Source organism: Mytilus edulis, chromosome 11 (assembly GCF_963676685.1).
Source record: "Mytilus edulis chromosome 11, xbMytEdul2.2, whole genome shotgun sequence".
Classification (NCBI taxonomy): domain Eukaryota; kingdom Metazoa; phylum Mollusca; class Bivalvia; order Mytilida; family Mytilidae; genus Mytilus; species Mytilus edulis.
Genome location: NC_092354.1, coordinates 48628282 through 48692876, shown reverse-complemented (window position 1 = coordinate 48692876; position 64595 = coordinate 48628282). Strand labels below are relative to the sequence as shown.

General features: G+C 32.4%; 3 protein-coding genes across 4 annotated transcripts in view; 2 read left to right on the top strand and 1 right to left on the bottom strand.

The window, feature by feature from the left end:
- The first annotated feature begins 5200 nt into the window (after positions 1–5200).
- LOC139494338 (angiopoietin-1-like) lies at positions 5201–21118 on the top strand. The gene is made up of 5 exons (XM_071282505.1): positions 5201–5951; positions 15226–15350; positions 17076–17172; positions 18883–19053; positions 20850–21118. The coding sequence occupies exons 1-5, from the start codon at positions 5201–5203 to the stop codon at positions 21116–21118; spliced, it is 1413 nt and encodes a 470-aa protein (XP_071138606.1).
- A 4801-nt stretch (positions 21119–25919) lies between these two features.
- On the bottom strand, positions 25920–51654 carry LOC139494337 (uncharacterized). Its single transcript, XM_071282504.1, has 6 exons — positions 51170–51654; positions 50508–50601; positions 41255–41434; positions 38583–38762; positions 36672–36724; positions 25920–26075 (listed from the first exon to the last, which is right to left on the bottom strand). Exons 1-6 carry the CDS (start codon positions 51521–51523, stop codon positions 25920–25922), a joined length of 1017 nt encoding a protein of 338 aa, XP_071138605.1. The 5' UTR covers positions 51524–51654.
- A 7412-nt stretch (positions 51655–59066) lies between these two features.
- Positions 59067–64595, top strand: part of LOC139494714 (neurotrypsin-like) — a 14204-nt gene continuing 8675 nt past the window's right edge. Inside the window, exons 1-3 of one of the 2 annotated variants that reach the window (XM_071282903.1) lie at positions 59067–59200; positions 59758–59845; positions 60529–60676. In XM_071282903.1, coding sequence (XP_071139004.1) covers positions 59779–59845; positions 60529–60676 — 215 coding nt within the window. In that variant the 5' untranslated portion in view covers positions 59067–59200; positions 59758–59778. Of the gene's footprint in view, positions 59201–59754; positions 59846–60528; positions 60677–64595 lie in introns of those variants that run through there. The other variant, XM_071282902.1, reaches the window with a different exon arrangement.

Sequence of the window (64595 nt, the reverse complement as noted above, 5' to 3'; positions counted from 1 at the left end):
AGGATTAATTACTTCCAACTATCAAATTCAAGGGAAAATTTTTCTTCGACCTTTTTTCATATGCAACCGGATGTGCCGTACTATGATTTGGTGGTATTACACCTTTTTAACCTAGAACAGTTGACTGTTCTATCCAAGAACTGATTCTAGCAGTTCTATGCTAGCAGTTCTATGCTAGAACAGAAAATGAAAGTTTTATCTCTTGAAAACGGATGTTTCTCAATATTTATTTATTTGTTTTTATTTATCTTACTTGTTATTTTTTATCCCACTTTATTATTTATATAATTTTATATTGTTAATCTATTCTACCTATTTGATTTATCTATTATCTATTTCATTATTTAATTTATTCTTTTTAATCATTTGATATGATTTTTTTTAAGTTGTTCATTAAAATTGAAATAGTTATCTGGTTTCGTACATTTGATTCTTTTTATATGTTTTGACTTACGTTCATCATGAGATTGTATGATTTTATGTAAACTCAGATATGAACACACTCCCCAAGAATTAAATTAGTCACTGTCAAATCCAAATATTTTACCTGAGTATAATAAATATGACGGCAATGATATCAAACTGTTTATATTCTTAAATAGAGTTATCTTGCTTCTTAAGCATGATACCAAGTTTAAATGAAAAGTTCTTTTATGCATAAGTATCGATTTTTCCGTAATTGAGACATCGTGGTACTTCATTTCAACTAACGGCATATTTTACTATATTACAGGTCTGCTATACCCACAAATACACAACATCGTCTTTAGAAGAACTTTATGATTTTGGATGTTCTCATCATAAGGTAGTAACAATTGTGACATTGTTAGGGTTGTGAATCAAACAAAGATTTGGGACATCTTCACAGAAATTAGGAAAAAAAATAAATCTATATATATGAAATGTGCAAATAAATCGTCAGTGGAAAAAAATATTTCAAAGTTATCTATGTGTTTATAGGTGTAAATTTTACATTTAATCTTCTATTTTGTTAACCTGTTATGATTTAATCTTACTTAAATGGTATTGATCATCGTCGAAGACCAATATGGATATTGTAGCATAGAGGGATCGTTTTTTTAGTAACAATCATATCAAATCTACTTATAAGTGATTTCATGAATACATTGTAATTGCTCGTTTTTGAATTTCGGTTATTATTAAGGAGAAATGTAATTGCATCACTAAATACTTTTTTTCAACATCTTATATTTACATCTGATATATAACATAATGTTTACCTTATTATCTTAATTAAGCTTTGTCTAACTGGAAATTCTGGTGAAATATTTGGAAAACGTCGAATAGGACGTTACATGATTTGCTCGTTTTTGAATTTCGGTTATTATTAAGGAGAAATGTATTTGTATCACTAAATACTTTTTTTCAACATCTTATATTTACATCTGATATATAACATAATGTTTACCTTATTATCTTTTTTAAGCTTTGTCTAACTGGAAATTCTGATGAAATATTTGAAAAACGTCGAATAGGACGTCACATGATTTGCTTGTTTTTGAATTTCGGTTATTATTAAGGAGAAATGTATTTGGATCACTAAATACTTTTTTTCAACATCTTATATTTACATCTGATATATAACATAATGTTTACCTTACTATCTTTTTTAAGCTTTGTCTAACTGGAAATTCTGGTGAAATATTTGGAAAACGTCGAATTGGACGTCACATGATTTGTCAGACGTGCTGCAACAATACAAATATTTGTAACATGCAGAGCTCATGTGTACCTAAACAATCACCGTGTGGTAGTACAGGTATGTTTTCATCCAAACTAAATATTAATCAATTTTGTGGATTTTTTTTATCAGACAGGGATATTGGATTTTTCTCACAGCAACAAGTAATGGAGGCTCACACAGATTTTCATTATTTCAGTCTCATGAAATCTGCTGTTTGTATAAAATCTAGTAATTCTTCAGTGTACTGCAACTGGTTCAATTATCAAATATTCTAGAAGAACAGCTGTTTCGATAAACTTCTATCTCATTCTAGAAATTGTGGGGTACGGATGGTATACAGTGACTATAATGTCTCAAAAAGCCAAAAAGACTAAAAATCATGGTCAAATATTTTCTATTACCAGAACAACACATACTTGGTGTTACTTAAGGAAGTTCGCTACTCAGTTTCAAAATAAATAGCTTTTCGTAAAACTAGTATATATTGATAGGAGATCAAATAAGAAATCAAAAAAGCAGAAAAAATATAGATGTCAATGTGCTTGTTTTCGAGTTATTAGCCATTGAAATTTTGGCGGGAAAAAGTTCTCTCTTGATTTTCATAGCTTTTAATATTGACAAGTTAAAGTTCTCAAGAACAATTAAAAAAAATTCAGATTTTATAAGACTTTTACAAATGGCTTATTATTATATATGCAAAAGATTTATAAAAAGAAAAATGGGGGTCAATGGGCACAATTTTGTAAGGCATTCACATGGATAAAACCAGAGGATTCCGAAAATCTGATAAAAATTCCAAAACATGACAAGCGAACATCCTTAATATTGATCAAACTTTCATTATTTCGAAAAAGGTCGGAGTTTTGTTTTACCAAATAACGTGTAGCCATAGCAGCAAAGTTAACCCTACATCAACAAGGCTACAACCAAATGTAAACATATTTACTCAATATGATAGTATAACTGTATAAAAATAGAATAATTATGATTAATTTAGGCTAGTCATTTTAGAGTCTTGTCAATTGACCCAATTGTTGGCAGGAAAGTATTAAAAAGCAACCGAAAAATTATCTTAGCAACCAAAATGACCAAATTAAAAATGTATTTTTTTTTTCATATAGAATATTGTCCAGTGAAAAATTTCAAAACTAAGAGGTCAAATATTAATATAGTCAATATAAAAAAGTAAATTAAACAATATCCACACGTCATTAGCAACACCTGTGGCCTCCAAGTAAAAAAACAGATTCCTTTTATGTCAATAATTAAAAAAAATAAAAATCATAAAATGATATTATCACTCTATCAACATGTGATAATTTTGTTTTTCTTAATAAAACTAGAGGTAGATTTTTGTTAAAAGATTTGATCAAAATATTTATAATACTTATATTTGATGTGATGGATAATAAAAAAAATAGTTAAAGGGGCATAAGCTATAAGGTATACAAACAAAAATATTTTTTTTCGTTCAGGGGTATACCGCCATCTTGAATTGTAAATAATCGGTCTATTTCTTTGCCCAAGTCTGCAAATTTGGAGACATATTTGCAATTTATATTAAAAAGAAAGACAAATATAAACATATTTGGTTGTGTCACTTATATGTTTATTTACATTTATGCATATGGTAAAGTTAATGATATAAACAGCGTTATTGAAATAAGTAAATTTCTGACGCAGCTTTGCGCTTCAGATCCTCTGATGTCATAGGTGTTTTCAGATTGTGTTTTATTTTGCTATACTTGTGTTTTCATTGGCAAATCAGAATAAAATCAGTATACCATTCTTTTCTAAAATTGTGATAGTGTGTACATGTGTTTGTGATTTTTTTTAAAATTTTTTTTTTTTGTATATAGTGTTTCACAATTTGTATTGAATTTATTTTGTGTGTAATTCTTTGTAATTTTCGTTTTTTTAAGCTTTTATTGAAATCTTAGTTAGTGAATAACAACTCAACTCAAAATATGAGTTACTCAAGTAATTTTGACGGAACAGTGCCACTCGGATGGTCTCTGCTGAAAGCCGATATTGAGTCTACAGCTTTTGAGAAAGGGTGGAAAAATGAACAAAAATTACAAACATTGGTATCGAGAATTACTGGAAAAGCACTGAAATTCTATAAGAACCGGTCATATACGATACAGACAGACTACGAAGCACTGTGCAAACTATTTAACGACCGATTTGACTCAGTTGGCCATCCATTACTTATTTTGGAAAATCTAGAGAATATCTTCCCTTATCCAAATGAGTTATTGGACGAATTTACAGACAGGATTGAAGAGTTGGTAGAAGGGGCCTTCCAAAATGAATCAGAGAATGTAAAAGAACATCTTATTATAAAATACCTCACAAATGCTTGTTGTGAGGAAAAAGGAAAAGAACTAGTGAAAGCTGTCGCCGAAGGTTCAGTGTACGAGGCAAAACCTTATCTTTGTACATTAAGTAAAGTAACAGCTAAGAGATATGTAAAGCTGAGAAGTTTACGGGAACCTATTATGACGAATAGAAGAGATGATATTAATTTCAAGATTGAAAAGACCGGGGACCATGATCTTAATGGAAGAAGACAAGAAACAGATGAAATTGTTGATTCAAAAGAGACAACCAGAACAGTTAACAATGATGAACTAGAATGTTATACCCCATCTAAACATTTGAGTGAAATGGAATGGAATGAAGCTATGGAACAGAAAGGAGCTGATACCAATTTGATAGAAAAGACAGAAGACCTCAGTCCGGTTATGATAGAACAAAGAACAGAGTAAACGGCTCATAAAGAAGAAACAATCAGGAAAGTATCAAACTCTATTATAGAATACATTAAAACACCATGCCATTCCAAAGATGTGAAGGAAAATGCTTTTTACACAATGGAAAGTCACAGTTCAAAGTATGAAACCGATTGGTTAGGTGAAGATGATGATACTTGTAATCCCGACGGAGGAAAGTCCCAGTCTTAAGTACGAAACAGATTGGTTAGGTAAATATGATGATACAATACAGACAAAGGAAAGTCCCAGTCCCAACTACAAACCAGCAATATGTGAAGTCGATGAAAAAGGGCAGAAAATACCAACCAGTTTTTACAGTTTCAATGAAGAAAAAAATGACTGTGATAAGAAAATAAATCCAAGTGAAGTCAATGCAGGTAAAACAAAAGAATCATCAAGATTAATAACTCGACACAAACTCCATCTACTCCTTCAATCAATGGTAAAAGAAAATAATAACCTAGATAAGAAGAGGTCAACAAGCAGACAGGAACATATTTTAGAAGAAAACATAAATGCCAATGACGATTCAAAGTGTATACTAACATACAACCAGGTCAGGCAAACTCAAACCAATCACGAAAAAGGAGAAAATAAAGACTTAAAACAGTTACTCAACATAAATTCATATCAAAACCAGTTAAGTCAATCAGAACTAGAATTGATTAGTAACATCATTGACCGCCTTACTCAAAATTATGTATAATGCAAAGATAACATGTTGACTCTTGAACTGAAGGATAAACAATATCGTTACTGGATGATATCACATGGCAAAACGGAGACCCATAAACATGATGAAGGAGAAAATAGAGAACGAGATAGTAATAAAGAGGGAAACAGTCTTCAAGATACCCTGAGTAACTGCGTCAAAAGACAGATTCTGAAGACAGAACAATTGACACAAACTGATAATCTATCATCGGAAAAAGAATCCAGTCTTACAAAAAGAAAAGAGGTAAAAGATCAGACTACACAAACATCAGATGATAAACAAACTCTAATACACTTTGATCAAGAACAGAAATGGAGCATGCATTTTACACAGATAGCCATCAACCATCACAATACCTTCAAAGCAGAAGATGAACATATTGCTCCTGGTTTCCTTGAAGGAACAATATTAAAAGGAAAAACACATACAGACAAAAATCAGGAAGCAAAGAGATGTATAAGAGCATACGAAAACAACAATCTAGTCAGAGATAGTTTGAAAGATACAGAAGAGAAAGCTTACGTAAAGACTGAAAGGTCCAAATACAAGAAAATTAGCTTGGAAAAACAGATAAAAATGGTAACGCAGAACTTGATCACCAAGAAAAAAGAAAGTGATACAAGTAAAAGGAATATCATGAGAACAATAAAAAGAAAAGAAGAACAAGTAACAATGAGAAGGTTACCAAATACAAGGAGTTGGGGTAAAGACGGGAAACTTAGATGGAAGAGACCTAAGGCTAAACAATTCCATAGTAAAGCATCGGGGAGATCGGATTGGAACTTGAACCTTGACAAAAATGATGTTCAAACTGAACGATTGGTGACGTACACACCATTTGATATTTCTGCAATCCAAGATGGAGATACTGAAATTAGTTTCTTGAGTTGTGTTTTTATGTTTTTTTAAAATTTGATTGAAAATAAATGAATATAGTTACTGTACTATTTATATCAGTATTACTTTTATATTGAATGCTATAGTTACTGCCATGCATACGTATACTAGCGTATAATGTATTTGAATTAATATTTGAGATATATAATTACAATGTATATATATAACTTTATGACATTAATTTCTTTAGATATTCGTCACTGGACTTGAATGATCAAAAGATAATCCATCCATTTATTCAACTCAAAGTGATGTTTCTCCATGAAAGTTACAATAATTTAAGCTTTACCATGGTTTATGTCGGCAATCATTTTATTCATATTAATCATTTATGTGGCTCTTTCTAATACCCTATCTTCCAAGATTTCTACTGGTTTTATCTTTACAACGACGAAGTAAACTATTTCACCCCAACGAAATTGTAGTTGCATTCATGTAACCGTACCCAACTTATGTTTTTGGAATAGAACCATTGTTGTTATGGAAGAGGGAGGAAGTGGAAAGGATATTTATTTCAAAGTCATATTTTGCATTTGCGTTTTGGGAGACATGCGTCCTGTATTCTTTGGATAATTCTACTTCCAAATGTGTGATGTCCTCCGGATGGACAGGCTTGTTCACCAAGCACAAGATGCCGTGATGAAAATTAAGCTGTGTTTTTGATGTGGTTGTAAAGACGTTTTAAAATAGGCATTAATAAAACATTATATTTCATAATCTTCATAATCAATTTTGTATATAGAGATTGTTTTATATATATATATATATGTGTACAGAAGAAAAAGGGTGGCTGAAATTAAATTATTAAAGCGTTATGTATACGGCATCACATTTGAGAATTTATCTACATGTATCAACTACAAATTTACTGACTAGAGGTTTCAATTAAGGATATTTATTCTCACATGTAAACTTCAAACAGTAATTCTACAGAACGGGTCCAATTCTACGAAAGAGGGAGGAATGTTATGAATATGGTATACTCGTAACTACATATACTATTACCAATGTACACTCAGAAGACTACCACGTCATGTTAAGGAATTCCGAGGTTCCCCATGAAATATTTTACAGTCATTACCCTAGTTGTTATCCAGATCTGACGTCCCCACATTGATGAGCGACCTTCTAGATGACAAATGACTCAACCCTAGGATTGTTATACTTAGGTAATATAACACATACACATAACCCTTTAAAATCATTACAGTTACATTGTTAATTTAGATAAAACTTAATTATTCCTTGCATTATCGAAAATGTTTTAACAAATACCAAATAACTGTGCTTTTAGATTCAAATTTTCAAATAAGCCATTGAAGGGGAGATAACTCTTTTAGTACAAAAATTATACTGGACGTAGAGGGAATTTTTCATTTTTACTTTTTAGAAATCAAGTGCAGTGACACCATTTTTTTCTTTTTATTTTCTTAAAATAAATTATAAAACCTATCTTCTCATATTTTATTTCAAAATTCTGTCTCATAGATTTCTTTGTATGCACAAACATTTGTTTTTTTCGTGAACAATCTAGTAAGCAAGTTTTGGCAATTTTGAACGACTCGTACCTTGAAAAATAGCGTGATGACCCATACTTTTTATCATTTACAAAAAAAAAAATAAAAAAAATTAGTAAAATCTTCATTTTGGCAAGGTTTAAGAAAATTCTTACATTTTGTTTTATACCCCTGAACTACCTTAAGCAGCAAGTTTGGTTAAAATTGTCAAAATAAGCTGAGTGAAGTTATTAGTTGTATATAATTCGACCTCATTGCATCCGTATAATTGATTTAGCCCCTTTGCTAGAGTGAAAAGGATAAGAATGTCAACATTGGAAGTGAAACAAGGGTAAGCCATTCGGTTGACTGATTCGACCCACAAAAACTCATTTGTATGTATGTATACAGGTGAAAACGAACATTAACATGTTTTTTTTACCCATTATATGAAATCAAACAGACCTAGAAAAATACAATTGCATAATTTCGCAATCTATTTATATCTATATCGGATGTCACCTCGATGGTTAATAAGATGGCGTGTTGACTAAAATACACACAAAATGTTAATACATATTACTGTGTTCATGCATCGTAATTTGTTCATATTAAATTTTTTTTTTAATTTGGATACACGTTTAAGTATGTTGTAAGTCGGATATGAAAATTTGAGTCAAATCAGTGGACACGAATTTGACAGCTCATGTCCCACCAAGTAATGTTTTGTTGGTTTTAAATGATTTTACAAAAAAGTATGTGTAACATAAAGTTTGAGGTGAAACTGGAAAAATTTGAACTTGTAACAAATTGTTTTCAAGTTAAATTGGTTTTACCTCATTGATGCTCATATTTTGATTATTTAACCTAATTTATCGCATTCATCATAATATGCTGTTAGTATATGCTTAATTAAGTTCAATTGTAATAAATACAAATACATAAATAACATGGTTGCATATTCTTTATGAACCTAAAATGAATTACGGGTATTTTATTAGGTTCTGATTTTGTCATGTTTGGGTCAATTATAGCTGAATATGTATTATTGGTTTTGCTGGTTGTTAAATGTCGTGCAGTGACCTATACTAGGATTTACTAACAGGATATAGATTCGCTTAATTAGGACTGTTGGATACTTATCTCATTGACAACCATACTAAATCTACTTACTTCCTTGTGTAATGTACTTGTATGTTCTAATCATATTGGAAAAAATTAATTGCAATATATCTACTAGGAATGATTTTAGACTATCAAATTTACATGTGCAGCATACGTAATGAACCACACAACATTCTGGTCAAAAACCCTATTTAACATAATAACATTTAATTCCAAAAGTGTAGTTCAAAATTAACATGCAACAAATTTAAAAACAAGAAAGTATTTCATTCCTTTGTTATCACGCTTTTAAATTACTGACCAAGAAAAAGCTGCATCCAAATACATTTATATTTATCTTATTTCAGAATATTAGTTCTTATTATTGTGTTACTCAACCAATCTCAATTGTTATACCCTCACACACAGATAATTCATCAATTGACAGCATTCAAATTGTCCTTGTCATTATATATTTATCATGACTTCAAAATTTGTCTGGGTTTTAGATTGATATATATCAATTCGTTAAGGTCGAATGCAATTTATCCATGAATTGAGGATGAGCTGTAATCGTTCTCTACTGAAATGTTGGTCAATTGGAAGGCACGATCTTTCATCATGTCAATTCGCTACAAACAGTTCAAGTAAGCTATGTTGGCATCACAATATGATTTTCCTAATTTAACTTTGCCGATGTCGAGTCTTTCAATCATAAATTCTGAAATCATATGAAATTATAGAAATATCAAAATAGATTAGTAATTTATTCACAATTCATGTTGATAATTTTGATTTCAATTATTTAATAAGTAATCCTTTTGACAGATTGCAATGTTATTGATAGAAGTTGAAAAAACGAACACTAAGGAAATGATCATTAATGTGGTACATGCTGGTGGACCCTGGGACCTGTATACAATTTTTAAATAAGTCCCAGGTGGATGATTGTTTTGCTGTTTGCTTACCATTGATTTTTCAAGCACTCGTCATTTTTTTGCTTTTCAAAATGTTAAAAGTAGTTGGAGATAGTATGGAAATAATTGTGCAATCGTGATACAAGCATGAAATTTGGTATGAAAGTTGACTAAATGATAATTAAAAAAGATCAGCTGCTGGCCAAGAAAAATTTCCATTTTTTCAAGATGGCCACCGCTCGTTTTGCAAATTGCGTCATATCCAATTGGCTACATTTCGTAAATCCTTGCAAGCTGTGTTATAGGTATATTTCAATGTAAGTTTTGATAAAACGTAAAATTCAGTTCTCCAAGTACAACAAAACAACACATACATGAAGAAAAAAGAGTGACTTCTGGTTCCAAAATGGCGGCAAAAACGTTGAAAATGTCAACTTAACATAATTATCAATGTCTTTGTTAAGTTTATATGTCTAGTTTGGTTAGAAAGACAGGTTGTTTACCTTATAATTATCTGACAACTGCCAATACAAAAACCCGTACAACATTGTACAAGGTAGGTCAGAACGGTAGCATTGACAGTTACCAACAAAGCTGGATTTTTTGCCTCCGCATTTCAAAAGTTTCTGACATGCAGCCAAAGAAGTCCATTTTGGTTTCAAACTGTCAATGATTTTTTCTCTCATCCAACCCCAGTGTTCATGACTGAGCCCAGACATGTCCCCCTTGGTATGCTTCTCTTTTGGTGTGCTCCGGAAAAGAGGTCGTAGGTGGAATTGCATCACAATGCCGCTGCTCTCTGGCAAACAATTCGCATCGTGCCTCGTTAACAGCAGATGTTGATGATGTTCTGTCATACACGAGGCAAACAAATGCTTCTATGATGTCTATGTATGTGTCTTCATACTTAAGCGAAAAAAAAACGTCTGTTACATCTGGAAATACGTCCAATGGCAGCCAAGCTGACCTCTTCTCTTTCCCACGAAAATCCGACAAACTTTCACATCCACTGAATGCATGGAAGAAAGGAAGAGCAGCTACACGAGGACCGAACGCATTTGATATGTCACGTACAGACAGCCATCAAAAGTCTTCGTGATAACAAGTTGAAAACTTGGAAGTATTCTGATTGAAATTGCAAAGAATATTTTCACCGTGAGTAACATGAGTAAAATGCTTTTTTATTAGTTTATAAATAAGCAATTCTGTTTCAACTTGAAAAAAATCGTTTTGTTGTCATTTTTACAGAGAAACCACTCCTAAACCCTTGGTGTTTTACCAGAAACAACATATTTCCCGTCAGCACAATAACATTGCCTTTGTCTTGTCACAGCCTTTAAATTATGCATTTAGTAAACGTCAAATACAATGTCTACTTTTGAATACTTATCGATGCAAGATTTCATGTGAGGCAGTATGACATCATTTGCATAATCATCAAATAGTTTTGCCCAACTTGGTGGCCTGGAATTAACAAATGCTACCCCGCCAACGATAAATGCGTAAGAATTTGGATCTGCAAATCGCAGAATGTTTAAAGTATACCAATTAGCAGTGATTTCATACCACTGTTTAAAGTCACATCTTGAGACAAAGACAAAGGAGCAGTTTGGTGTTTATGGATAAAGAAATATTCCAAGTCAAACTGTCTACTGTGACAAGAAATGAAAAGTCTAGAAAACATATCGCCATCACTTTTACGGTTCTCTAGCTTTGTTTTTGACAAAGACGTTTCCAGTTTCATTTGACAACCATGATAGGAAGTTGTTCTTTTTGATCTGGTATAAAAAGCAGGTTCTCCTTGTTTTTGCATTTGCTTCAGAAGATCTTCGAATTGTTTGGACCAATATCTTACAGTTTATATACATATCTTACTTGTTTCCGAATCAACAATTTCCTTAATAGAGTAATGTTTTTACAAATCTGACGATTTCTAGAAATGGATTTCCAAACTCGTTCATCTGTTGTAGAATGACTCAAACCACTATATCTTTCAAGTTCATCTTCTAGTCTACTGACTTTTGGTCAAGCTACCATCCATTTGCCTGTACCAAGGCAGCAATTTAACAGTTCTTGTCCATTCGTTTTTGATGTGTTTTGTCATTTGAATTTGCCATATGATTATGGACTTTCCGATTTGATTTTCCTCTGAGTTCAGTATTTTTGTGATTTTACTTTTGTCTAAAAGGGATCTTCATTTAAACTTATGGCACCAAAATCACCATTCACAATTGCATTATTCTGTTTTTGTGCCTGACCAATTATATAAGAAAAAAAATTGCTGGTCTTACGTACTGTAAAAATATCATTTTCAAATGGGATGATGTTCGGGAAGGTAAGCCATATATCGGAGATGGATCGGTAACGATCGAGCATAGTTAACACCATCAAGACCTAAGAAATTACGGTATCATGCTTTATATGCACTGTTTGTAAAGAACGAAATCTGACTCATGAAAGCACAAGAAGTTCTTAATTTATAATTGAACGCCAGGAATTAAACTGTGGTCGAGATGACTATATTTCGTTACACCAGTCTATCAAATCATTGAACGTCGCAGAGTCATGACATAATTATATTTTCTGCGTTTAGCTTTCATACGCCGACATTAAATATTCAAGCAAAACACCTGCAGTTATCTGATGCGCGTGTCTAGTCCTAGGTACATATGAACATGCATACAATGTTCTAGGTGTTGCAATATCTGCTTCCTTCGATTTGGATTGCTAATATCTTCCACTAATGTATTTCTTTTTATTTTTTTTGTCACTAGAATACGTAAAAGTAAAAAAGAACTTGACACAGATATGTTTTGTCTGTATGTAAATTTGATAGAAAATGCAAAGGATAAAATCAAAAAAGCCCTTTTTTAAATTTTAAATATGCAAAATATTCAAAGTTAACCATTATTGAAGGTATAGGGCCTAATAATGTCTGAAGAAAAAAAAATTGCCATTAACGATAAATACTACTGCATACCAAATATCAACGACTTATCATAAGTAGTTTGCCTTCAACTGATATGTTAACAAATTTTAAAATGTAAACTATACTAAAGTTACAAAAATAGAACATGACTAAGGGGGACAGGGTAAAAAAATTTCAATGGATATGTGATGAATAAAATTGAATGCTTATACAAATTGGTGTTTACCTTAAACTGACTTAAGTACAATTTTTGACAAGTCTTTATGGCACCACTATGTATCTGAGTTGGAAAGGACATGCATGATTTTTTAGCAACTCTTAAAGTGGTTGATAATAGCTGCTCTCTTCATGACTTTTCTTTAGCATTCTCATAATGTTATCCAAGTTACAGGCAACATGTAGGTCATATTGATGATACAGTTATATTTTGATCGACTAGAGGTAATAAATTTTGTAGATTAGATGAATTATTCAAATATGTTATTTTTGATTTTTTTTTAATTTGCCTGATTCTTATATGGACTGGCACCTACTAATTGATTATAATAAATATATATGAGTATGAAACATTATCTCCATTAATTGTTCGAAAAAAAAAAGAAAAACATCTGTAGTAAACAGAGATTGTAGGAAATAAACAAAACTACCAATGTTTAAATCGAAGTGAGAACGGTAGAAAAAATATAGTATTGCTTGCGTTTTCTAACATAAGTTCTCAATTGAACAACCTTTTCTGGACTTTATAATATTTGAAAATATTGCTATAATGGAAACTTATTATGGAATAAAGAGTCCCTAAAAGTTCATGTTGTTTCGCTTTGCATCCTTGATTTTCTTCATTTTACCGTTATGTAGCAGATTTCCTTCTATACACGTCTACCTTAGCAAAACATTTATATTAATGTATAAAGTTAATCATATTAAGGAGCGATGAGTTTTCATGGTGGGAAAAATATTATTTGTCTAACACTTTTCTCTTAAACAAATATCATACTTCATAACGATTAAAGGCCTTATTTCAGTATTTTGCATTTATGTGTGAAAACAGTATAACAAATCGACATAGAAAATTGAAAACGAGAAATTCATTAAAATGTGACTAGATCAAACGTTATCAATCAACGGAACTATTGAGAAACAACTGTCATATTCCTGTCTTGTTACAGGCATTTTCTAAAGAAAATGATGGGCTGAATATGGTTTAATCTCTAACGAAACCTCCGACTTATATATGACATCGTTTCTAACTCAGTTATATTGACTTAATTTGTTGAGCACCAAAAACATAATAGGTAGATGTGATAATAATTTAGATCAAGCAGCAAAGATTGTTTAAATATACACCACCCTTGCTCATTATTTTTGCCCAGACACAGAGAACGTTTTACAAATTCTGAGTAGCAGCTGCAAGCTTTTGAATATCGTACGAGCCATAAAAATGTATATTAAATACGTATGTGAAGTTTGTATAAAGAAAATAAAAAAAACACCAAACTCCAAGGAAAATTCAAAGTGGAAAGTCCCTTAACAAATGACAGAATAAAAAAATCAAGAACTCAAACGAATGAAATCATCGTCATATTTCTGACTTGGTACAGTTATTTTTCAAGAAGAAAATGTTAGATTAAACCTGATTATATAGTTTTTTGGGGGGCTCATACACGAAATGAGAATCAATATCCCATTACAATAAAAAAAAGTAGCTTATGGGACCACTGTTTATGAAGGAAAGCATTGTGGTTTATTCCTTTAAGATGAAGTTATACTTTTCATGTGGTATGGTGTAAAGGGTGGGAAAATCGAAGGGTTTGATAAAATCTATTTTAAAGAGATTTTAAATATACATCAAGTTCTTTTCAGTTATTTAGATTCCACATACGGATAATGCAACTGAGTTAACAATGAATTGAACAAAATAAACTTGTTTCCTCTTTTATATGATGCAGACTTTAAACAAAATATTCTTTTCTTAACATCATCTGAAAAGTCCGACAGATATTTTTGCTTGCAGTCAATTCAGTACTGTTCAGTGGCTTTCCAGGCACAATAGTATGGTGTAGATTAAACAAGTATCAACATATAAAATAACAGTTGTAACATAGACTGGATAGATCTTAATTGACTGAAGCGAATTGTCTGAACAGTGCTCAATATACATATAGTAGGGGATTTGTCTGGCACAACTGAAAATGAATTACTTATTGAGAATGTAGTCATTTATTAGTTTTTCAGATCAAAATAACCGTTTAATATTACAATAAGTTCATACGTGCTCCCAGTTTTCGTTACAGTACGCATTGTTCAATTTTAATGTTTGTGGTCAATCATCGGTTTTATTTTATTTTTCTGTTAAAAATTATTTTGGCTTGGAACACCTTTATGTTTTCTTCGCAAAATTTACAAAAAACACTGTTAAATCGAAATTATTCGTTGGGTACCGATTTTCGTGGATTTCGTTGGCAAAAATGAACCAATTATTCAGACACCTAAACACATGAACAAAATTCTAAACAATAGTACGAAGGATTTTCAAAACCACGAATTTTAGAACCCATGAAAATAACATATTCTCTGCATTTACGAAATTTTATACCTACGGAAACTTTTGTTACAATTGTATTAACTTTATTTTGTCATCTCCCGTCTTTCGTTGCTATGAAATATATTGTCAATATTTACTTTTAGAAAGTAAACTGCCACGTGAGTGTGATGATTTGACGAACATAATAACAGGAGTGCATACAGTATACCCTAATGGTATTCACCCAGTACAAGTGTATTGCATTGTTGCCAATAATGGGACGTGGACTGTGAGTTTTTGTATAATCTCTAAATCTATTGTGATGTTCAGGAACGAAATTATACCATATTAACTTATTTTATTATCAGTTTGTAATTAGATTCCACAGGTATTTCATAATTATTCGAACAGATGAATGCTTGTTATAATATTGTCATTTGACGACAACTACTGTATGCTATCTTTTCAAGTATTGTCTTTGTCCGAATAAAACACAAAAAAAAAATGAATGGATGTTCTTAACGTTACAGCAATGAGTATAACAAACAAACACAATTAATCAAGGCGAAGTGTACGCAACCATTATAGTTAACGCCTGTAGCTTAAAACAGGATAAAAACGATAAAAATAATTTACCAAGTTATTGATTTGATTTTAGTAACCATCTGCGACATTGTCCTGAGCTTCTTAAGTTGGTGTTTCTCTGATTAACTATAAATGATATGTCTACGTACTCTAGAAAGGGAAAATTTGTTTGTGCTGTAACGAAAAGTAAATGAATGTTTTCGCCTGCCCATGACCCCTTTTTGACATTGTAGACAAGATAGATGATTTGACATCTGTCATACAAATTGATTAAATTACAATGTAGTCGATTCTTTTTTATTTTAATTTCTTCACATAATTTTTTGTGAAGAAATGACGTGGGCTATGTAATTTTTCATACATTCGGTGTGTAAACTGTCCATGTATCACAACAATATTGCAACAGGGAACCAACATAGACAGGACCGGAAAGACGCTGCACTGTTGGTATTTGATAGCATAATGAAAAGAATGCGCTTAAGTAAGCGTTTCAAAATTTTCGCAAGTGTCTCGTATTAAAAGAATAACACCCATTTTAAGGAGAACAGTCTTCTGAACAAAACAGAAAGCTTAAGAGGTTAATAGCACGTAAACGGACAAACACATACAGTATAAAATAAATACTCTTTAAATGGGTTAGTATTTACCATCATACATGTCATATTTAAAAACGAATAATGATGATAAAATATCACTTTATATCTGCAGTTGATTTTGTATTGATTTTATAAGGTCACTCTTTCCTTTGCTATGTGCCAATAATACTATAGAGAATACACAAACTTTGTATTAGTGTTTTCATTAAAACATAACATGCGTATAATTTATCAATCATCAAGGAACATTACAAAACATAAAAATATATATGTTTTACAACAACATAAATATTTTGTTTTTGTCTGTTTATCATAAAAAGTCAAAACACAAAAATACTGAACTCCGAGGAAAATTCAAAAAGGAAAGTCCAAAATCAAAAGGCAAAATCAAAAGTCCAAACATAGCAATTGAATGGATAACAACTGTCATATTCCTGACTTGGTACAGACATTTTCTAATGTAGAAAATGGTGGATTGAACCTGGTTTTATAGCTAGCTAAACCTCTTAATTGTATGACAGTCGCATCTAATTCCATTACATTGTCAACGATGCGTGAAAAAAACAAACATACTCAAAGAGTAAAAATGTCAAAAATAGGGGTACAGCAGTCAACATTATGTTATCATCTTAATCACTATAAAAACAACAATTTTAACGAAGAAGCACAAAAAGGCATACATCAAATGTAACATCCTCATTTTGCTTATCTTATACGATTTTATTTATCTATGTAAAGTCTACCGGTAATGGATGGAAGGTTTTCAGTACTTTTCAGTAGTTTTCAAAACGAATAAAATTGACAAGAATAGTAATAATGTAACACAATTGCAGGTAATACAGAGAAGATTTAATGGTGCTGTGGATTTTGACCGCACTTGGGATGAGTATAGGAGTGGATTCGGTTCAGCTAGTGGAGAATATTGGCTGGGTAGGATACATAAAAAACATTGAGATACAATTGAGAATGAAAATGGGGATATTATTAAATATACAACAATCCGGCCAAAGAGTACAAAACAACCCAAGACCATTACAGGTTCTTCAAAACAGCGAGAAATTCCCTCACCAGGAGGCTGGCTTCAGCTAGCCCCTAAACAAAAAAGTGTACTAGTTCAGTGACAACTGACGTCACTATGAACTCTAAAACATATAAATAAACTAAAAACAATTTTTAAAATATCAAGACTAAAAAAGGACAGAGGATCCTGACTTCGAGTTCATGATTTTATGTAAATATATCAGTTACTGAATCTTGAAATATTGTATTTCCCATTATAACTGTTAGAAATCCGGCAGATGTGTCCTGATGGAAAAGGAGGGGCGAAAGATACCAGAGGAACAGTCAAACTCATAAATCGAAAATAATCTGACAATGCCATGGCTGAAAATGAATAAGACAAACAGACAAATAATAGTACACAAGAAACAACTTAAAAAACTAAAGACTGAGAAACACGAACTCCAAAAAAAACCAACTGGGGTGATCTCGGTTACTCCAAAAGGGTAGGCAGATACTGCTCCACATGTGGCACCCGCCGTGTTGCTTATGTTATTTCAAACCCGGTAAATAGTCTTATTCGGTAGGTCACATTCATGAAAAGGGAAGGAGATTGTAGTTACGACGTAAGTAACATATCCGATATCATCTGTGAAACGGTTATTCCATAACGGTCAACCAACTCGTGATGGCGTCCGTAAATTTTAAGAAGGGATGATTTTAACTTCACCATTTGGAACTCTTGGTTTAATAACTTCCTTGTGAGCAGCAACCCTCTATAAAGGAAATAATGATATGAAAAGCAATCACGGGAATATCGTATCAATTGGAAACGCGGGATATTGCAATACTACCAAAAAATATTTATATCCTCGCCATGATTCAGTCTTAATTTTTGGGCTTGATGGTCGTTCATCAATAACAATTAACCAATCACTTATGTATTTTTTTGTTTTTCACGAATATGTTGATCCATACCATGTGTATTTGTCTAAAATAACTAGGACATTTTAACCACGTCTTAGATTATGGATTAACATTTACTTCGTCTGGTCTTTTGAGTACCGAACATGACCTATTCTTAAATATGACTGTTTTGCTGAATGTGAATTCGCTATCAGACGTGTCAGGTTATTTGTTATCCAACATTCATGTATTCGGTAATGATGTTGTATTTGTAATTCTGGTCGGATATTGTTAAATATCTTATCGTTTTTAGTTGTAATTTTATTTATTTTTTTTAATTTTCTATTCGTATGTAAAAGCATGTTATTGTACTGTAGTCCTGTCATGTAATATTGTGCTTTTAGAGTTATCTTTAACATTGCCATAACAGAGATTTGGCTAGCCACAAAACCAGGATCAACCCAGCATTTTCTCCTTAAAATGTCCCGTTTCAAGTCAGGAATATAGCAGTTGTTATCTTATAGTTCGTTTCTGTGTGTGTAACATTGTCGTTTGGATTTTTGTTTCATTTTAGTGTTTCTGTTGTTTCGTCCATTTCCTCTTATAGTTGATGTGTTTTCCTCAGTTTTAGTTTGTAACCTGGATTTGTGTTCACCTAACCGTTGTATGACTTTTGAACAAACAGTGGTATACTACTATTGCTTTTATTTGTTACCTTTTCGTTTCTTTTTTCAGGTAACGACAATTTGCACCAAATATCCGCCTCTACAGCTCACCGCTTATCTATTTATATACAGGCCTTCAATGAAAGCTTTGCATATGCTAATTACTCTGTTTTCAATTTTGGAGATGAACACAGAAAGTATCAGTTAGGAATTACTGGATATTCAGGAACACCTGGTTTAAGTACGTGTAACTGATCATTATTATACTTCCTGTAAGAATGTCCTTCTGACGTAAAATTATTTTATGTTTGCATAGTTTTTAAAGAAATATATAGCGTTTACTGCACTATGCAAAAATGATATGCATTGCTGTTGCAACAGACTAATGATTTTCACGTCAATTTTTTTCGATTTCACGTGGAAAGGCGGAGTTTAGTTTTTTTGACAGACAAGTGGGTTGGATTTATTAGCCTGACAATTAATTAACTATTACAATTGAACAATAAGGGAAATTAGTAGATATCATTTAAATTTTTCTGACATTTAAAGAGACTTTGAAAAACAGTAGTTTCTGTTAGAACGTTTTTGTTCTTTGTTTACTTCTGTTAATTGCCGTTGAAGCTAAAATTGTTTGATTGCTGTAGAAGTCACTTAATACAGATAAATAGGTATGAACACATCACACTTTTAAAAAAATATTGAGAACTATGGAAAAGGTAAATGAAAATGAAATAGGTGGGGTATAAAGTAAACGTTCTTTAGACACAATCAAAAACAATACCGGGTAAACAATGCTATGACACGATGCCTTTTTGATACTACTTCCCCTCTTGAATTCAACATGAGTTCATGCATTCAACAATGAGCAAAATATTGGTACCTCATAGCAAGTTGAAGACAACCTCTAGCATCAGCTTAAGCAGAATTCTACTTGTTTAAGTTATCAATAATGATTTATATTCAGATATGAGTTAAAATCAGTCATTTCACCTCAAAACACATACTTTTGATTCTATTTAGTCCAAAGATTGTAAATATGCATGAAAAATAAGTATTCATAAATATTTAAGCACTGTACAATAAAAAAAAGGAATATTTTTCCTAAAAAAACTGGAAGTTTACAATTGGAAATTCAGATCGTTACATTTGTCAAAGATTTTAGTTTGATGTCGTCCATCTTTGCTGTGGAAAAGATCACTATACAAAGCATAATTCTAGTTTCGATAGTGTCCATGATATCTTGTTCGTAGAAATATGAGATGCAAGCAGTAACTAACATGTAGTCATTCAGGGACAATATACTTTAAAGTGAAATTAAAGAGCATAGCAAAATTTTTGTTTCTTGTTTATCTTTTTGAAAACTTTCTGTATGCATTCTGCTTCATTTAAATACAAAAAAAACACGTCGGTCCGACGATACGCAAAATGAATATCCATTGGCATATACTAGTAGAAGATTGTCATACCTTTGTGGTAAAACATCCTACATTTGGAGTTACATAGATTTGTTCTAACAGACTATGAAATATCCTTCCGTTAGTATGCTATTGGCTTTCTATTGAGGTATGACATAGTTTGAATTTTCAGGTCAAGTAATGGTCAGGTATAGATTTTTCTTGTTCTTTTTTTAACCCATGTATCTAACATGTCCTTACACAATATCAAAGTAGGGTTACAAATGCATAACTGATACCTACAATGTACATTTAAAAAAACAATTGAATAAACTGTATACAACTATGCTGTGTAAACGTAATATGATGCTGAAACAGTTTCAGAGATCTGTGCATGGCATATCTATTGCAAGATGATATGTTTGCTTCAATGTGCTCTTGTTTCCACTGAAAATCCAAATAATCATCAGATAATGCTGTTAACCTACTCAGCTATTTTATTGTTGAATAAGCATGAGATATGTTCCAAGAGTTTTTTGGCAAAAACAATTTGTCATTTATTTTCAAATTTAAGTATCTGCAGGATTTTTTGTCATGACCAATTTTACGAAGCAGCTTATTATAATACGGGCTTGATTTTCAGGTGACTTATTTTCATACAGTCACGACTCGTTTATGTTCAGTACAAAAGATCAAGATAATGGTGATCGTGATGACCAATGTAACTTCAAACGACAAGGTGGATGGTGGTCTAGTACTTGTGGTTTTGTTAATTTAAATGGACCTTACTTGGCAGGACCCGTAACGAATGGAAGAGCGATGCACTGGTATGGTTGGCCATCAGCATCAGATCCGTACTACTCTTTGAAGGCGTCTACAATGATGATAAAAAGATCTCGGGAAAGAGCATAATTCATTAATCTGCTCTGAATTGAAAATAAGAATAAATATACTATCTCAAAAAATGTAAATATTGGCGTATTTTAACATTTAGTTTATGAAGTTTTCGTTTCTGCCATCGATGACATTACAAATAAGATATGGTATAAGGGATCAGGAGACTACCTTCACCAAGAGACAAAATCGCGTTGATGAAAGCAACTGTAGGTTCCCTTAATGCCTAAATATTTAGCAAACCTCATACAGATAAGTTAGCTATATTTGGCCCCTACATGACAAAATATGTGATAAGTTGAATGAAAAACCCGACGGCAAAATATAAGTTAAAAAAGTCAACGAAAAACAAAAATGACAGCAACCAGCGACAAACACTGAACAACATGCATAATATGTCGGGGATAAAGCATACCTAAGAGCTTAATCAGGAACTTTAGATACCGATGTTACAAAACAACACAATAACAAACTGTAAAAGTCCGTTGAAAATAACTCGACTGATAAAAGGGACACAAAGCAACCAAAGAATATAGAACAACTAACAAAAGTATAAAATACATAAAGTACCGTTCTTAGAGAACTTGCAGTTATTGAAAGTAAGTTCAAACCTAATTACAACTAAGACATTAAAAATGATTAATAGTTAGTGAACAATTATATAAAAAAAGAAGATGTAGTATGATTGTTAATGAGACAACTCTCTACAAGAGACCAAATGACACAGAAACTAACAACGATAGGTAAGCGTATGGCCTTCGACAATGAGTAAAGCCCATACCGCATAGTCAGCTATAGAAGGCTTTATAATGACACATGTAAAACAATTTTAAGACTGTTGAAATGGAAAAGTTTGTTCATTTCGGGCAGAATTTTAGTATGTATAAAAGTTCAGTTAATAGAAACCCCCAATTCAGTCTCTTTTTCAAAATTATTGGATTAATCCCTGAATATAAACAATTGGGACTCAAAACTGGCAGAGATCTTATAAAACACGAGGCTTGTATAGGGCACAGTGGAAAGGGTGGGGTCACTTCTGGCGTGCTGCTGGTTTGAAAAAAAAACCACCTCCCCATTCATATATTGCCGAAAACCAAAACTCTGATCCATGTTATGACTTAAATATTTACTAGAACACACCTGCAAAATCGCGGGCATTGAGAGCGATGTTGAGAGTAATGTATGTAAACTGTTGTAGGACGAATATTTTGTAAAACATTTGCTGGTTGGAGAATTTCGGGAAAGGTAACAAAATGCATACATACTTGGGGACAGGTCATTTTTTAAGCCCTTCCCTTTTTTTGAAAAATCTGTTAACTATTTGTTTTCTCTTTATTTCAATCATTTTCGCGTTGTTCTGTATACTGTGAACAGACGTACTATAGACTAGATAGGTAATCTCTATATAATAATATATAACCGCCGTTGATAGTTAACTTGGAATTGATAGAAAATAACATATACAAACGTTAACTTTATTTATAGTATATGTATGCTCATAGCATACAGAAAAAGCGAAAATAACTGTCCTATCACCGAATACCTTCCTAACAGAAGTCTTGTCTATGACTTAGAAGTCTGTCCGATGCCGGAAACAATGTCCGGACGCTTTTTTTCGTTTTCCTCCCAAAATAACCAAAACGTATTAATCATTAGCGAGGATGACAAATGCGACTATGCATTGTACCTATAGGACACAAAAGTATGATGATTATCTTAATTGTGGAAGGAAGAGAAGCGACACACAAAATGAGGTCTTCTCGTTTAATAGTATAGATATAGGAAGAAACCCACAGCCACCCCCATGTTATAGGGTATATTTGGGATATCGGAGGTTAATTTAACCTTTTTATTGATTATGTTGATTGGATAAATGCGATCTTTGAGGCAAAATCGCGTTGATGAAAGCAACTGTACGTTCCTTTAATGCCTAAATATTGAGCAAACTTCATACAGATAAGTTAGCTATATTTGGCCCCTACAAAATGTGTGATAAGTTGAATGAATAACCCGACGGCAAAATATAAGTTAAAAAAAGTCAACGAAAAACAAAAATTACAGCAACCAGCTACAACCACTGAACAACATGCATTATCTGTCGGGGATAAAGCATACATATGAGCTTAATCAGGAACTTTAAATAACGATGTTACAAAACAAAACAATAACAAACTGTAAAAGCCCGTTGAAAAGAACTCGGCTGATAAAAAGGACACAAAGCAACCAACAAATATAGAACAACTAACAAAAGTATAAAATACATAAAGTACCGTTCTTAGAGAACTTGCAGTCATTGAAAGTTAATTCAAACCTAATTACAACTAAGACAATAACAAATGATTAATAATTAGTGAATGATTATTAAAAAAAAAAAGATGTAGTATGATTGTCAATGAGACAACTCTCCACAAGAGACCAAATGACACAGAAACTAACAACGATAGGTAACCGTATGGCCTTCGACAATGCGTAAAGCCCATACCGCATAGTCAGCTATTAAAAGCCCCAAAATGACACATGTTAAACAATTTCAAAACTGTTGAAATAGAAAAGTTTGTTCATTACGGGCAGAATTTTAGTATGTATAAAAGTTCAGTTAATCAAAACCCCTTATTCAGTCCCTTTTTCAAAATTTCTGGATTAATCACTGAATATAAACAAAGGGGATTCAAAACTAGCAGAGATCTTATAATAAACGAGGCTTGTATAGGACACAGTGGAAAGGGTGGGGTCACTTCTGGCGTGCTGCTGGTTTAAATAAAAAAAACATCTCCATTCATATATTGCCGAAGACCAAAACTCTGATCATTGATATGACTTAAATATTTACTAGAACACACCCGCAAATTCGCGGGCATTGAGAGCGATGTCGAGAGTAATGTATGTAAACTGTTGTAGGACGAATATTTTGTAAAACATTTACTGATTGGAGAATTTCGGAAAAGGTAAAAAAATGCATACGTACTTTGGGACAGGTCAATTTTTTAAGCCCTCTACATTTAAAAAAATCTGTTAACTATTTGTTTTCTCTTTATTGCAATCATTTTCGCGTTGTTCTGTATACTATGCACAGACATACTATAGACTAGATAGGTAATCTCTATAAAATAATATATAACCGTCGTTGATAGTAAACTTTTAAAACATTGTTGTGACGTCATTCTATTGTTTTACCTGTTCTTTATTTCAGTGATTGGACTATCATATACCTGTAAGAAACCATTATGTTACCTTTAGCTGTCCAATATCTTTAAGAAAAGCCCTCTTCTTTCTTAAAAATATTGGACAGCTAAAGGTAACATATTAACTGATTCTTACAGGTAAATGATAGTTCAATCACTGAAATAAAATAAAAAACTATTAATTACCCCAATTCTTTTCATCATTAAACAAACTTACAACCAAAAAACAAATGACAATTACATTTTTTTTATTACAGCCAACTTCCAATACAATAATTTTGTCACTCATCAAAACTGTTTCTTGAGGAAAAAAATCACTGTCAAATTGATTGTTAACACTACCAATACTTATATCACAGCCATTTTCTCATGCTTTTAGGTTGTCTCTTTGCACTAATTCAATAAGTTGATTATGCTCGTTGTAAGTCTTGTTTCTGTTGTCTTTATGAATTTCTTTTTTCAAAAGATTTCTCCTCGTCCGTCTTTTAGGTAATCAAAATTGACCTCTGGTGTTGCTCTTATTCTTCCTAACATCATTTTCAACTATAAAGTAATGCTATTAAAATGAGATAGATCATGCTGCAATACAAGGGCCATAAATAACCTAAACCTGATCCTGTGTACAAAGGCGAATCTAGAACTTCTTTCATGAACTAGGGCACTATAATACTTTTTATAATTTTCAGGTTTCGGAGTTGATTTACAAGTTGTTGTTTTTTTTAAGTTATTGCTAAATATGAATATAATGCAACACTTCGCTTATGAACGACAATGAATATGGAAAGCAGAATAAAGGAAGACATTACGGCATTTTATCTGTCAAACAAACCAATCGTGTGTCCGATTCGCACTTTGTTCGCAGTGATCGTTTTATAAAAGTTTTTTTTCAAAAAAAAATCGAAAACACAATTACATTTCGGTAACATTTAGAAAAGAAACTCAATACACAAATAAACGAAAAAAGAGCGATACGACCTTGCAGAAAGAAAAAAAACAGAAAGGGGGGGGGATTGTGCTTGATCAAGTTAAGCTATCAAAACGTTTTTTCCTTTTCTGTAACAATCGGTTTTGCTACTCTCAATATAGATATCAATATGATCGTCTCCGAATGTAATGTGCTTTTGCTCTAATCTGACATAGTTCACTGTACCTTAAAAGTCCTGAATAAGCCAGAAAACACATAGCTAATATTCTGAATAGGTCTATTAAGCTTTCTTTTAGATGCCTTTACGATACATTTAACTAAATCCGAGTCGCATTGGTCTTCAAATCCAGCTTATCTGTGAGCCCAATTTACAACATACCATGCAGCTTCTATAGTACTATAGTGTTTTGCACTTTGCATTAGATATTGAAGATATTAACTAACATAAATTTCGTTGGCAGGAAGGACAGACTTGATTTCTGGTTTTTTTTCAGACCACACTACAAAACGCTTCAAACTGTATGCATATTTAACAGTTGTATTTCTGGCTTGAGAGTCAATAACTGAATTCTTCATTTTTCTGAACAAAATCTTAAGTTCAGTGTGCTTTACTTGTGTGTCGTTTTTCCAAAATCCCGTTGACATTTTTTTCTGTAAAATAAGTATAGATTAAATAAATATTTACCTTGGAATATGCATAACTGCTCAGCATTCACAAACAGAAAAAACAGGTCCAGTGACCATTACTATTTCCAGTGATATCTGCAGGCAAAGTGGCTCCAAAACTATCGTCAAGTGACAAAATATCTACATCAATAAGCTTCTGTAAGCTAACATCTCTGAATAGAGAACCTCCAGTAAGTAAAATCTGCAAAAAAAAAATGTTATCACAAATATCAATAAGTAGCTTTCACACGAACAGCTAAAATTCTACCTTTGAATTTTCCGTTCGCAAAAATAAAATTTAAATTGTTTCCAGAAACTAAAATTCTGTCTACCTCGTTAATATCGAGCACGTCTAATTCGTAAGATCTGTATTCTGCATTTTCATAAAAAAAAAATCAATGGCCAGTAAGGAGACGACAGCCAACTCGGAACTACCAGTGTTCCCTCTGCTTTGCATTTAACCAAGTGGTTTATGCACTTACAAACTAAAGACACTGGTGGTCCTAATAGATTGTTCCAGTACAACGAACTGAATATATCTACTTTGTTATTGTCCATATTATCAAACCTATCAAAGGTATGAGGACCCCAGGGGTCGCCTAAAAACTGAAAGTACTCTGAAGAAATACCCCAGCCATCAATATCTATAATCCGACTTAATAAATCAGCTTTTTCGTTCTCTTTTCTGGGTAGCCAGATTATGTGTAATGGAATATTTTCAAGTAAACAACACGTATCAATTTTTAAAGACAATTGTTGCAACTCTTGCACTTTGCTACCTTTATTTATGATGCTATTATCATTCTTGTTATCTGTGTTAAAAGTCACGATACAGTTTTGGAAGAGATTTGAAAAGGCACTAACACATAACTGAATTGCTTTTACTTCTCTCCACGTAGAACTCCTACCTCGCTCAGTTTCTCACATTTTGTGCAAAATTTTGGATAAATTTTGTATGAAACCAGCAGCGCCCGTATCGCTTGCGTCTGTGAAGACATGCAAATTTGAAATGTTCTTTACCAGACCAACCGGCTTTAATAAAGGCAAAATATCTGTCCAAAAAATGAGCTCATTGATTCAATCAGGGTACTTGCCGATGTTTACATAGTGATCCGAATAGTCTCTTATATTAATAACTGAAAAATTGTTTTGAACTGGGTAGCATTGCCTATGGCTGGTGTTAAAGCAATTAACTTACCGCAGATTTTGGCCAACTGTTGTACCTTTACCCTGTAACTATAATTTAGTATAAAAGCTACCAAATTCAAGATATCATTTATTTTTCTTCGAGGAATTTGTAATTTTCAAAGAGCTAAATTCCATAAAAAATCTAACAATTCAACGTACTGTAAAGGTAACCATACACACTTGTCTTTGTTTGGCACAAAACCAGAAGCAAACAAGTCTGCTTCGATTCTTTGAGCGTGCTTTTCACACAGTTCATACCTATCTTCCACCTCAAAACCATCATCTAAGTAAACAACTACCCTTATGCTAGATTTACGCCAGTGCTTGACCAATTGTCTCACAGTTTAAGTAAAAATATACTCGGTGGAGCTTAAACCAAATGGCAACACAGTAAAAACCATAAAATGCTCCTTTCCACGAAAACCTTAAATACTTTTGATGTTGTTCAAAAATGTTTAAGTGATGATATTTTGACTTCAAATCAAAGACATACCCGTAACAATTCAAAGTAACATATCATGATAAAGTTTTCCAATCTTGATCAAGTTAAGCATTCAAAACGTTTTTTCCTTTTCTGTAACAATCGGTTATGCTACTATCAATATATATATCAATATGATCGTCTCCGATATATAATGTGCTTTGCTCTAATCTGCTTCGATTCTTTGAGCGTGCTTTTCACACAGTTCATAACTATCTTCCATCCCAAAACCATCATCTAAGTAAACAACTACCCTTATGCTAGATTTACGCCAGTGCTTGACCAATTGTCTCACAGTTTTAGTAAAAATATACTCGGTGGAGCTTAAACCAAATGGCAACACAGTAAAAACCATAAAATTCTCCTTTCCACGAAAACCCTAAATACTTTTGATGTTGTTCAAAAATGTTTAAGTGATGATATTCTGACTTCAAATGCCCGTAACAATTCAAAGTAACATATTGTGATAAAGTTTTCCAATCTTGATCAAGTTAAGCTATCAAAACGTTTTTTCCTTTTCTGTAACAATCGGTTTTTGCTACAATGTTGACAATATTGAAGTCAATTGTTGTTTAATCTAATTTTGTTTCCTTTGTTTAGGATTCAATTTGGACCAAGATATCCGCATCTTCTAAATCTAAACATTCAATTAAAGTTGATACTTAATTATGTAAAATTCAACTGATTTCTGTCATAAATTTAACAACAACTACATTGTTTTCTGAAATCTTAATTGTGTACCACTGAACTGCAGGCTAGGCCATTTTCCATTTTTTGTGACAGTACTCTAAGATTTTAATTTTTTTTCTCAAGAAAGTTAGGACTGAAAAATCCATTCAGTTTTAAATTTCCAATGATAAAGTTCCCAGTTACAACTCTTATCACAGGGATACAGGTACTAATAAAAAAACAATATGATTGATGTAAACTGTGTGAAGCTTGTTTCCAGATCCTACATTTTGAAATATTTGTAAATTTCATGAATTAATAGGTTTAAACTATAAAATGCAATTTTACTTTTTAAAAGAATTTTTTTTTTACCATTACAATGATTTATTTGTTGGTAAACACAGTTTAGTTTTAATGGAAGACTACTAATCATATACTAAATGTCATATTTTAAGTTTTATTTTAGTGGAGAATTACTCATTTATTGAGGTGCTCCTGATTTGGAGGAAGATTCAGAAAACAGAATTTTACAGAAAAAAATGAAAGAAATCGTTTCTTTCCCCAATCTCATGTATCTCCACGAACTTTGTTTACTTTGAAAGTTGTTGACCTACAAATTAAAGTATTGCATGTTGATGTTTGAATCATCTACAGCAAACATAATTATGTTTTAATTTAACAAATAACAATTTATAATTAGTGCATGAACTCTGAGAATGATTTAAATAACCAGTGAAGGATATCCCTGCTTCTGCATAGTGTGGCATTCCAACAATGACGTCATTATAAAATATAATGTAGGTTGGATATATTTAGAATATCTCGTCATACTGATTTTTCCGGATTGTAAAAGAAACGTTAATAGTGCAAAGGAGAACTCAAAATACGATAATTTCGCTAGAAACAGAAGGGAAATGTGTAGAAAAGTGTTCAAAGTCAATCTATTCATTTGTGTGTTTCCTCCTCATCAATCTCAGTAAGATTTGTTGGGGGTTTTCCACACTATAAAAACAAAATGAATGATGTGAGGGAATTTCACTCTGGTCAACCCCATAGGGGTTTGACGGCTTGAAGCCGTCTTTCCCCCCCAAAAAAACAACACGATTTAATCAAACGAACGAATACACACTGATCTGATCCACTCATTCTCAAAATATAAAAAATATAAACACAAAGACAAATACAATAATAAACAAAATAAGGGATAAGGTCACCTCAGATGTCGCACAAATGCCATGTCAGTGAACGGGAAACCGGTAAGTTCAAACTCGGATTCCAAAATATGTCACATGTAGTTTCCGATTGTTGTAAGAAAACCAGGACGGGTTCAAACAAAAAGATTTTTAAAACACAGATAACTGAGCACCTTATAATCAGCATGACTTTATCTATTATATGACAATACGAGGATATTATCCAGGATAAAACTAAAGTGTAGGTTGTTAAATTCAGTCACAGACCCGCGATATCGTTGATGTGTATTTAAAAAAAAACGGGGACTGAATCGAAACCAAGAACGAAAGGTGTGTGTTGCATTAGTGTGTGTTGACACAAGAACCATTAGGGTTAGGGTTATAAGTTACAAGATGTAAACAAAAATAAAAACATTTCCTCTAAAGAAGACATACGAGGAAAGAGCTGACTAACAAAATACAAATTGAAAACAAGAGTTGTCGGGAAAATAAAGTATTTTATTTTGATTGTAATCAAATTTATAGATTTAAAGGACATTTTTCACATCACTGCACATAAAAAAAAGATGACAAAATTGTCTAAAAGTTTTTAGTGGGGAAAGCTATAGCATACAATTACATTTTTTACTAAATGTACATGACACGGAGTTACCTCACTTTGCGTCCGTTTTTTATCATTCGTCATGCGATTTACAATTTTTGTGTTGCCCTCTAACTTTGAGTGAAGGTAACCTACAGTTGTTAATTTGTGTCAATTGGTCTCTTGTGGAGAGTTGTCTCATTGGCAATCATACCACATCTTTTTTTTTTATATATTGTCTTTCTTTGACATCTATCAAACATCACAATCCATGGTAAACAGGGACGTCCGTTTGACTAGGCTATAGGAGCAGAAAGTGTTAAAATATGCAAACATTTCCTGTTGGAAGGATGAAGACAAATCCAATGTCTCGCAACATAGGTAGTTCAATATATAATACATGCAATAAACATAGGAGCAACTGTATTTTTACCAATGCGACCAACTTCGATTCAACGTAACTGCAATCACCTTCGATACAAATACATTTAAATGCCAAACTTTATATAAAGTACATCCCACCCGTAGAACCCTTTTAAACCCGTAGAAACCGCCAAAATGTTCCTCGTGCCTTATGCAACTAACATCAGACTTAATAAACAGTGCGTATTGTTGCAGGACCAGGACCAGAATCAGAACTAGTTATACTAGTTCCCGTCTATATATAAATACTACAAATAGCAAACGGGCAAAACCCAATTTGAACCCAAATGGTTTATATATTTCAAGAATGGTTGACATATTGTTGGATTCTAGACCTGAAATAACATGGATACTCTGTTGTTAGAAAATGTCATCCATTTCCATTAAAATAATTTTCTTTTCGTTGCAAGAACGGAAACTTATACTTAGTCTTACAAATGTTCAACATTAATGTTACATTATTATTTAAATGTTTAATCGAGACATTATAAATTTGGATAGCATTACTTCATACAATTGGAAGACTTGCTTTTGTCATATACAAGAAGAAAATAACAGCATTGTTTGAAAAAGAAACTTCATTGTATCAATATGTGTATCAAGCAAATGTCAAAATGGTTTTGTCCTAACTACTAGTAATTATACCAAGAGAGAACTTTTTTTTATAGAAGGCTTGATGACACCTGAAGATTGATATAAGAAAACTTACTACAGTGTATTAGTGGAGTTTCTAAAGGTTTTTATTGGAAAGTGGGTTTTTCTAAAACAATATATTTGACTATGTCAGTTCACGAGGGTCTTTAACGTTGTCAAAAAGGCTTTTAGAAAGAAGTACAATACTGTTCAATGGAGGTTTATTGATCGAGAAAACATATGTTATCCGAACAGCATTACTTGTTTTAAATCATAGAATATTCGAAAACTACTATAACATTGCCAATAAACTGAACTGTAGTTTCATAAAATTGTGTGACTTAAAATAGATAATATTCAAAACGTTTTAACTATTTCTGAATAAACAAGAGAGGAAACAAAACGCTTTCTATCTTTACTGAAACGATATATTTATATATATATATTATTACGTGTTTAGGTAGTAATATGTCTGCACTGGCAACTAAACATTCGAATTCTCAGAAATGTTTGATGCTTGATATTTCATATAATAAATTTAAAATTCAGTAAAGAAACAATCATCCTGGCCAATCATTTCTTTCTTCCGTGTCATTTGTATTGACAACTCAAGTAGTTATTCTATTGTTGATAATATTATTCTCTAAAGCCAATGCAATTACATAAAACCTTTGTTTTTGTTGCTAAATTTTGCTGGATGTAAGTATTTGCCAATACCACATTGAAACCAATTCGACAAATATAAAAATGAGGATATTTGGTATGATTGCCAATGAGACAACTATCTACAACATTTAAAACGAAGTGGTAGTAAGCAGTAATAGGCCAACATACGGCCTTTAACAATAACACAAACCCATACCGACATTACTTAAATCCCAGATTCTTTCGGAATCACTGATAATTAATACAAATTGGGAGAAATTACAAAGGAGGCTATCAAAATAATACAATACGAAAAAATACAGACAATGCAATTGCCTTTAGAAAGTCGAACAAACATAAATAGATTCACAAAAATACTACACATTACACGAATACTAAATTCGGTAAAAAGTCCAGTGTTTTTTTTTCAATCAAAATTTATCATTTAAAGTCGACTGTCATCAAAAAAATAAAGCGCCAATTCACAAATATGATATTCAGAATGATCGATGTAGTGTTAATTGTTATATATTCAATACATTACAAATATGAAATAACAAAATTCCAACATTCAATGTTTAAAATATTATACTACATTAAACTTTATTTTTCATTTTACTTTCTTGGATATATATGCGACTGCAGTCAAATTACCAGATTTTCATCAAGATACTTAATCCTCTGATAGATAATCCAATTCTTCCAAAATTGTCTGCGTAAACAGCGTAAGTTATTTTTTTACAAAATGTTTGCCGATTTTTGCATGATTTATTTTGTTACAAATTGCAATCTGCTTACACAGCTAAGTGTACAAAAGGATGCAATAGCATCTTACAAATATCAATGATAATGCAATAGTATGTGCTCAGTCTTAAGTTTTACATAAAAATAGTGTTTTCAGGACAGTTATTGTGTTTACGTCATTTTTCTGATTTTCCAGTCATGGTAATGTCGCTTTTCTTCGACTTATGATTTTTGATTGTCCCTTTGGTACCCTTTACCTCTTCTTACTATTTGTAAACGAATCAGAATTGTTATAACCTTTGTGTAATTTGTATATGAATGACTAGTATTGTAAATTAAAGTGTATCAATTTCTCATTGAAACTACTGAAAATATTCCAAACTGTTTCACAAATTTTCATACATATAATAAATGTCATTTGTGTACCGTTAAATTCATCTTTGACAACCTCTTTCGCAATTCTTCCATGTTAAGTGATTATGATAGGGTTTTGTATTGTAACGTCCAACAGTAGTCTTTATTTATCTTCTTTATATCGTTTGAATAATGGAATGAGAACACTGAAGTAAATGCAAACACGTTTAAATATAACTTGTTGCTGCCTTGTTTTTCTGAATGTAAATATGGATCAAAACTTTATTAAACATTTTTTTTAATGGTACCCAACTAAATGCCGGTGTTTAGAAAAAACAAATCTCAAAGAAGTATAACCCAACATATGCTTCCATTTAGTATATGATTTGATTAGAGAGCGATCATAGAGATATTCAAACTCCAAAACAAGACAATCACATGACAAAATACGTAGATCAAAATTAAGACCGAACAACACCAAACCAATCCCCCAAAAGGGGTGATCTCAGTTGCCTCGGAAGCATTAGCTAATCCTGCTTTACAAATAACAGCCGTCGTGATTCTTATGGGAGTTTTTAATTGGTATTGTTTTATACAGAGCAGTGTTTTTCGGATAATTTGGTGTACATTTAGGAATTAAATAGCACGATATTTTTATATTGTGTCTTTCTATGTTGTGATTTTACACTACTGTTTCAAATAAGGGTGAAGGTTGGCTACTTTTAAAACGTTTAAACCCGCTGCAATTGTTTGTACCTGTCCTAAGTCAGGAATCTGATTTTCAGTAGTTATCGTTCGTTGATGTTGTTCATAAGGGTTTTTCGTTTCTCTTAATAAGACCATTGGTTTTCCCATTTGCATGATTTAATACTTCTGTGCTTTTATGCATTATCATTGATATGGTCATATTTATAAATTAACTGTTTACAAAACTTTAGAATTTTTAAAATTCTAAGGCCTTTTTACCTCAGGAATAGATTAACTTAGCTGTATTTGGCAAAACCTCAGGAATTTTGGTTCTCAATGCTCTTTAACTTCGGACGTTATTTGGCCTTTTTAATGTTTTTGGATTAAAGCGTCATTAATGAACCTTTGTTCGCGAAACGCGCGTCCAGTGTAAATACAAAATTGGCCCTGGTATCTATGATGAGTTTATTTACACTTGTCATGTTTGAGGCCCTTTATAGCTTGTTATTGGGTGTGAGCAAAGGCTCCATGAAGACCGTACTTTGGCATATAATGGTTTACTTTTATAAATTGTGAGTTGGATGGAGAGTTGTTTCACTGGCACTCATACCACATCTTCTTATATCTATGTTATTTGTTTTTTACTTTTTAAAAGGCAATAATTAATCTCGCAAGTTGATCGATTCATAAGCAGATTTACTTTGTGTAAGCTCATGCTTTTGTTCTAAATAGTTAAATCATATTATAGTATTTAATACGGAACTTCGTTGTCTTTAAATATCTACATAGGTAACTTTCGTTATGATTTTGGATTCTAATCATTTTTCTATCGATAGGTGGGTATTGTTGGTTACAGTATGAGGACCTCTAGATATCATTTAACATTTGTTTCTTCGATTACTGTTTTATTTTCGTTTACCCAATATCTCTACATATCTGTTCCGGACCATACGTGTATATATTGTCGGACCATATGCATGATATGAGTATTTAGGTGTCAGACTACAAATTCAAATTAAGAAGTTATGTAGAAGTAACCATTCCTTCACAAAAAAATAGTGCTTTTGTTGTCATCGTTTACTTAAACTTATTAACAAATTAGTAGAAAAGAAACTATTGGCGAAAGAGAAATATATTTATACTATTTTGAGACAAAATTTACATGTCCGTGATTTTAAGTTTAAATGAGAAAAAACTGCGCTCCAAAGTTAGATTAAGATTTCCAGAAAACCAAAGGGTGATTTTAGTAGCCATTGACATCCAAATGATCGTGTTTTACTACAAGACTTTAAACTTTTGTTGAAAACTGGCATATGGAAAGGTGACAAATGTACTATCACGAAAAAAGCAAAATAACTCAAAGGAAAATTCGAAACAAAAAGTCCCTTATCAAATGACAAAATCAAAAGGTTAAGAATATCAAACGAATGGAAAACAACTGTCATATTCCTGACTTGGTACAGGCATTTCCTTAGGTAGAAAATGGTGGATTGAAACTTGTTTTTTACGAAGTTAAACTTAAGGTAAAATATTTAAAATGCTGTTGAAATTAAAAAAAAATGGTTGATTGTATAGAATTTTTGTACGTGTATTGTGTGTCTGACACTATATTCATGCGGTTATTTACATGCCAGATTATATTATAGCTTTTATCATAAAGATAATTTTCGAATACGTATGGAAAACGTTTACAAATCGGTCTTATGGTCTTCTACTTTTATTTGTTTAGCAAAAATGGTCAGAAAATGAAAGTAAAAAAAGTAACGTAAGAGGATATAATATGCGACAGCACCAAGTGAAAAAAAACATGTTCTGGAAAAAGATTTATTTCAGAAAACTGTACTTTGTTTTAAGACTAAAATGATTAGCGAAACATAAACTGTAAATTATTTAAGCAGGAACATACAGCTTGTTCCCGAAAACCCTGAACAATTGCACTGGTATTAAAGAGATAATCGTAACTCGAAATGCGACTATCCCAATATGGCGACGGCAGATATAGGTTAAATCTTTTCAGTCATTTTTCTCAAATGAAGCATGTTTTTGTCAATAGTTACTCAGCTGCAAGGTTTTTCTATACCGTTACATCATATTTGAACTCGTAACTCGGAAAAAAGATAATCGTAATTATGGTATTATAAAATGAGAAGATAATCGTAACTGGATAGTGTTTTATTGAGACTGAAACTAAAAACGTATATCTGACAGCATATGATGCAATTATAGTAATGAATTAATCACGAAAACGTTCCAACATCTTATGACACTTCTTTTTGTGCATATATTATTAATAGTTCTAATGAATACAGCTACATACTAGTATATCATAAAATTTGAAGGGTTAACAAGCTTCGAGAAATGGGGAAATGGGGAAATGGGGAAATCACGAACTATGTTAATATACAGAAATTGTAAATAAATGAAGCCTTTCAAAAATCAAATAACATCTGTCTAATGTTCACACAATAAAGTTCTGTCAAATATCAGTAAAGATTGATTTGAATTTTGTCTTTTGATTTGTACGACAGGCTTTTACACTTCTTGCAAATAAGGAAAAAATTAGAACAATTACAACATCTAAACATGACCAACAATTTTACCAAATGACTCACTTACAAACTGGTTTTACGTGTGTAATTAACAGGCTAAGAATATATGCATACTAAAGAACTCCGGAAAAGTTAACCATAACATATTTAACAATAGTTCAAATAAAATGCACTTAAGTGCATGTTTAATTCCGGTTAAACAGTATACCTACAAAAATTTACTTTACCGATAGATATAGGCATGCAAAAACAACATTTACATTATAATGATTTATCAAGCAATTTGATTTGACAAAGACAGAAAAAAGTAAAATCACAAAAATACGAAACTCGGAGGAAAAGTCCCTAATCAAATGGCAAAATCAAAAGCTCAAACACGTGAAAACGAATGTATAACAACTGTCATATCCTGACTTGGTACAGGCATTTTCTTATGTAGACAGAATATTATTTTAATTATTATCATAATAATTCAGAATAAAGCAGCTGATTTAATTTATGTCATAAGTATTTCACATAGAAACATGTGGTCATGTCCACTGTCGTGATCATCTAGCTTACTATCTTTTATTATGCCATATGATTTTTTAGGAAAATCGTCCTTGAGGGTACCAAAAATGCCAAATACGTTTGAAAAATCAAGGCCATTCACCCAACGTTTTTCCTTTAGACCTATCCATAATGTTTCCGATTTAACTTCAGCCGCTGAAAACAAAATATCAATTAATAAAAACTTCTTTCAAAGCGAAATCATCATATACATATTTTAGGTACCTTTATCATGTTTAAAGCTTTTCTAAATAATTGTGGACACTATTAATAGGATTAGACGGAACAAGAAAAATGGTGCAACTGTCATGTTTGTGAAAGAAAGAATTATGATAAAAAAAAATGATAAATCAGTTTCGAAGTAGAGTAGGAAATCAATAAATTAAGTACTATGAAATGATATAGTCAAACATCTGAGAATCATGAGCCTGTCATTCGCGTTTTCTCATCATTAGTATCATTATTCAGTTCATCATCTACGTCAAAGTATATATCGAGTATGTCTGAAATGTTTTGTCGGTAATTTCAGAAAATTAATTAGAAAATAAGTGTTCAACTTCCGCATGCGAAGAGACTGTAACATATGAACTAACATGGAAAATTCAACTCCACGAACCCTTTAATCACATCAGAGACACGAAAACAACATCGTAGAGATTAATAACGTTTAAAGAGCGAATTTTCTGCGTTCGAATGGTACCCTGTTTCTTTCTTTTACGCTACTTATTGGTTCCTTATCTTTTGCTCAAAGGTTCCTTATGAGGTTTTATTTGTTGTTCTTTTTTGAAGTGTTCGTTTCTTTTCTTATATTGTCTTTTGGGTGAAGGTTATTTCCCTATTCAAACCTGTTGCCATTGTTTGCACCTGTCCTAAATCAGGAATCTGATGTTCAGTCGATGTCGAGTGGTGATAAGGTTAAAACGTGTTTCTCGTTTCTCGTGTTTTATGTAGATTAGACCGTAGGTTTTCCCGTTTGAATGATTTTACACTAGTCATTTTTGCGGCCCTTTACATCTTGCTGTTCGGTGTGACCCAAGGCTCCGTGTTGAATATGGTACTTTGACCTATAAAGGTTTACTTCTAAAAATTGTGACTTGGCTGGAGAGTTGTCTCATTTGCACTCATTCCACATTTTGTTATACCTATTAGAAAGACAGCGTATATCACTAAACCACTTTAACATAAATGTATTTGCACATGAGACAATTTGCTAAAGACAGAATTTTGGAAGGTTGTTATTCGTTTTAAGGTATAAAATAAAAAGTTAGGGTAATAAGATTCTTGATGCGTTTAAACTCCGCCGGCTTACTCATAATAAAGTCAAAAGAACTTCATGTTAAGTGTTTGCACCTGTTCTAAGTCAGGAATCTGATGTTCAGTCGATGTCGAGTGGCGATAAGGTTAATACGTGTTTCTCTTCGTGTTTTATATAGATTAGACCGTAGGTTTTCCCGTTTGAATGATTTTACACTAGTCATTTTTGCGGCCCTTTACAGCTTGCTGTTCGGTGTGAGCCAAGGCTCCGTGTTGAATACCGTACTTTGACCTATAATGGTTTACTTCTAAAAATTGTGACTTGGCTGGAGAGTTGTCTCATGTGCACTCATTCCACATTTTGTTATACCTATTAGACAGCGTATATCACAAAACCAGTTTTACACTTATAAGTCTCTACAATGCATTTTATTTAGGAATTAATCAATTCATTGAGTTTTGAACACCTAACTTTGTTTGCATAATGCATGATAAAGGTAGGGAAAATGATCATATAATTATTGCTGGTACATAAACTATTGATTTTAATTATCAACATAATGTTTGTCAGTGGTTGTCAGAAAAAGTACTTTTCCATTGCAGACCATCTGATTAATATATGCAAGGGACAGCGTACTTGTGTGCAGTTTGGTATTGTTCATTTTTTTATGTGAAAATATAATGAAATAGTACCATGTCAATGACATAAGTGTATTTTTAAAATAATTAACTGGACATACACATATAAGTGTTTTGTTACCTTGAAGATATTTGATGATAAAATCCCACTTCTCCTTTGTGGTTATGCTAACTAAATCTCCACGTGGTTGTTGTCGACAAGTTTCCCATGCATCCTCCCAATCAGATTTAGGATATTTTACAAGTTTAATACACGTTGTCGTACTCTTGTCATACGTATATCCAACTGTTCTGCACACAGCTGTAGGATTATAAACATAATGTGTATATATTGTCTGATTTATTTACAATCTGTCAATACGCTATTCATTTTAAAGATTGGAGTGTGGTTTAAATCATTTTAATGATTCCGGTTGAACAGCAGGTTTGTGTTAATTTGAATATAAAACCAAAAACTTGACCATCACATGGTAGAATATATAACGGAATGAACCGCAATATGATCTCTCTCGATTTCGTTTTGAGAAAACATAAACTAATTGCTTTATGAAACCCGAGGCCTGCACGTTATTATGCATAATTTTACACGAATAATTTGTCACCGAACGTTATGCAAATACAAATAGATCAAATGAGAAGTTAATCGTTCAACGCGATTAAAAGCCATTAAAGTCTTTATATTTCATCATAAATCAGAACGTTTGACTGTGCTCAATCAGAAATCATTTGTTTTTGGTGTACAATTCGTCATTTCGAAAGGCAGGATTATTGTAAAAGAGGAACGGAAGATACCAGAGGGACAGTCAAACTCATAAAAAACAAAATGAAACGCCATGGCTAAAAATAAAAAAGACAAACAAACAAATAACTGTACAGAAGACACACACCATAGAAAACTAAAGGCTGAGCAACACGAACCCCACCAAAAACTGGGGGTGATCTCAGGTGCTCAGGAATTGTAAGCAGACCCTGCTCTATATAAGGCACCTGTCGTGTTATTATAAATCCGATAAATAGTCTAACTCGGTTGGTGACATTTGTGAAAAGAGAAGGTTATTGAAGTTTTAACATAAGAAACATATCCGATATAATCTGTGAAACGGTTATAACATAACGGTCAACCAACTCATGGCGTTCGTAAAATTTACGGGGGAATTATTTCAACTTCACCATTTGGAACTCTTGGTTTAATAGCTTTTTTGTGAGCAGCAATCCTCTATCAAGGAAATACAAGCCCGGGAATATCGTATGAATTGGGAGACATATATTCCGTATGCAGGCGTTGCTGGAATGTTGGTACCTAGAGATGGAAAGTTCACTATTGGGAAGCTGAAATCATCTCTTTTGTCGTAACGTTTTCTTTTCAACCGACCCTCATTGTTAATTTCTAGATGTAAGTCAAGTTATGAGACAGACGTAACTGTATCTAAAGTATCCTTTATCTCTAGTTCGATGGGACAGATTCGTTCAACATAGTCACTAAATTTTGTATTATTCAGTGAGAAAACATCACCTATTCAGCAGGACGTAAAGTTAAAGGATATTGCTAACTTCTTATCTTTCTTCCTAAGAAGTTTCTGTATGAAGTCAGTTCATAATTATAAAGAAACAAGTCGGCAAGAAGAGGGGCACACTTGGGCTCCATTTGAAATTTCGACCGTCTGTTGAAAAAGACGTCCTCCAAACGTAACAAATATGTTGTTAATCAAGAAATATAGTTTCTTGATAAGGTTCAGGGAATTGTGTGTTTGAATCAGAGTGATTCTTTACAAAGTAGGATTTATCCCTCCCCAAGACAAGATAATTGTATCTACGTTCGCCATTCTTTTTAATAAAACAAAGTAATACCAACTCCTCTTTCAATTTTTCTTTTAGTTTGGAATTGGGAATTAGCAATACTTGTGTTAAGTGTAGAAAATTCAAATATTTCAATACTATTGCAGGATGAGAGAGTCTTAGATTGTATTGTACTAATGTATTCAGTATGTAGCTGTTAAATAATTGTTCTTTTTACTTCGATCTTATTAGGTGTACCTGTTAAGCAAATACAGTCGAATTAAACTCGCTTAATCTCACCGTTGTAACAATGACCGTTGCAGCCGAGAGCGTTCGAACAATGATAATTCGAACAGTGATCGTAGGAATCGTGATCGTGAGAACTGTGATAGTTAGAACCAAGATAGTTAGATCCATGACCTTTAGAACCGTGATCGTAAGAACCGTGAATGTTAGACCTGTGGTCGTTAGATCTGAACCGTGATCGTAAGCAACATAACCATTAGAAATGTTACCGTTAGGAACTTACCGTTCAAACTGTGGCCATAAGAACCGTAATCGTAAGAAACATAACCGTAAAAACCGTGACCGTAATAACAACGACCATAAGAAGTGTAGCCGTCAGAACCGTGAACGTCAGAATCGTTTTCGTAAGAAACGTGACCGTAAGAACCATGACCGTTAGAACTTTGACCGTTAGAACTGTGACTGTAAGAACCGTGACCGTTAGTACCATGACGATAACAACAATGACCGTTAGAACAGTGACTGTAAGAATCATAAACGTAAGAACTGTGACTGTAAGAACTGTGATCGTTAGAACCATGACTGTTAGAACCGTCAAATAAAGTATGTTGCATGTTAATAGTATCTACTTTAAAATATGTTTTCTGTAAAACTCATTTTATTTTTACTGTCTATAAACGTAACTCTTACTTTTGGTCAATGTAAACATTATTTTATGCTTGTTGAATGTTAACACCATTTCACGATTGGCCTATGTTAATGATAATTTACCTTTCGTGGTGCAATTAAACAATACTTTCCAATGTCCAGGACTTTGGCAGACGGCGAACGGGTTTCCCTCCATCTTATAATCTTTGTTACATTTATATTTATTTCCAGTATCTAGATTCCGTCGCAGTCCGAAACGCTCATCAACTGTAGCATTCGGTGTATTTGGTAAACCTTTACAATCTGTAGTAATGAATAAAGATAAATGGAGGTGCGATGTATACTTCACTTTGACGGCAAACAAACGCTACAAATAATATCAAAATGATGGCGGGCTGTTTAACATTCAGCGGCAAATTTAACCCATACATACAAATAAAAAAGACATTTAAATATGAAGCTCGATCCCGTGAGCCTGATTTTGTACGTGCTAATGTGTAGGGAGACAAACCTCTTACCCGCACACATTATTGTGACTGCAAGTCGACTAGTTGTTGGTCTTATTCCATCATTTCGCGTGCAGAAACCAACAACCTCTCTCTTTGAAAGTATTTGTTTTGACCCGGACAGAAACAATAAAGTGGGCTATTAAAGGTCCCCCGAATACTATTACTTATATTCTTCATGGTTTCTTTAAATTAACTATATAACATGAATTAAGTTGGAATACATTCAGTTCAAAAATTGAATCATTATTGACATAAAAGATAGGTGACTGAGTTAATACATTCAAGTTCAAATTTCTGTACTCAGAATCAGTAAATAACACTATGATAATGAATATCGTTTTAACTATCTTTACTATTTATTTATTCAAACTTCTGTCTGATCCATGGCTTCGTGTTGAAGGCTGTACTTTGCAATATAATGGTGTTTTTTTTTATTCATTGTGACTTGGATGGACTATTGTCCCCTTGGAACTCATATCGCATCTCCTTTTATGTGTTATTTAAAGGACAAAACCGGTCTGATCCATAGCTTCGTGTTGAAGGCTGTACTTTGAACTATAATGTACTTTGAACTATAATGGTTTATTTTTTAAACATTGTGACTTGGATAGAGTATTATCTCCTTGGAACTCATATCGCATCTCCATTTGTGTGTTATTTTGAAGGACAAAAGCGGTCGAACTGTTGTAACGCAAAGAGTTCGGAGTAATCGTCTTAATATTTTGCAAATACAATAATATCTTGCAAATAGTTATAACATATTGCAATCACTTACAATTTACAATATATCATTTTCATGTAAGGTCAATTATTTCTAAATTGTATGCGTACTGTCTGCGCATGACATCTCGCAGATCGCATTAGATTTCGTATTATTTGAGGAGGCTATTTCACTTCTCAATCTTGACCTAACGTGTTTCTTTGTTTTTTTGTTTTTTTTTAATTTATTGATTTTAACATGTTTAATAACAATGATTCTAATAATTACTCTCAACGGACAGTAGCCTTCTCGATCAATGGAGTGTTTGCCCATGTAACTTATAATAACACAGATTAATGGACTGAGTGATAAATAACGAAATGACGCACCTCTATAGTGGTATTATTAGCCCACTCATCATTACCGTTTTTTACATGTTTTAACAATCAAACTTTGAATGAATTGCAGTTTTTAATTAAAATTGCAGTAATACGGATATCATGTAAATAATAGATTGGATAATATCGATTTGTGTTCTTAAAGATCAAAATCATTTAATTGCACAGAATTTAAAATGATAATATATCATAACAGTATGAATAATATCCCAAAGCAAAATGATTTTCCTGATTCGTAGGCGAAGTTTAATGGGATGACTTGTGTGTCCGGTTTCCGTATACGATAACGAAAACAACCCAAAACGAGTCCCTACGGTATTAACACGGATGTTCCAAACTACTTGTGTCTAAATGACAAATTTGAAAATATTGATTATAAAAAAACGATTAACATATTATACGTTTGGATTGTTAAACACTCCCACAGTTGTAATTTGGTAGGTTAAGCTTTCTTTGATTTATATGGTTGCAGTGGTAGGTCTCCAAATATCATTTGGAAAAGACTTTTCGAATGTAAAAGCTTGCCATAGGGTAAGGAGTTAGCCCACTATTGAATGTATATCATAGTTGATAACGTGTATACCACATTTTCCTATGTTTATATTAAAAACAAAATCTTGACTACAAGACTCAGATATCTATCAATCACCTATACCACATTTTCTAAACAAGTATTTTTTGTAATAAATCTCATCGTATCGCCTATAAGTTTTGGCGAGTTATCTTGCAATCTGACGTTTCTCCAAAAAAGGACCTAGTAAAGTTCAAAGTTGAGTATCATCACACTTTAGAATTGTATAGTTTGATGAGAAGTGACCTAGTGACATTGTTCTTAACGTGACGTAAAGGTATACCCTGCTGTGGTCCCAAATATGGTACAATTGTTCAATAATATAAAATAAAGGAAAATGCATATTACCAGTAAAAAGGACGCACTCAACAAATGAACGCATAAATTTGTTGTCACTCTTATTTATTGATATATTTGACGATTTTACCTTTAGACATGAACTTTTATGCAATTTTGACATTGACAGGTATTAAATGAAACGACAAAAAAAATACCATCTGTTTGAAAAAACAAAAAACCCGAGTAAATAACATAACAATCAGAAAAATCAGGACCCAAACAATTCGTTTGTGATTTATAAACAAAAACATTGATAATTTAAATTATATACCATATGTTTATGTATGCTTCTTGAAGGTGTCTTCTGTCACGTCTGCGTTTATGCATTGAGGGCTTGTTTCCCCAATCATAATACCTCCGGTTAAATATTAAAATTAGTTTTTTTTATATAATGTAACCGTGAATAGTTATCAAAGGTACCAGGATTATAATTTAGTACGCTAGACGCGCGTTTCGTCTACATAAGACTCATCTCATCAGTGACGCTCATATCAAAATATTTATAAAGTCAAACGAGTACAAAGTTGAAGAGCAATGAGGATCCAATTTCCAAAAAGTTGTACCAAATACGGCTAAGGTAATCTATGCCTGGGATAAGAAATCCTTTGTTTTTCGAAACATTGCCTTTGTAGAAATTAAGACGTGTGACAGCTCCTTGCAATCAAAAGTGTTCTACTACTTGAAAGAGTTGCTGTCGCTTTGACACATTCCTCATTTTCATTTTCAATTTTACTAAATAATTGAGTAGGTAATCAGACGATAAAAACTTATGCGTTTTTTTTTACATGAGATAATGAATAATTGTTGATCACAGTGCTAGTTGAAATTATTAATACATTTATTAGAAACTTTGTTTTTTATTGTTAAGGATCTAAAATATATAAGATGTTGACTTAGGTAATGTTCAACCCTTTGTATTGTTTAATACTGGGTATTGTGTCCATTGCAAGAACATTTTATACTTTGTAAATATTTCAGTTATTTTGTTAAATTCCTTTTAATTGTTTAAATTTGAATAAATGATATGACAAGAAAAGAAAATCAAATATGGCAGACGAAAGCCACTGGTTTATAGGCTCCTGAATTGGGACAGACCCATATATCATGTGGTTGGGTTAAACTTGTTTGTTATCTATGGAACATTCTTATTGCATTGGCCACTTGTAGAAAACGAACATAAGATTACAATATGATACGCGTTGGGGATCCTAAAACTCGATGGACCTTGGGAAGGACTTATTTTCATTGGCATTTTCAGAAGAAAGAGAAACAAATGAGAGTTCTGCACTGCAACAGGTGACACAGGCCATCATGAAAGGGGTTGACATGGTTCTTTGATAGTGTGACAGATAACATACGAACCATCATCAAAGGTTTACACGGTTCATTGATTGTGTGACAGGGTACATACGGACCATCATGGAAGGTCTTGGCATGGTTCTGTGATAGAGCGACAGGTTACATACAGAGCATCATGAAAGGTGTTGATATGATTCTGTGAGAGTATGACAGGTTACATACGGACCATCATGAAAGGTGTTGACATGGTTCTGTGATAGAGTGACAGGTTACATACAGACCACATGAAAGGTGTTGACATGGTTTCTATGGGAGTGTGACAGGTTACATACGGACCATCATGAAAGGTGTTAACATGGTTCTATGAGAGTGTGACAGGTTACATACGGACCATCATGAAAGGTGTTGACATGGTTCTATGGGAGTGTGACAGGTTACATACGGACCATCACGAAAGGTGTTGACATGGTTCTGTTGGAATGTGACAGGTTACATACGGACCATCATGAAAGGTGTTGACATGGTTCTGTGATAGAGTGACAGGTTACATAGTACATACAGATCATAATGAAAAGTGTTAGTATTGTTCTGTCATGGAGTGACAGGTTACATACGGACCATCACGAAAGGTGTTGACATGGTTCTGTTGGAATGTGACAGGTTACATACTGACCATCATGAAAGGTGTTGACATGGTTCTGTGAGAGAGTGACAGGTTACATACAGTTCATCATGAAAAGTGTTAGTATTGTTCTGTCAAAGAGTGACAGGTTACATACAGACCACATGAAATGTGTTGACATGGTTCTGTGGGAGTGTGACAGGTTACATACGGACCATTATGAAAAGTGTTAGCATTGTACTGTGAGAGCATGACAGGTTATATACAGACCATCATGGAAGGTCTTGACATGGTTCTGTGATAGAGCGACAGGTTATATACAGACCATCATGAAAGGTGTTGACATGGTTCTGTGAGTGTTTGACACGTTACATACGGACCTCAGAAAAGAGTTAGCATTGTTCTGTCAGAGTATGACAGGTTACATACAGACCAGCATAAAAGGTGTTGACATTGTTCTGTGAGAGTGTGACAGGATAAATACGGACCTTCATGGAAGGTGTTGACATGGTTCTGTGATAGAGTGACAGGTAACACACGGACCATCATGAAAGGTGTTGACATGGTTCTGCGAGAGTATGGCAGGTTACATACATACCATCATTAAAGGGGTTGACATGCTTCTGTGAGAGTATGACAGGTTACATACGGACCATCATGAAAGGTGTTGACATGGTTTTGTGGGAGTGTGACAGGTTACATACGGACAATCATGAAAGGTGTTGACATGATTCTGAAAGAGTATGGCAGGTTACATACGGACCATCATAAAATGTGTTGACATGGTTCTGTGAAAGTGTGACAGGTTACAAACGGACCACCATAAAAGGTGCTGACATGGTTCATTGATTGTGTGAAAGGTTACAAACGGACCATCATAAAAGGTGTTTACATAGTTCTATGAGAGTATGACAGAGTACATACGGACCATCATAAAAAGTGTTGACATGGTTCTGTGAGAATGTGACAGTTTAAATTCGGACCATCATGAAAGGTGTTGACATGGTTCTGTGGGAGAGTGACAGGTTACATACGGAACATCATAAATGGTGTTGAAATGGTTCTATGGGAGAGTGACAGGTTACAAACGGACCATCATGAAAAGTGTTGACATGGTTCTGTGGAAGTGTGACAAATTACATATGGACCATCATAAAAGGTGTTGACATGGTTCTGTGAGAGTGTGACAGGATAAATACGGACCTTCATGGAAGGTGTTGACATGGTTCTGTGATAGAGTGACAGGTAACACACGGACCATCATGAAAGGTGTTGACATGGTTCTGCGAGAGTATGGCAGGTTACATACATACCATCATGAAAGGGGTTGACATGCTTCTGTGAGAGTATGACAGGTTACATACGGACCATCATGAAAGGTGTTGACATGGTTTTGTGGGAGTGTGACAGGTTACATACGGACAATCATGAAAGGTGTTGACATGATTCTGAAAGAGTATGGCAGGTTACATACGGACCATCATAAAATGTGTTGACATGGTTCTGTGAAAGTGTGACAGGTTACAAACGGACCACCATAAAAGGTGCTGACATGGTTCATTGATTGTGTGAAAGGTTACAAACGGACCATCATAAAAGGTGTTTACATAGTTCTATGAGAGTATGACAGAGTACATACGGACCATCATAAAAAGTGTTGACATGGTTCTGTGAGAATGTGACAGTTTAAATTCGGACCATCATGAAAGGTGTTGACATGGTTCTGTGGGAGAGTGACAGGTTACATACGGAACATCATAAATGGTGTTGACATGGTTCTATGGGAGAGTGACAGGTTACAAACGGACCATCATGAAAAGTGTTGACATGGTTCTGTGGAAGTGTGACAAATTACATATGGACCATCATAAAAGGTGTTGACATGGTTCTTATGGAGTTTGACAGGTTACATAGGAATAATTATGAAAGGTGTTGACATTTTTTTGTGAGAGTGTGACAAGTTACAAACGGACCATCATGAAAGATGTTGACATGGTTCTGTGGGAGTGTGACAAATTACATACGGACCATCATAAAAGGTGTAAACATGGTTCTGTTGGAGTGTGACAGGTTACATACGAATAATTATGAAAGGTGTTGATATTTTTTTGTGAGAGTGTGACAGGTTACAAACGGACCATCATAAAAGGTGTTGACATGGTTCTGTGGGAGGGTGACAGGTTACGTACGGACCATTATGAAAGGTGCCGACATGGTTCTGTGATAATATGACAGGTTAAATACGGACCATCATGACAGATGTTGACATTTTTCTGTAATAGTGTGATTGACAGGTTACAAACGGACCATTATGCAAGGTGTTGACATGGTTCTATGGGAGTGTGACAGGTTACGTACGGAGTATCATGAAAGGTGTTGACATGGTTCTTTAATAATGTGATCTTTTTCATAATATTTCTATCGATAAATGTTCTATTACAGTTCATATGTTGAAAGAACGATATGGCTCCTTTCATTGGTCAAAGCCGTGAGTAAGCTTAATCGAGGTTGAACAAATAATTAACTGCAATACCTTTTACTTCACTCAAATAAACCAAAAAATATTGAAAATTTGCCGTACAATTTCCGCTTTCACACAGAATAAAAACCCGTTGATATCTTTTAAAGATCTTTTACGATGCCAAAAACAATTTACCAATCCATTAAAAAAATGCAAACTTCATTTGGGTCATTGATAGAAAGGATCTCTATCAAAAAGTAAAAACACAAAAATACTGAACTCCGAGGAAAATTCAAAAAGGAAAGTCCAAAATCAAAAGGCAAAATCAAAAGTCCAAACACATCAAACGAATGGAAAACTACTGTCATATTCCTGACTTGGTACAGGCATTTTCTAATGTAGAAAATGGTGGATTGAACCTGGTTTTAAAGCTAGCTAAACCTCTCACTTGTATGACAGTCGCATATAATTCCCTTATATTGACAACGATGTGTGAACAAAACAAACAAAAACAATAGGTACGTCCACGTTAACAACATATGTTTCAGGGTCATGTGGATAGTGAAAATTTACACATTAGAATACTTAAACAACAAACATCTTCTTTATTGCGTTTGAACCTAGACATCTTAGAAATTTTCATTCATATTAAAAACAAGTCAGACAAATTAATGATGGACAAAAGCACAAAAATAGCAATAGAAATTACATTGTAAAGAACATTTCTGAAGGAAAACATATGATAAAAGGAAGGGAAAGTCAGTTAATATCATATTTAATTTTTATAAGTAAAAAACCTTGTTTATTTATTTATCTCCTTACTCAGTAAGCTAAATTAGTAATAGCAAACACTAGCTTATCAAGTCGAACAAGAAGTTTAATAATTCATAAAGATGTGTTTCTACAAATTAGAACTTATTCAAATTGCAAATCTTGTCAAATCTAATAATCCATTAATCATTAAGTAAAATGCACAAGTTGTCCCACAAACTTTCATTTATGATATATATATATAGATTCGATTATTCAGGTAAAATATGAATATACTAATACTGAAGAGAAGAATCCCCATTTTTACAGGTTTACTTTCATAATCTATATAATACCCTGATAAAGGTGCTACTGTGCTAGCTATTCTATTAGTTGAATTTTGCCATGATTATAATGTTTTTAAAATTCCCAATTATGTTACATTCACCTAAAATTGTAAGCATTATATTTTTACAGATTTTCTTTCAAATTTTGTCTAAATTCATCTTTTTTCTGTAAGACATTTTCTAGGCAGTACTGGACAGTTCAACTAAGAAAAATAGACTCTTTTACTTTGATGAAACTTATTGTGATTCTTAGTCCTGCTTAATAGAATAAATTAAACATGATCAGTACATTTTGTTTATTATTTTCATTTTTAGGAAGATAATTCAAATTCTATTAACTATGTTTCATTGTACATTATTAGAAGTGTCAAAAGAATTATAATACACGAAGGAGTGATCCCATAAGACATATACCCGTATTTATAAAAGTAGCAAAGTAAATTTCATCAGCCAGAGCTAATTTATATAAACATAGCTAGGTTTCTACATGACATTCCTTAATTTTTATTAATTCTTTTGTCTTTTTATTTTTACAACTAATCCTTCTCTGAAAATTAGGGAAGTATCTCTTCTCAATATTATAATAGCATAGTTGTAAATCCATTTTTTGAAAAACAAATCCTGATTTTCCCAAAGTTAACTTCTTCTTATTTTTTTTTCCTATGTTTAATTTTTGACTGGTGATATCAAAGGGGGAGATAACCACTTGCACAAATCGGTAAAAAACACAACCGCTACGTTTTTGAAATAACTTGACGTCTGCGTATCTAATATTCCTCTGTTTAGATATTCACATCGAGTATTTTAATGAGATGTTTTATTAAATTTAAATTCAGTTTCCTCGAAAATATTTAGATTTTTCGATAGGAGACTTGGCAATTTTCACACACTTATCAAGTTTAGGATACAAAAAGTGGAAAGGACTTTGAATTGCAGTGTAAGTTTTATCGAGGTAAAACTATGAATATTCAGGATTATTTTCATCAATAAATTTTTATCATGCCATTGGTATTTGAGTGAATACAATGAGGTTTGTCTCATCCGTAGTTTTACTGAATTTTCACAGTCACGTGACCTCCATAATTGCTGATATACTTGGGGTCCAACTTTATTTAACATCACAGACAGAATTTGATTCTCGAAAATATTAGGTAATGACGTCATGTATCAGTGCAGAACGTCGCGTTCTCAAGTAAATCCGCGTCAATTTATCAATAAAATGCACACGACTTCATTCATACACAGAATAATGGCATTTTTATTTTTTGATACTAACTTCATAAGCTCGAATATCAGCTTGCCTACCGGGATCACTTAATATTCTTGCTGATACAGTCAACAAATTATCAATGTAAAATGAATGATAAGAATAGAACTTACATGCTTTAACACATTTCAAACTTTTGTCATGAGGATTGAATTCACACTTTTCCCCTTCTTCACATTTATAGCCTGCACATTTTCCCGCCAATGACTAAAACACATTACAAAAAAAAGTCATCATTTTAATGCAGCATTGTTGGAATAATGAGAAAACAATACACATTTGATTTATACAGCTATTAAAATATGAATATGACAGCAATCTAAAATGACAAAAATTAAGATTCCTCCTTACCCTATTAAAATTATAGGACTATTTGTGTGCTAAAGGAACTTGTAATGCGCAAACTTCGTTTGTTCCCAGTCAAAGATCGTTTGAGATGTTATAATATTTACATCCATAATTTGTTTACCAATTAAAAAAATACCCCAAGAATATTTCAAATGAAAGGGATAGCAATATTATATATATATAAAAAAAAAGGTTGCTTTAAAAATTGCAATATTTTATCATCAAGCAAGACTTGCAAGTGTATACAATCATACATCTTAAATTCCGTTACTCGAAAATCGTTATTCATTGTACATTGTCAACAAAATTGTATGTTTATGTTGCTATGAAACGCAACTAAACCAAAACAGAGACAATACATGAAAGATAATCTGATATAAATAAAATAATTAGTGATGATTTAGTTTTAGATTGCGTTCTTACATACCTTTTGCCATGTTGTTATATTACTTCTGATACAGGTCGAGTCGTCGGCAATCTCGTTAGCCTCACCATCAGACATCACAAGGTCACATAATTTCCAATCTTGTCTGTAATTAATAGACGTGCAGTTTGACGTAATGAAACATTTCTTAGCACATTCGAGCATTGACAGCTGGTGAAATCTAAGAAGTACTCCTGTCAATGAACATTTACCCTTTTCGATCATACCGACTCCAAAAAGATTTGGTTTCTTGCACTTATCGTCATCAGCCGAGCATACGTCATCCATATTCAAACAGTAAACTATTCCTGTGAATTGGATCACAAGTAATAATGAAAATGATTTTTTTAAATTCATATCTGTTTTTCAACGTTTTAAACTATTCCGTCAGATGAAATACATGCATTAGCGTTTAATAACATTAAATATGCTAGCCCGTCTAAAGTTAACCAGCAACTGCATGAGATGCATTCATTCTGATCACTTAATTGAAATGTATTTAGTGTTTATTATTTATCCTGTTTAAAGTTGGATCAATTAAAACAATTCGAGTTACGCAGACCATAACAAGACCTGTAAATGTTTAATTCGTTCCAGGTGATATTTCAATACCAATGCCAATATTGTGATTATTTTATTGTTTGATTTATCATTTAGAGGATGAAAAAACGATAAATCGTTATTTAATGCGTAAACATACTGTTTTTAAAATGAGCAATTCATGTTTTAAATACAGTTGATGCTAAATACATGTATTTTGTAGTCATATTAAACTTTTTAGCAATTTTAGGTGAAACATAATTATTTGCTATATTTTCCAAATATTTATGATAAAATGTAAAATTCTTTTTGTAGCTTTTTCTTTGTAAAGGTTGGTACGTTATCTTAAAAGAAATTAATTTACTGGGGACCTACATCAGATCGAATATTTCGTTTAGTAGGTTTCATCATCACAAAAGATTTTTCAGTCTTTTAGTTTGATCACTTTATTTAGGGGTTGGGGTATAGAATTCTATACCAAGGACAAAGCGATACCCTTCTGTTGAAACAGTTAACACGAAGGCCTTAAAAATTAAGATAAAAAGACATAAAGGGTTTTTAAAAAAAAGCTATCGGATCTGAACCCTCCCCTCCACCATTGAAAAAACCCAAAGTGACCGGGCTAACCCTAGATGCTGCGGAAGGGTATTTGTACTTCTAGTTGTTCCTTTATATGTACCTGTCGGGGTTGCCATTGAAAAGTAAAAGACAAGGCATTTCTCGACCGACGAAAAAGGCGGGTATTCTAACTACTACATTTTGTTTACGAAAAATAATTTTAATAAGGTTCATCTTTTTTAAAGTTAGCTGTAATCATAGCAGGTCGAGTATAACAATAGTAAATCACTGAAAATATCCAACAACCTTAAATTTACAGCTGAAACTAGACAAAACTGATAAAGAAATAATGTTGTGTTCATGTTTGTTCGTCGTCCGTTTTAGATTATAAATAAATACACCACTCTTTGTAGATTTTTTGAGAGATATGTACATGTATTTCAAGCAGGATAGTGGTATATTAGTTGCTGTACTTTACCAAGCAAATATTTTTATCGAGGTTTCAAAAATTAACATCTATTATCCTTATCCAGCTGTTTAAAACAATCTTGTTTACCTGATTTACAAACCCGTTGCTTTCTTGGTAAAAAAAGAAAACAAATCGTGAATCTCATTGTTTTTTGATTTGAAAGACAATTTGAATAAGAACATATTTTAGCAATATAACATTACAACATGCAAAATAGGAACAACCATCAGGTGTTTCATCTGAAGAGATGTTTTGGAATTTAGAGGTTCCTTTCTGGCTTAAGTCGAAATGTAAATGTGGAACAATTCAAAATGCAAGTTTTATTTTCAAGAAGTATGAAATAAATTATGTATCGTTGCTTTTGTAACCAGTTTGAAAACATTTCAAAACCCTAAGCTGCATTCTTATTGGTTCATCGCAAACTAAAACTTCTTCTGATTGGTTCAGCGCAAAACTTTCTGGAAAATCAATCACACTCAGTCTGGTTAACGGATATACTAAAAGAGGGACGAAAGATACCAAAGGGACAATACTAAGGTGAGATTTCGGAATTTTGTCAGATGTTCGCACAGCTTGATTTTTCCCATTCAACATAAGGTACATATGTTACCCTATTACACTCACTTTGTCTTTCATAATAATTGAATGCTTCTTTCTGTAAATTCATTAGAGTGCAAAACCGTTAACCAAAGTACATATTGTGTGAAGCGCGGAAGTACTTTTATTATATAAATGTTCACATAGTCAAAGCTCTACAACAACCCTATGAAATTACAAAACGAAGCATTCAATACTCATAATAACATGTTTTAGCTAGAATCGTTAAAAAAACAGTTTTAACATTTTTTTTTTGTTTTTTTACTTGTGCACTTTATTGTGAAAACATGTGTCATCATGTATGTTACTTTTCTCTATGAATGAATAATAATTTCAGAAGGACACGAGGTTGCTGTTAGGCAATCAAAATAACGTATCATAATGAAACATATTTCCAATTTAATCAGAAGCCCATAAAAGGTCATTTAACAAAATGTATTCAGATTCTAGATTCTAGATCACAGCAAAAATAAGGTAAAGGTCAGAGTCACCTTTTTCCCTCAATTTTTTAAGAAATCCAATATCTTGAAAAGGAGGTTCATTATTAAAACCATTTGATGTAAAAGAGTTGACCGATAGTACATTTTGTATTTTCCACGCTTCATTCTAAAAACGTACGTCAACTCTTTTACAACCTTATGAAATAAGTTTTGTCCTTGAAACCTTTCTATTTATGTATGACTGTATCCAGCAAACTTATGTCTGTGTTTTAAATGTGATAGATAAACGTTCATAAAAGACGATCATCATTTGCTATTTTAATGAACTCCTGAATTCTTATATTGACGAATGAGCTATTATCAACGCATCATCTCCAATGGATGATAATAGAAGACATGAAACTTAATAGAAATACTAATGTACTCGTTGTTCAACCATCGAAAACTTTGAAGGATTGGTTCTATAGAAGCCCACGCTTTATTTGAGAAAAACGATATGTTTAGTCCTGGGCAATAATATTGATTACGTTACATTTTGTTTGCAAGGCACATGGTTATATCTATGAAGAAGATTACACATTTTCTGATCGGAAAACGAAATTCAATTATGTTATTCATTTATTTCATCTTTAAAATAATTAAAATTAAAATCCACTTGTGAATTTAATGAAACACGATGAGCACAAACGTAAAACAACGTAAGCTTTCAACTATAATGTGATGTATAAAATATTCTTATATGACGTTTTTCTTTCGCTTTGTAAACTGCGCTGTGATACTATTCTTGATATATCTATACTTTGCGCAGACTCAAATGAACTTAATAATGGTTGTTACAATAAACCTCCCAAAACATTACGTCATAGGGAAAAACGCTAAAGGTTGCACTTTGTAAATACAAATTTCCCAAACCACGACTTTTTTGGGGAGATATAGAATATTTATAGATAATTGATTTTGTTTACATACTGGTTCCCAGTTATGATCTCTAGGTTTCATCTTATAGAGACATTACCAGTAAATATTCATATGCATATTGTTTATATTGAAATATGTTGTAATCCTACAGTTAAGGTAGGGATATTTAAGAGATTTTTAGAACTTTTAGAAGTTCGGGCCATTTATAATTAAACGTTAAAAATATGCCGCACAGCCCTATATTTTGACCTTAGAAACAAATTGTAGTGCATATGAACTTTCAATTCTAGGATATGATTTTTTTCAAAACTTCATAGTAAAAGTGTTACAGCTTTACCCGTAAAAGGAGTTCCTATGGGAAATTGTATTGTCAATATTTACAGAAATGCAACCTATAGCAGAAACTTTTCCGTTTCGTAAACCATCTATATTAAGATGATTTGATTAAAATTGAATTTGTGGTAGGTGTTCGTTTATTTTCTAGTTTATTGCATTATTCGCTGATTTCAACAAATCCATATGGCGGCTCCTTCGTTACGAAAAATCAACTGGATTTGACGGTGGAGAATAAGACAAAACATGTATAAACAATTGAATGTGTTGGGGTTTAAATTTAAAAGAAGTAAACACATTTGTTCTAGTGGTTATTTAATAAATAATTGATGCAAGCGTTAAATTTGTTGGTAAATGCTTAACTTTATTGAACAGGGGTTACAAATAAACACATACACCCACGACAAACCTACCCTCGCTTCAGTTTTGAAGTCGCCGTATATGTCCTTTTAGAATCGAAATAACCTCTTGATTCAAATTATTATCACAATATTTCAACAACAAGTAAACAAAATTCAAATGATATCTTGATGATTACTTCACTTTGATCACCCTGACTTCATCCTTTCAAATTTCATACGATTACTCAGTTTTTGTTAGTTTCCTTTATTTGCCTCATTCTACTCGCCTTATGAGATTTTAACATTGCCACAAATTGTGTTTTCTTCAAATTTTCATTATTTATAAGTAGCGTCTGAACTACCGTGTAATCAATTAAATAACTCCGTGTATTTGGATGAAAACGTTATGTGTTCCTTGTATAATAAAAACTGCAACAAAGTTTTTAACAGTAAAGCTTAATAGCTTTAAAACAAAAACCTTCATCACAGCCATAATCAGAGTTATTAAAATTAAAAATTTGCTTGCAAAACTTTAGCATCCAATTTCACGTCAAAGATAAAGCAATAAATAATGGCAACAGTAGTACATAAAAGTTCTAAATCGATTTAGAGAAAGCAAATCCGGTTTGCAAACTAAAACCGACGGAAACACACCAAATAGAGGATGACAACGGAACAACAGATATGCTTGAGAACATTGCTTATTATTTTATTATAACTGTAACTATTGGCGTAACTATAAAATGTCTTCCTTAATTGTTGGAGTACCTAAATAAAATATATGTAAAAAATGAGCTTTAAGCATATGGTTTTATCTTTTGCAAAACTATTTGATATTACCTAGATAGTTGTCTTGAATACATTTTTAAAGATGGAAATCAAGTCCGATGCAATCTAATCCACAAAACATTAGAAAAGGACTGTAGCAATTACGTGATCGATTTTTGAAACCGTTGTCACAAATTGTATTGCAAGACTACCCTCTGCCAACTTTCCCACTGTCCATGAATTGTAATTATATGAGGTAATCCTGATTTGTTTTCTCTCAACACTACTGTTGACCTCATTTATAATCATAAGATGATTATATTCTATGAATTGTAAACCCAATTTAAATGAAATTAACTATGTATCAAATGATGAAACTCTTCAATTGATAACCTTTTTATTTCAGTTATACAATTCTTATATGTTCGGGTAATTCAAATCTCGCTATGTGTTAGTTAACACGTTGTATATTTAGTTGTTGTACTTCAGATAATGGAATTTGGTAGTTACGATGTCATACAATCCCTTTCCATGCAGTTATCACATATGTGAACATATAACTGGATAAGTATTTGAGATGTAAATCATACGATAAGGCAAAATATATATTAGAAATTACTTTCAAAATAAATTTACCATGACTATAACGTCCTCCATCGGATAGTCTTGAAGTATCCCATGTCCCAGTTCTGTCCTGTATTCCAAATTACATGTTGCACTGCAGGTATTCCAGGAAGACAATTCCCCCAAGCTGCCATGGACTTAGATAAAGAAAAAGAAAGATATTATTATAATACATTTTAAAAACATATTTGTGAAGAATCTTAAACAAATATAACATAAGGAGCATTTACTCCAGCATCCATCGACTAAAATTTTGAAACATCGATAAAATAAACAACTTTTATATATTTCAAATGTTAACTTGTATCTCTTTATTGTTTCAAATTAATTTAAAAATATGAATTATACATTGTGTATTAATCTTTATTATCAACTTATAATTAGTACAATGTGTTCTATTTCATCTCGTTTATTTCTGTCATAGGGTTTAATATCATAGATATAGTAATATGCATCTAACTCTCGCAATTACATTTCGACCCAATTACACAACTGTAAAATAAGATAATACTATAGAGAACATGAGCTAGCATAGACTATAAATAAATGATGCAGTAAACCAGCAACATTAACTACACAAATGTCCCAGGAGTTTTTCAATCATTAATCTTATATATTTATTTACAACTTTCACTTGATACCAAAACGTAGAAACTAAAAATATGTATGGTGTATTCATTCTATGAAGCTGTGATTTTCATTGATATCTCATTCCTTTATTCTGTTAAGAAGAACACATTGCATTACTTTAGTAACGAAAACTTACTGTAGATATCTTAAAACTTTTGTAGCTTACCTTTGAATTAGGGATTGGTTTAGCCAAATTTGGCACAACGTTATGGAATTTTGGCCTCTCAATGCTTTTCAACTTTATACTTGTTTGGCTTTCTAATTATTTAATTAGAGCGTCACTGATGAGTATTTTGCAGGAAAAACGCCTGCCTGGTACCTTTGATAACTATTTGAAGTTCACAAACATGTTCAACCAAACATATTATGTATTTGATTGTGGTACAGCGGATGTTTTTGGGTAATTTTTGTCATTTAATTTTTTTGTTGATTTTTTTAGTAGGCCGTTAGTTGTTTTTATTTTGAGTTGCTTCACATTTGTCATGTCGGGGCTTTTATTACAACTATACGGTGTGAGTTTGTTTAACATATCTGAAGGCTCTACGGTTGACTTTATTTGTATTCCTTCACTTCCATTGAAACTTTGAGGAACAGTTATCTCATTTACAGTCATAACATATCTCCGTATTTGTATATTGATTATCAAAACACTAACTGTCTTGAACGCCAAACACCGTCTAAACTCTGATATCATACAAAAGACAAAAACTGGTCACGGAATTTTAGCTTCAGATGGATAATGCATGATATGTTAGTGCTAAATTTTTTGAAGGAAAAGAATGTCAACACTGAAAGTGACACACAGGTAAATCATTTTATTTACTGATTGATCCACAAAAATCGATGATTAACACATGATTTAAATCTATTATATGACATTGAACAGACCTAGAATATTCTAATGAAACGAGTTTGCTTTCTATTTATATCTATATTTATGTTTATATCGCTTATATGACCATCGGGGTATTTGAAGATAAACTCGATAGTTGATGGAATAAAGGCTAAAATACAGTCAAAACAAAGCTACATATTATCGATAACATGCCGTATAAATTATTCATTTTATACTTTTTAATGATTTGGATAACTGAGAATCTGAGTTAAATCGGTGAACATGAATTTGAACTAGTGCATCTGTAATAATTCTCACATCAGCCTTGATATTAATGGTACTGAAAATTGCCAACGACACTGTTTAATAATATTTGCTAACCAAAGTTTGAGAGAGAGAGAGAGAGAGAGAGAGAGAGAGAGAGAGAGAGAGAGAGAGAGAGAGAGAGAGAGAGAGAGAGAGAGAGAGAGAGAGAGAGAGAGAGAGTTCAAGAACTAAGTATTGTATCATCAATATTTCCATTTGCTGTGATACTGACATTCACTTTTGTTTTGATAGCAGTACAGTGTATGTGTTTATCAATTACTTTCACACAATATTTCCTTTTCCTTTATGGGTTTATTGACACCTTTCGTTTTTAAAACATCTGGTATTAAAAATATAACTAGTAGTTTAATGATATTTGCATAATTCATTGCATATTGAAATATATAAAATCTCACTAAACAAAACCACTACTTTCTTATTGTTTGTAAATTTATAAATGTACACGCGATGCAACTATGATAGAAAAATGTATGTTTTTCCGGGAAGTGACCTTCACTTCTCATCCTGAAACAATATGTTCATATTATGTAAACTTGTCAATAACACCGTGCCTGTGTTTAATGTGATCAAATAACCGTCGTTAGGGTATGATCTTTATATTAATTTTATCTTTATATTAATTTGATCAATGACGGATACGAATTAAAAGGTAATGTATTAACTATTTTTTTTTATAAAAAAGACGGGTGTGATTTTAAGGTTCTATTACAATTCTCGATGTATTTTGTAGCTTTTTATTTTGCAATTTTATTAGATACCTACATCAAGTTGAATTTTCCTTGAAGTTCGTTATTTCTGTTACATTATTTTTGATGGCGAAGTGTTAGTTTCAACTGTAATTCATTGAGTCAATATCTTCTTTATAGACAGCAACACATTGATATATCATACCTCTTTTTTGAAGTCATGCTTTGTAATTCGAGACAAACCGCTTTCGTGACTTGTGTCTTTATTATAGGGATTTATTTCACTTGATGGTATTTGAGAATAAATATTTTTTTTACCTGAAATTTTGTCTTTTCAACAAGAACTGGATTTTAGCATTTCATAACATAACCTATTTAAAGATACATGACTTATAATTAAATCACTCACACGCGTAACGTATGTAAAGACTCACCAGTAACGCTTAAAGAAATTAGGGTTGTCCCTTTATGCCAATATTTTGGTGATTGAAATAAGATTGATTTTATAAATTATCAAATTTACAGAGAGATATATATTACAATAATATGTGGAATTGTTTCAAGATATTTGCTGTGTTAAAATGTATCTCGTTCGGAGAAGGACAGTCGGAAGGTGAGTTATCATTTCTTGTACTATGTCTATATAAGAGGCATGCATAATCTGCCCAGTCGATTTCATAATTCTCTACATGAACGGAAGAAAAGGATTTCTTCTTTAGGTTCGGGATACTGCTATAGGTAAGTCCAGAACAAACTTCGAACGAAATTTGTGAGTAATATTTTCATTATGAGATTTTAGTAAACCATTTTTTAAAGTAAGTGTATAAACATTACTCGCTTTCTGAACACGATATTCAACACCGATAACCTATGCTGTAATTGGCACAACAGATGGACATTTGTATTTTGTTCACCGATCTTCAACTTGTTATTTGATTTGTTCTATAAACTGTTTTGATTTCAGACACGAGGCGTATTCTTTGCAAACCAATCATCGTGTGTATTACTAACAAATTATAAGCAAGGTATACTACATGCATTATTGAACTACATATGCTCATATTACGAACTTTGGAATTGAAACACACACACGCACACACACACATCATTTATTAGAGATTTACTTCTAGTGTCATTGTAGTTTGACGTTTACACAAGTCTTTATTTATGGACATAGATGACAGATTTTTGTTTTATAAAAAAATGCTTATATACAAGACACATTAAAAAGCTGTTTTCATAACAAACAATTCTAAATTTGTAACTTTAATGTTTAGGTGATTGTCGTTCTTACAGGGGATCTGCGACTAGTTGATGTAGTTGGGGAAACTAATACCGAAGAAGGACGTCTTGAGATTTATCACAACTCTACATGGGGCACAGTATGCAATGATCTTTTCGGAACCTCTGATGCAATTGTGGCTTGTAGACAACTTGGATACAGGTATAGTTATTATATGATTGGACAAACGTCTATTAAAGTTGATAGTCTATTAAAAGTTAATCTTCAAGTAAATAGTATATCACGGGCGTTGAAGAAACGTTGATAAGCGTTACTTAACTCATTATTTGATTTCATTGAACGAATAAGTGCTATAAAAATCTTAAATTAAAATAAATTCAGAAGGGATGCTATGCAGGTGCTTGTATGGTTGTACATAAAAGTTATCGAAGAAGTACCGAGACATTTGTCGGACTGATAGCTTCATTAATGTGACGTAATACACTGAATCGAACCTTTCTGGTCTTAATCAAAGTAATTTTCTCTTTTTTTTAATTGTTTGACACTTTAACGTCGTTTCAACACTATTAACGTACTAGAACCCTGTGGCCACCTCATAAAATAACTTTTCTTTATAACTTTTTTTTATTTCTAATAACTGTTAGTATTATCATGTTTTGGGGTACATGTGGTATTGAAATTACCTTGCGCATGTGTATTCTACGTCCAAACAAATACAAACATGCACCGTAGCCAATAGATGGCAAAACAGTTTTGCAATGTCACTGTGCATATCGTTATTTTTATTTTCCCTGACATATATTCTGTAGACAATTATGTGATTCTCTTCTTTCAATTCAATATAAAAAAGAAGATAAAGTACGATTGCCCATTACACAACTCTTCACAAGAGACCAAATGACAAACGAAATTAAGAACTGCAGGTCACCGTACGGCCTTCAACCATGAGCAAAATCCCATACCGTATAGTCAGCTATAAAAGACCCGAAGTGAGAAATGTAAAACAATTCAAGCGAGAAAAAATACGGCTTAAAGGGAAACTTCGCAAAAAAATCAAAAATCAATATTATGTCCATTCTGTATAAAAATTCTCAAATTTATATATATTAAAGTTTTATTCCGCTAGATAAGAGATCACCATCGATTTTAAATTTTGAGTATCAATTCTCTGCGTTCTGCCATTTTGTCATCTTCTACAATAAAAAATCAAGATATGTCTATAAACCACAAAGGACCAAAACTACAGTAACCGATGTAGTCGTAATTGCGTGTCGATATCTTGTCAATCGTACGGTTGTTTTATCCGACTAACTAACTTGATACGGAAAATATTCTTATTTTTTTAAATTACCATGGTCTGTTGTTTTTAAACTGTTGATATTGGAATTAGGTAAAAAGTCAAAGTTGAAATCATAAATAAGTTTTCCGTGAAATTGTTTTCGGAAATCTAATTCGTTCATAATTCTTTAAAGTAATAAACTTTATTCAAATAAATTCGGATCTTCCCTCATCTGATCACCAGCATGACTAAAGGTATTACTCCCAAAGGTATTGTGAGGGGTGTGAGGTGACACGTCCAGGTATTCAAGCGATTTCCTGTCGGGCTTGCAAGTTCCTGCATCGTTTCACTTCTGTAGGTATTGATCAGTGTACACGGCCGATAACTTATAACTTTCCATTTTGATCTATCAGGTGTATAATATGGTACCGTATAATATACATCTCTATCTTGCGTGTCTGAAAGTGATATAATATACTAGTCATTACTTAACTCATACACTTGTTTATAAATAACATTTCTGGTTTAAAGATATTATTTATAAAAATATAAATAATACCCCAAAAAAAAAAAGATTTGAAGAAATAAAAATCTATTTACATATTTTTTCCAAGGGTTAATTTGGGAAAATGTAGTATATACTCGTTGTCAATAGTAAAGGACAGATTGTATACATTGAACATAAGATAGAAACATACATTTTGTGCAAATTGGGGTAAAAGCTTTGTAAATAGACTAGTCCACGTATGCCAACAGTATGTAATCAACGAATTCGATAGACTATTGTAAACCAAAAGAAGAAGAAGAAGACGAAGAAGAGAACCAATTTGATTTAAATACAGGTCGATATGTAACTTGCTTTGGTTCATCGAAGTTATGAACATAGTAAAATCATATATTTATATATCAATTAGATTGTTCTCGAATAAAGGAGGAAATTCGTCATCATCACAATTCCGACATTAATGTAATATACATGGAACTGGACGTACACAAATAATCCCCAAGGGATGTGAATATTTTCTAGGAAAACTATTGAGTATTAAAGTTTCAAATCAATTTCGGGATTTATTTTCTTTCTTGATATTCAATGACAGCAATTTAAAGAATAAACTGCTTGTCCGGTTTAGGGGTATTCTTGCCAGTTGAACAGACTTATCATTACATTCAAAAATAGGGAAAGATGACATTAAATTCGTTGCCTTTTGTTTTTTTAACATCGTTGGTCAAATAGCTAAAGTATTATACGTTGTGAGACGAAGACTATTTTAATAAGGACGTTCCCGATTATGAATAAATTTGGTTGACGTTTTTCACACTTGAAAAGAATATCTATTCGTAATTTTTCGATTCCATTCCAAGAAGATCCTTAAATTTCCTGTCAATTTTTTAAAATATCTTTTTTTTCAAATAGCTGAAGTATTCATGCGTTGTGAGATTTAAAATATTTTGATGAGAACAATAATTCCTAAATAGTTAAATAAAGATCGCTTTGGATGGACTAAATTATATGATTGCACCGTACGATCATCCATTACAAGCAAAGCCCCTACCGCAAAGTCAGCTAATTGACAATGTAAAACAATTCAAACGAAAAAATGAACGAAAAACAAATAGGTAACACATTAACAAACGACAACCACTGAATTACAGACCACTGACTTGGAACAGGCACATACATAGATAATGTGGCGTGTTAAACATGTTAGTGGGATCCCAACCCTACCATAACCTTGGACAGTGGTGTCACAGTACAACATATGCACGAACTATACAAATCATTTGAAAAAGGCTTAACTCATCTGATGGATAAAAATACAAATACTATAAATACAAGTGCAAGTTTTCGTTTTTGCAATTTGAGAGTAAATGATGTATCAAACGTCCAAGAATACGCATGTAATATGTGTCACTGGATATAAAAAAAAAAATCATCCTCAACACCTACTTCCGTATGGGACTTCCACTTTCAGTGACCTGCAGATTTAACAGATGATACAATTTCTAGATTTATATGTCCAACAACGACCCACTGCTCTACATGTGTTATTATTAACATAAGATAACAATTATTTTGTTAGGTCAATTCTCTTTCGTACAATACCAGAAAACATGGGAAATAAGTTCTTTAAATTTTGACTCTGGAATTAATACCATTTTTTCTTGCGAGAAACTTTATTTCTGGCGATGAGCAGACATGGGCGGAAAACAATAAAAAGATAGGTTTAATATTTGTTCATTCATTTAACATGTATAATATGAATATCATTTAGTACACTTCGGTCTATACAAAAGCAGAATATACCATGAAGGTTTGATTTCGTCAAAAGATATAAGAGATCTGACAAATAGATTACCAGTTCGATATTGCAAGACACCCATTTATAACTTTGTACTTTTGCATTCCAAACTTTCGCAAAAAGATAAGTCATTTGATTAAATAAGACGTTGGGGTTTGTTTTCTTGGGAGACACGTACCCAAATGAAGTGGACTTAAGCAGCTTTATAAGTCACGGTATGGCCTTCAACAGTGAACAATAGTAAAAGTATATTGCATAATTCAACTAAATGTGAACATAAAAGAATCAAAGCAGGCATATATATTTTATCTATACATATACAAAAGAATATTTTGAGCCTCAAATCTAGCATATGTCTATTTTACAACTATTCCGAGTCAGACGTGTCACTTTTACATTCTTTGAAGCTTTCATAAACACCATCTTGTGACGGAAATGCTTCCCTAATAATGTTAACAACACAAGCTGGAATAGTCACTCTGTTTCTCTTGCCAAGTGGTTGCCCTTTTCTGACCCAACACACAAACTGACGATAAGCCAT

Excerpts from the sequence above, each read along its gene's own strand:
- LOC139494338 (XM_071282505.1), top strand. The coding sequence starts at position 5,201 with ATGTTGACTCTTGAACTGAAGGATAAACAATATCGTTACTGGATGATA. Across the intron at positions 5,952-15,225 it reads TAAGGCTAAACAATTCCATA|AAAGTAAACTGCCACGTGAG; the intron begins GTAAAGCATCGG and ends ATTTACTTTTAG. Across the intron at positions 19,054-20,849 it reads TTCAGGAACACCTGGTTTAA|GTGACTTATTTTCATACAGT; the intron begins GTACGTGTAACT and ends CTTGATTTTCAG.
- LOC139494337 (XM_071282504.1), bottom strand. The coding sequence starts at position 51,523 with ATGAATTTAAAAAAATCATTTTCATTATTACTTGTGATCCAATTCACA. Across the intron at positions 41,435-50,507 it reads TTTGAAATGTGTTAAAGCAT|ATTGTAAAGGTTTACCAAAT; the intron begins GTAAGTTCTATT and ends TCATTACTACAG. Across the intron at positions 38,763-41,254 it reads GTTTAATTGCACCACGAAAG|CTGTGTGCAGAACAGTTGGA; the intron begins GTAAATTATCAT and ends ATAATCCTACAG.